The sequence below is a fragment of the Manihot esculenta genome, chromosome 10 (assembly GCF_001659605.2).
Source record: "Manihot esculenta cultivar AM560-2 chromosome 10, M.esculenta_v8, whole genome shotgun sequence".
NCBI lineage: Eukaryota > Viridiplantae > Streptophyta > Magnoliopsida > Malpighiales > Euphorbiaceae > Manihot > Manihot esculenta.
The window spans coordinates 12993090-13065178 of record NC_035170.2 but is presented as its reverse complement, the minus strand read 5'-3'; the positions used below and the strand labels follow the sequence as shown (position 1 = coordinate 13065178).

At 38.8% G+C, this 72089-nt stretch overlaps 2 protein-coding genes and 1 long non-coding RNA gene across 4 annotated transcripts; 2 read left to right on the top strand and 1 right to left on the bottom strand.

Moving 5' to 3' along the window:
* Positions 1 to 25084: 25084 nt before the first annotated feature.
* On the bottom strand, positions 25085 to 31864 carry LOC110623914. Of its 2 annotated transcripts, XR_006352274.1 has the most exons (4): positions 31722 to 31864; positions 31378 to 31607; positions 31059 to 31170; positions 25085 to 26018 (listed from the first exon to the last, which is right to left on the bottom strand). It is a non-coding gene; the product is annotated as an uncharacterized LOC110623914 (long non-coding RNA). The 2 variants fall into 2 exon arrangements; XR_002489346.2 differs by lacking the exon at positions 25085 to 26018 and having other exon boundaries at positions 29237 to 31170.
* Positions 31865 to 31971: 107 nt separating this feature from the next.
* LOC110624110 lies at positions 31972 to 36049 on the top strand. Its single transcript, XM_021769208.2, has 5 exons — positions 31972 to 32267; positions 33247 to 33405; positions 33509 to 33681; positions 33758 to 35699; positions 35795 to 36049. The coding sequence occupies exons 1-5, from the start codon at positions 32136 to 32138 to the stop codon at positions 35849 to 35851; spliced, it is 2463 nt and encodes an 820-aa protein (XP_021624900.1). The 5' UTR covers positions 31972 to 32135; the 3' UTR covers positions 35852 to 36049.
* Positions 36050 to 36870: 821 nt separating this feature from the next.
* Positions 36871 to 39437, top strand: LOC110624088 (leucine-rich repeat protein 2). Its single transcript, XM_021769164.2, has 7 exons — positions 36871 to 37081; positions 37264 to 37396; positions 37480 to 37551; positions 37762 to 37905; positions 38002 to 38073; positions 38164 to 38235; positions 39131 to 39437. Exons 1-7 carry the CDS (start codon positions 37003 to 37005, stop codon positions 39195 to 39197), a joined length of 639 nt encoding a protein of 212 aa, XP_021624856.1. The 5' UTR covers positions 36871 to 37002; the 3' UTR covers positions 39198 to 39437.
* The last annotated feature ends 32652 nt before the right edge of the window (positions 39438 to 72089 follow it).

Sequence of the window (72089 nt, the reverse complement as noted above, 5' to 3'; positions counted from 1 at the left end):
ATTGATAGTTCGTTCAAATATATAGCACACTGCACATTTTCACAAAATCCTCCACATCAGTCTTCAGGGTGGGTCAATAATATTATTATCTAAATATCTCGCACACATCTACACAACTTATTCTAGCCCTACACACTGAAGCTAAGGGGTTGACTTTCCTCTTTTGAAGAGACTTATGAAGATATTGATAGTTTTCAGCCTTAGCTGCATTCTTGTCTTTTGAGAGCTCTCCTTGATAATGAATGGGTCCATCCAATATGGTTTGCATCCCAGTTCCCTAATGATTCTCCAAATACACTATAAATGAGCTTATAGCCAGGAGTAGCACTAGCTACTTTCTCTATATTTGGATACCTTAATTCTGCTTCATCAAAACCTTGGTAATATAGAAGGTTGATTTCTAGGTTCTTCTTACATGTCATACCTGGCTGCTCCCGACCCAACTTCACCTTACATGTCATGTCTGGCATCTCCTTTTCATTGAATGAGCACTCTACTATAAAGTCTGCCAACGCCTGCGCTTTGGTTGTTATATGTGGCCTGTACTATAAGCAGTGGGGGCATGGCTTTACCAACCATGTCAACATCCGGCTAGACATTTCATGCCGCTGCACGAACCGCCTCAGAGGCTAGTCTGTTATCCTAATTCCCTAATGAATTCACTAAATACGCTTTGAATGAGCGGATAGCCAGGAGTAATGCTAGCTACTTTCTTTCTATTTTGGATGCCTTAATTTTGCTCCCTTTAACACCTTGCTAATAGAAGGTCGGTTTATAGGTTCTTCTTCTTCTCACACCAATACCACACTACAAAAAGGATTTCTTCTAGGTCTCTCAAATGCTCTTCAAAGGATTTAACTTTTTATAATCATGTCTTCTACATACACCTCCACATTCCTGGCATTCTTCGACTCAAAAGGCATTGCTTGATAATAATACATTCCATCTTTCAGTAATAAAAGAGGAAGACTCTTTATCATCCTTGTCCATCGGAATCTAATGATAACCAAGGATATAGCCTCCAAAGAGGACAAATACTGAAAGCCGATTGTGGCATTGACTAATCTATTAATATTTGGAAGGGGATAATAATCTTTTGGACAAACCTAGTTGAGGTCGATAAAATCTACCCACATACAATATTTACCATTGACTTCTTTACAACAAGTACATGGTTACCACTTAGGATAAGCTACCTTTCTAAAAAACCTAGCTTCTACCAGCTTGTCTACCTCTAACCTCATTACCACTTGTTTCTCGATCCCAAAAATTATTTTCTTTTGCTTGACTAGCCTGGCATCAGCGAATGTATTTAGCTTATGGGTACATCGAGACTGATCCCACATATGTCTGTTGGCTTCTATGCAAAATTACCTGAGTGATTACAAATCAATGCCATGACCATTTTCTTGTATTCAAGATCTAGGTCAGTGTTCATACTTAACATCTTGTTCGCCTACTTCTCCTCGTCCCTTACTTCCATAATTTTATGATGCACATCCTCTTCTTCCTCTATAGACCCCATATACACCGCCCTGGACTCATCTTTCCTACCCCTTATGGTGGTCACTTCCCCTTTCGTTGGGAATTTTATGCACAAGTATTGAATATCGATGGCCACCTTAAAATCGTATAGGACTTGTTGTTCTAAAATGGTGTTGTACAACCTTTACTACTAGGAATTGGGAATAATGAGTACGAGTAGTAGGTCTCCAAGGGTGAGCAACAACTTTATCTTTCCTTCCACTAGAACTATAACTCCTTCAATTCCCTTCACTGACGCCTAATCCCCAACCAAACACTCTTCTGGAATCTTTATGGCTTAGAAAAACTCTGTAAAGAAGGTGGTTGACTTTGCTCCTATCATTCAGTAGTACCTTATGTACTTGGAAATAGTGAATAATGGCTTCTATTACCAAGGTATCATCATGATGAGTTGCAAAACTCACCATTTTTTCCTTATTTAAAATTTCAGGATTTTGCTATAATTTGATATAAATAATTAATTTTTGCTTGGAATTTGATTTTGGACATGTTTTTGAGCGGAAATTAAGAAAAAGAATGAAAAGATGCTAAATTGAAAGATTTTCGGACTAGGAGGTTACAACCTTAGGCAAGCCTATAGCCCAAGGCGATAGACAGCTCCAGAATTCAAAAATTGCCACCTCAGCCCGATTTTGCCACCTAAGCAATGATAAGATCAGTTTCAAGTTGGATCATACACAATCAAATTAGGATAGGGATAAGATAGGAGTAATAGATTTTATTTTAAATTATTAAATTTTATCTTTTTTTCCTATATAAAGGCTCCTAGAATTAAACCTAGGCATCATATATTTTCTTCTTTCCCTCCTCTCCTCTCTTGCCGCCGCCCCCCCCCCCCCACTTCCTCTCCATCTTCTTCTTTTCTTTTTCTTCTTCTTTTCTTTAGTTTTTGCAATTTTATTATGGCTCTTAGAGGCTAAATAATTATTTTTGATTGAAGGGGAATTTAAATTAAGGTTTTATTCAAGTTGTGAGGTTTATGTACTTCAATTCTTTTTATCTTATTTCTATTTTTTGTTAATTTCTAAATTCGAGGAACACCACCTCCATTGTTGTTTTCTTGAGAATTCAAGGGCCATTGAATCTCTTGGGAAGAAAACATATTGCTAATTAATCCAATTAAATTCATAATTGTTTAATTGGGTTAATAACAAGTAGCAATTAATATACTAGTTTATGTTAAGGAATTAGTAGATTTAATTTAAATAAAACGCGTGTTTTTATTGATCAAGTTTTGATTCTTCTCTCTTAATGCAGTTAACTAATTAAATCTACACGCATGTTGGGGTAATTTAAATTGAGGTTTTATTCAAGTTGTGAGGTTATGTGCTTCAATTCTTTTCATCTTATTTCTATTTTCTGTTAATTTCTAAATTCGAATAACAAGTAGCAATTAATATATTAGTTTATGTTAAGGAATTAGTAGATTTGATTTAAATAAAACGCGTGTTTTTATTGATCAAGTTTGGATTCTTCTCTCTGTTAATTAATTAAATCTACACGCATGTTGGGGTAATTTAAATTGAGGTTTTATTCAAGTTGTGAGGTTATGTGCTTCAATTCTTTTCATCTTATTTCTATTTTCTGTTAATTTCTAAATTCGAGGAACACCACCTCCATTGTTGTTTTCTTGAGAATTCAAGGGCCATTGAATCTCTTGGGAAGAAAACATATTGCTAATTAATCCAATTAAATCCGTAATTGTTTAATTGGGTTAATAACAAGTAGCAATTAATATATTAGTTTATGTTAAGGAATTAGTAGATTTGATTTAAACAAAACGTGCACTTTTATTGATCAAGTTTGGATTCTTCTCTCTTAATGCAGACTGACTAATTAAATCTACATGCATGTTGGGGTTATTAGTTAACTATGAAATAATTTAAGCGTGAAGCAGATTAATTTAATCATAAGGAAGAATTGGTGGGATTTGCGTGTTTGACCACTATAACCAAACAATAGATAATAAAATGAATTATTTTTATAATCGATGATAACTGCAAAATACCTTAATTTGATTACCTTTAGCTGAATTTTTAATTAATTATTTGTTTCTCAAATTTTATTGCATTGTTTATTTTTCTTTTAAGTATTTTTGGCTTGCTCAAAGCAAAAAACCAATTTCATAAAAAAACTCTCTTCTTCTCACTTTTTCTATTAAACTACTCTTCTATTTCAATTGATCATCTAAATTAAACAGAGTTAAGGTCTTTATGGGATCGATACTCACTTACCCTATCTACGAGTTCTTATTAATCAAGAAAAGGGAAGTAAAATCAAATTGACGGATTCGACACCCGTCAAATCATGTGGCACTTTTCCTTCTTCATCACTGGGCAAAAAGTTGATTATTACTAGAATGTGTTTTGCTTCCTGCATGGCCTCAACTTCCTTTTGTTTACCCCCTCTTCTGATTTTCCTTGAGCACTATCATGAACCACTAGACCCATCATTTATTGGTCAGGCAATCCTCTCCCTTGTTGGTTCCTTTCTTTCCTCTAACCTACTGCTAAACCCCCTACCTTCATTAAAAAAGTTTTCAAATGTCCCTTCTTTATCAACCTCTCATTCTCATTCATTAATTGGAAGTAATTTTTTGTGTCATAACCGTGGGTAAGGTGGTATTGGTAGTATTTGTCAGGGTCTCTGCATTTTGGGTCAGACTTGACGGGTTGAGGCCATTGCAAAAAGTTTTTATGTGTGATTTCTCTTAAAGTCGAAAGTCTAGTCGGTGGTTTGGTTCTCAATAGGTGGTGTATTTATTCAGGGCTTTAAGCCTCTTTGCCAAGTCTCTTGTCTTGGATACTCTCTTCTTCAGTCATCTAGATGATTGTGGGAGCTGTCTCTTTCCTGGATATCCTTAGCTTTGTAAGTAAGGCATCATCTTGTCGGATGTACCTTTTTAGTCTTTTGCATCAATTTTGCTAATCTGCTCAGCGGGATCCTACTCAAAAGGTCCAAAAAACTCACCTGATGTTGTCCCCTTCTGCATGGCTTCCACGATCTAAGGTTAGAAATCTGCAAGGCCTCAACGTTGAATTATGCTACATACTACTTGAAGGTTTCATCTCTCTTTTGCTTTATTGTCTGGGTAACTAGTTTTCCTCTGACTTTGCTCCCATCATCCACTAGTACATTTTATACTTGGAAGTTGTGAATAATGTTGTGTCATCATATGGCATTTCCACCGCTTCTCTATCACTAGGCAAAAAAGCTAATTGGTCCTGGAATGTGTTCTACTACATGTGTGGCCTTCACTTCCTTTTGTTTTTCATCCTTCCTTCTCTTTTGTTTTGCCTTAAGTGATTGTGATTTGCCCTATGCGATTGCACTATCATGTTTGATGATCATTTATTAGTCTGGCACTCCTCTCCCTTGTCACTTCTTTTCTTTCCTTTGACCTACTACTAGACCCCTATCTTTCTTAATAAAGTTTTTCAAATGTCCCCTCTTTATCTCCCTCTCATTCTCATTAATCAATTAGAAGAAGTTGTTTGTGTCATGACCATGCAGTGAGGCAGTACCGGTAATATTTGTCCAGATCTCTGTGTTTTGGGTCAGACTTGATGAGTTGAGGCCATGGCAAGAAGTTTTTATCATGTATTGTCATTAGGAACTTGGCTCGAAAGGCAGTTAGTGGGGTGGTTTCTTTAAAGGTTTTTTCTAGGTCGGTCGTCTAGTTCTCTTGATGGGTGGTGTATTTATTGAGAGCTTTTAGGCCTTTTAACAGGTCTTCTGTCTTGGATAATCTCTTCGGTCATCTGGACAACTACAGGAGTTGTCTCTTTCTCGGATCTCCTTAGCAAAACTTTTTGGCCCTCTGCATCAATTCTGCTAATGCACTCAGTAGGTTCCTACTCAAAAGATCCAAAAAAACATGGCTGATGTTGTCCCCTCCTGCATGGCTGATCAAGCATAATTTAGCCACATTTTTATGATCTTTATTATTGTTTATTTACACATTATTTAGCTTAATTTATGGTTTTTACCTTGTTTTTACAGAAAAGGAAGAAATTGGAAAAATGGAGAAAAAGTGCAGAAAATGACAGAAAAGTGATTGGGTCAGTGATTTGCCCAAATCACTGCCCAAATCAAGCTGAAGCAGAAACCTGAAGGCAACAGACAGAAGTGATATGGGCAAGTGATTTGCCCAAATCACTCATAGAAATTGGTTAAATCACTCGCAGAGACAGAGAGACAGAAACTGGACTGAATCCCAGAGAGCGATTGGGGCAGATTGGGCAAGTGATTTGCCCAAATCACTCGCAGAAACTGCCCAAATCACCTTGACAGCAGAAATTGACAGCAGAGGCGGGAAAACAGTAGGGAACCAAATTTTGAATTTTCAGAAGTCTAAATCCAACTCAATCACTACCAACACAATTCCAAGAGCCACGAAAGAGTTTCTCACCTAAGGAATTCCAGTTGCAATTAAATTCAACATCAAAAGAGGAATCACAAGCCAAATTAAAAAGGGATTTCAAAACCCTAGAAGGATGGAATTCTTCAGCTATAAAAGGGCAGCCTCCAAACCAGCAAAGGGCATCTTCTGATCAGCTACTCAGCATCTTCTCCCCTCGCCAGAAATTCTGCAGCTTCTTTCTTTCCTTTCTTTTCATCTTTTGTGTATTTTGTCCACCATGAGTGGCTAATTTCCTTCTTTTCTAGTTGAAGTTGGTGAATTTCAGATTTTATGATGAATTGGGAAATTTAAATCTCCATTGTTAAACTCTTATTTACTTTCAATATTTATGCAATTTGAGCTTTCCATAATTATTACTTTGCTTTTAGAATCAATAAGGGCCCATTGCTTTTAAATTGCTTAAGTAATATTGTTTGAATGATTTAGGTCCGTAATTGCTTAGGTTGTTCAAATACACATTTAATCAAATTGCATAATCTAAACTTGACCACACGGTTGGCAAGGATAGAATTGGGTTTCTCTAAGTCTTAATACAGTCAGCAGTTGTTCGATGCTACAATGCCCCAAGGACGTTCCTTGGCAACTTGTTGATTAGTGTTTGATTAGCGAACGTTTTCTAATCAAACTAGAACTAAGGAGGAATTTGGTTGTGAGAAGCGTCTTCCATAACCAAAACCAATTTATTGAAATAAAATAGGAGTCCTAAATAATCAATTATCAATTCTAAGCAATCTGATACAAATCCATACTTCAACTAGAAGCTTTTCTCTTATTGATTTACTCATCTTTAAATTATTGCTTTCTTTTGTTATTTAGTGTTAATCCATCAACTCAAAACCCCCCTCTTTTAATTACTTGTTATTTACTTGACCTAGTCATTATTAGGAAAATCATTGGTGTCAATTCCCTGTGGTTCGACCCTATTGCCACTATCTACAAGTTTATTGTTGATTGTTTAATAGGTTTATTTTTGACGGCTTCGACAACCGCTTATCAAAAATTGGCGCCGTCGCCGGGGATTTGATATAACTAACGTATTTTCCTTTTATGACCAGGGCTGATCGTAAAGAAGCTCTTCTTTACGATCCAGAAATTGAATGCACTGCCAAGACCTTACAAGCATGGTTACGGTAAGTATGTCTTTTCTCTCTTCTCAAATTTCTGAACTAACCTCTATGGTGAGAAATTATGGTATAGGTCAAGCCCAACAACTTCAACAAGCACATGCATTTGAAGGATTCTATGGACAGCCAAGACATAATCCCTACCTTGACACATACAATACAGGTTGTGGAGACAATCTGAGCTATGGTTATACAAGGACAGACCACTACCATAACTACCAAAGAGATCTGCAATATAATCCAGGTTGGAGGAACCATCCAAATTTCAGCTATGCAAGGGGAAATCAATATCCAAGCTACCAGCAAAGGAATCAAGCTCAAGCTGCACCTCAAAACTCCAAAGCACCTCTTGAAGAGATTGTGCAGAATTTAGCAAATACTGTGCAAAGTCTTGAGAAACAAGTGAGTCAAATGGCCTCTTCAATGAGCAAATATGAGTCTCAAGGGAAGCTACCTTCCCAAACTGAGATAAATCCAAGATAAAATGTTAGTGCCATCACATTGAGGAGTGGAAAAGAGCTGCAAGATAATAGGGCTGAAAAATTGCAAAAACAGGCCATTGAAAAAAATCTGCCAGAAAGTGATCAAGGTAATCGATTTGCCCAAATCACTGACCCAATCGCTAGGCAGACTGACCTGCCCAGCAGTGATCTGCCCAAATCACCAGAGAAGGCAGAGATCGATCTGCCCAAATCAACAGATCAGGCAGAGTCCAGCCAAAAGCAGAAAATACAGCAACCAACAGAAAAATTCAAGGTACCTTACACTTTTCCCAAAAGATTTGCAAGATCTCAAAAAGAAAAAGAGGAGAAAGAGATACTTGAGACACTCCGCAAGGTGGAAATCAATATACCTCTACTTGATGCTATCAAACAAATACCAAGGTATGCTAAATTTCTCAAAGAGCTATGCACCAATAGGAGGAAACTTGCTGAACATGAAAAGGTAAGTGTGGGGGAGTGTGTCTCAGCTGTCATTCAAAGGAAACTTCCCACCAAATGCAAGGATAGAGGAATGTTAACGGTTTCATGCAAAATAGGCAATGTGGGAATAAAGAAGGCCATGTGTGACCTTGGGGCTTCAATCAATGTCATGCCCCTTTCCATTTTTAACTTGTTGAATGCAGGTACACTCAAGGGCACCAGCATTGTGATCCAATTGGCTGACCGATCCGTCGTCCATCCAAAGGGAGTGCTAGAAGATGTGTTGGTACAAGTTGACCAACTAGTCTTCCCAGCAGATTTTTATGTGATTGACATGGAGGAAGATAAGGGCAAAATCACCTCTGACATCCTACTTGGGAGACCATTCTTGAGCACAGCCAGAACAAAAATTGATGTGCATGATGGCACACTAACCATGGAGTTTGAAGGGGAAATTATCAAATTTAATGTTTATGATGCCATGAAATTTCCCAATGATGTTTCTCATGTTTATGGCCTTGATGTTATTGATAATTTAAGTCAAGAAATTTTTTATTATGATCAAGAAAACTTACTTTATGAAGGTCTTTGCAGGAGGGAAGAAGTGGACAGCAACACTGATACAGACCAGATGGAGTACTGTTCACAGCTGGTGGCGGGTGATTTGCCCAAATCACCAAACGATCTGCCCAAATCACTGGGGCAGACAGGCACAACAAAGAGTGATTTGCCCAGATCACCAGATAATCTGCCCAAATCACAGCCCAAATCAGACAGCAAACAGCAGAAATCAGAACAGGCAGCAGATACACCAGATCTGAAACCCTTGCCCAGCCATCTCAAAATATGCCTTTTTAGGGGCTGAAAATACACTTCCAATAATTATTTCTAACCAGCTCAGCCAAGAAGAAGAGGAAAAGCTCCTTGATGTGTTGAGGAAGCACAAGAAAGCAATTGGGTGGACCTTGGAGGACATAAAAGGCACCTCAAGACCATTCGGTGGAGGCTCAAGACAGGATGCAACACATGGAAAGCATGTTGCAGCTGCTGGTTCAACACTTTCTGCCCACAGACCATGACAGCCAGTGATTTGGCCGGGTGATTTGCCCAAATCACCTGCTCAAATCACCCACATCCCAGGCAGTCCCTTTCCTTCTCCTTATTAATTTTTTCATATTTATGTTTAAACATTGAAGACAATGTTTGGGATAGGTGTGGGGGTATTTACTGTTAGGTTTAGGTTATATTTTTTTCGTTTACATTATCTTTTTGCTTTCTTTTTGTTTCTTTTTGCATCTTTTTGCCCCATAAACACACACCAAAATTTTTTTCACACATTTTTCACTTTTTACACACACACACAGAGAATTTTGACTTAGCTTTTGCTCTACTCAGCATAGATAACAAGGTAAAAAAAAAGCTTCCTATCTCATGACCCCATTGATTTTTCACCCCTTTAAGCCTCAATTGAATCAATTATAGTGTGCTACCTTCACTTTGGAAGTTCTTTTCTTGAATTGAATCTCTAAATTTGCATTGGACAAGGGAAATAAAAATATAAATACATGCAAATAAAAAGTTAGTGTAACTCCCTATGAGGTGATTTGCCCAAACTGTCATGAAAAGAAAAGAAAAAGAAAAACCAGCACAAAGCACAAATCATAAAACCTGTTCCTATGGCCAAATAAGCTATGAACAGAGCTAGTAGCCACTTGAACAAGTGACTAACTGAGTAACCGGGGGTGGGTATCACCAATATGCACCTTCGCGTAAAAAGGTTAGTGACTTTTTCAGGCAAGAATAAAAAAAGTGCTGCTGAATAAAATAAAATAAAATGCTCAAAGAAAGGCAAGTCACTCTTAGAGGTTGCATTGAGCTTATACAAAGAGAATAAGCATGAATGAATCAAAAACCTTTTCTTTGACCATGATAGGTAAGGGGAAACAAGGAAAAGAGAAGAACAACTTTGGTGCATGTATTCTATACTGTGATACTTCAATTTAGGAGTCTAGGGGGGCTGATTAAGTGGTACTTAGGCTCAAAAGAAAAAGGAGCTTGATTGACTAAGTTATTTGTTGCTTGAGGACAAGCAAAAAGCTAGGTATGGGGGTATTTGATCAAGCATAATTTAGCCACATTTTTATTATCTTTATTATTGTTTATTTACACATTATTTAGCTTAATTTATGGTTTTTACCTTGTTTTTACAGAAAAGGAAGAAATTGGAAAAATGGAGAAAAAGTGCAGAAAATGACAGAAAAGTGATTGGGTCAGTGATTTGCCCAAATGCTGAAGCAGAAACCTGGAGGCAACAGGCAGAAGTGATATGGGCAAGTGATTTGCCCAAATCACTCGTAGAAACTGGTCAAATCACTCGCAGAGACAGAGAGACAGAAACTGGACTGAATCCCAGAGAGCGATTGGGGCAGATTGGGCAAGTGATTTGCCCAAATCACTCACAGAAACTGCCCAAATCACCTTGACAGCAGAAATTGACAGCAGAGGCGGGAAAACAGCAGGGAACCAAATTTCGAATTTTCAGAAGTCTAAATCCAACTCAATCACTACCAACACAATTCCAAGAGCCACGAAAGAGTTTCTCACCTAAGGAATTCCAGTTGCAATTAAATTCAACATCAAAAGAGGAATCACAAGCCAAATTAAAAAGGGATTTCAAAACCCTAGAAGGATGGAATTCTTCAGCTATAAAAGGGCAGCCTCCAAACCAGCAAAGGGCATCTTCTGATCAGCTACTCAGCATCTTCTCCCCTCGCCAGAAATTCTGCAGCTTCTTTCTTTCCTTTCTTTTCATCTTTTGTGTATTTTGTCCACCATGAGTGGCTAATTTCCTTCTTTTCTAGTTGAAGTTGGTGAATTTCAGATTTTGTGATGAATTGGGAGATTTAAATCTCCATTGTTAAACTCTTATTTACTTTCAATATTTATGCAATTTAAGCTTTCCATAATTATTACTTTGCTTTTAGAATCAATAAGGGCCCATTGCTTTTAAATTGCTTAAGTAATATTGTTTGAATGATTTAGGTCCGTAATTGCTTAGGTTGTTCAAATACACATTTAATCAAATTGCATAATCTAAACTTGACCACGCGGTTGGCAAGGATAGAATTGGGTTTCTCTAAGTCTTAATGCAGTCAGCAGTTGTTCGATGCTACAATGCCCCAAGGACGTTCCTTGGCAACTTGTTGATTAGTGTTTGATTAGCGAACGTTTCCTAATCAAACTAGAACTAAGGAGGAATTTGGTTGTGAGAAGCATCTTCCATAACAAAAACCAATTTATTGAAATAAAATAGGAGTCCTAAATAATCAATGTTTAATTCTAAGCAATCTGAAACAAATCCATACTTCAACTAGAAGCTTTTCTCTTATTGATTTACTCATCTTTAAATTATTGCTTTCCTTTGTTATTTAGTGTTAATCCATCAACTCAAAACCCCCCCTCTTTTAATTACTTGTTATTTACTTGACCTAGTCATTATTAGGAAAATCATTGGTGTCAATTCCCTGTGGTTCGACCCTATTGCCACTATCTACAAGTTTATTGTTGATTGTTTAATAGGTTTATTTTTGACGGCTTCGACAACCGCTTATCAATGGCTCCTACAGCTTTAGATCAAGGGCTAAGTTGAATCGTACTACTTACTCCATGAAAGTTTTGTCTCTCTTTTGCTTCATTGACTACTGGTTTTCCTCTGTCATCATATACATTCTATACTTGAAAATTGTGAATAATGGCTAATGGTTTCTATTACCAATGCGTCATCATGTGGCACTTCCACCCTTTCCATCACTAGGAGAAAAGCTTATTATTCTTGGAATGTGTTCTACTGCCTGCATGACCTTGACTTTCCTTTATTTTCCATCCCTCCTTCTCTTTTGATTTTGCCCTGAGCGATAGCATCATGTTTGATGGTCTCGCTAGATGCATTTATTGGTCAAGCACTCCTCTTCCTTATAGGTTCTTTTCTTTCCTCTGGCCTACTGCTAGACCCCTTATCTTTCTTAATAAAGTTTTTCAAATGTCCCCTCTTTATCAACCTCTCATTCTCATTATTCATCAATTGGAAGCAATTGTTCATGTCATGACTATAGGTGAGTTGGTGGTACTGGCAGTATTTGTTTGGGTCAGACTTAACAAGTTGGGTCCATAGCAAGAAGTTTTTATCATGTCCTGCCATCAGGATCTCAGCTCGAAAGGAATTTAGTGGGGTGGTTTCTCTGAAGGTTGAAGGTCTAGGTAGGTGATCTTGGTTCTCTCAATGGGTGGTGTATTTATTTATTCAAGGCTCTTAAGCCTTTTGACAGGTCTCCTATCTTGGATACTTTCTTCTTCAGTCATCTAGACGACCATGAAAGCTGTCTCTTTCACGGATCTCCTTAGCAAAACTTTTTAGCCCTCTACATCAGTTGTGCTAATATGCTCAGCGAGTTCCTATTCAAAAGATTTAAAAAAACTCGGTTGATGTTACCCCTACATGGCTTCCATGGCCTTAGATCAAGAATTTGCAGGGCCTCAGCGTTGAATCGTGCTATATACTCCTTAAGGGTTTCATCTCTCCTTTGCTTTATTGTCTCCAGGTAACTGGTTTTCCTCTATTGACTTTACTCTTATTATCCACCAGTACATTCTCCATCACTAGGCAAAAAGCTTATTGTTCCCGAAATGTGTTATTCTACCTACATGACCTTAACTTCCTTTTGTTTTCCATCCTTTGTCCTCTTCTGATTTGCCTTGAGCGAGATTCATGTTTGATGGTCCCACTAGACCCATCAGTTATTGATCGGGCACTCTTCCCCCTTACCGGTTTTTTTCTTTCCTCTGACTTACTACTAGACCCCCTATCTTTCTTAATAAAGTTTTTCAAATGTTCCCTCTTTATCAACCAAATGTTCCCTCTTTATCAACCTCTCATATTCTCATTCATCAGTTGGATGCAATTGTTCGTGTAATACCCGGCTCGTTCAGGCATCGGAATTCTCACCGTCCGGTGGAAATTCGGGATGTCGGAGTTGCCAGTAAGGGTTTAAGTAAAGGTTGTAAGTAAAAAGGATTTTGCGTTTTGAAGAAAAGGCTAAAGAGGCAAAAGCACAGGTTCGGCCGCCGAAGGTGACATTCGGCCGCCGAAAGTGCTAGAGGTTCGGCTTCCGAAAGAAAAGTTTGGCCGCCGAACGTTGCATGGTTTCGCCTGCATGTTTGGCCGCCGAACGTGGTTGACCAGCTCCTCTATAAAAGCCACTTAGGGCGGTGGAAGAGGCAAGTTTTCTTCCTCTTCCCACCCAAGGTGAGCTCATGTCCTCCTTGGCATGATTTTTTAGTCTTTCCAAGTTTTTTCAAAGTTTTAGTAAGCTTTTGCCTTGGTTTTGAAGGTTTTGAGCAAAAGGAGTAAGTTTTGGAGTTTGAAGCTTTTGGAAGTGTTTTCTCCACGTTTTGACGTTGAGGTCACACCAACTCAAGAGGTAAGGGTTGATCTCTATGTTTTATGGTATTTTAAGCATGTTTTATGGAAAGTTTGAAGGGTTTTATGGGTTGGAAGTGTTAGATATGCATGGGTGTGCATGGGAGGGTTTCATGGACCCTTTGTGCACTATATGTTTATGTGTTGATGTTGTTAGAGTTGAAGGGTGTTTTAGGACCCTTTAGGTATGTTTAGAGGTTATATGCAAGTGAAGTGAGTTAGGATGGGTTTGAGGAGATGTGTTTGTGCATGAACTGGGTTCTGGAAGAACTCAGGTTCGGCCGCCGAAGTGAGTTTCGGCCGCCGAAGGCCTTGAGGAGGTGGCTTCGGCTGCCGAAGGCTGCTTCCGGAAGTTGGACTTTCGGATCTGTCATGCACATTCGGCCGCCGAAGGTGCCGCCGAACCTACCCGAGTTTCGTCTCTGGAGGAGACTTTCGGCCGCCGAAAGTGCCGCCGAAGGTGCTCTGTTTTGCCTTCCTTTGCATGATTTTTCCATGCATGTGTATGAGGCTTTAGAGGGGTTTTGGGAAGATGTATTAGAGTTATGCTAGAGATGTTTGGCACCTCATGCGAGTCCTTTGGATGTAGGATTTGATCAGAGAAGAGGTGTTTAGCCCAATACAGAGTTGGCCCAAGTTAGTAGAGCAAAGGCTTCAGGTGAGTGGGACTACCTATGCATGTTTTAAATAGTGTTTAAAGAGAATAATAGTATGAGCATGAGACACGCATCATGAATGCCATGATATGTTAGGTTGCTTGCATTAGAACTCACGAAGATGTGTTGCATAATTTGATGAGTATGTGGATGAATGTTGAGTGATCCTGTAGCCCTCAATATGGTATGCTACGACATGATATGAGTTAAGTAAAGAGTCAAACATGATACGCATGCGGGCAGGGAGGCCTAATCGCCCCTGTTCTTTTCTGAATGCAGTCAGGAGGCCTAATCGCCCTGACAAAACGTTTATAGGAAAAGGAAAGATAAAATGATTTCAGGAACCAGTCAGGAGGCCTAATCGCCCTGACAAAACGTTTTCAGGAGAAAAGTCAAGTGATGCATGAGTCAGTTATGTGGAGGGCTATAGGTGACAACTTCTTCCTTGATGTGAAATGTTTGTGTTATGTTGCATAGCATGAGAGCATGTGTTTTAATGAACTGTTTTATGGATTCCCCTCACTGGGCTTTAGAAGCTCATCCCTCTCCCTTATCCCAGTATTGCAGGGCCAGAGTATGATCAGAGTAAGCTAAGAGAAGAAGGCTAAAGAGCAGAATCATGAGAAGTTATGTCATAGTATGGATTGAGGTGTAAACATGTATATGTTTAGAGAAGTTTTATGTTATGTCAAGTTGTATATGGTTAGCAAGATGATGTAAAGTTCAAGTGATGATATGCTATGTTATGTATGCATGTATAGTAGAGTTGTGGACATAATGATGTATGGACATGAGCTATATGAATGTATAGAAAAAGAATGTTGTAAAGAGATAAAGTAAAGTTAAGAAAAGTTAAAGAGATATGGTTAGAATGTGTTTTGCCTAATGTATAGAGGTATGGTTTGCCTATGGTTGGCTAATCCTGGAATGGTACATGATCAATGAGTTTAAAGAGAAATGTTTTCATGACGCATGAAATGTTTTACAGATGTGTTTTATGGCCAAGCCTAATAAGTATGAGCATGCAGGAGTTAGGCTTGGAAAAAAAGGAAAGAAAAGTTTCAGTTACAGTCCCTCGGGGTAAGCCTGGGGTGTTTAAAAGTATAAAGTTTTATGAAAAGATTGATCATGTATAGGATTAGACCAGAAGTAGAGAAGGAATGTCAGGCTTACTACGGGTCCCGGCGGCCTTAAGCCGATCTGGATCCTAGTGCCGAACAGTTTGGAGCCGTTACAGAAGGGTACCGGTTTCCGGGCTGTTACAGTTGGTATCAGAGCAGAGGGCCTCATAAGTACGGTGTGTTGAGCAAGGTCTCTCACATCGGAAAGAGGTTGTTTTAGTAAGGCAAGCACAATAAGAAAGATGAAGAGAAAGATCATGTCCACTAGGCTAGGATAAGGAGTCCTGTCCTGCTTGTTGATGTGTAATGCCATGTTTGATGCATGTGCATTTTAGATGTATTATGAATGTTAACTGATCCCTGATTCCTCAATATGCTATGTTATGATATGAGATGAGTTGAGAGACCAGAAATGGCTTTTGGCACAGTTGGTCATGGCATGTATGCTAGGTTGAGGATTATTGGTGACAGATGCATTCATAATACATATGTTTATAGAAGAGATTACGTGATGCTATGTTTGATTGCATGTGGGCCTACGTGTTTCAGAAAGAGCTGAGATGCAAGGTGATGGTCAATCGGTGGAGTCAGATCCATCTGAATGGGACGGTATGGATACCTTTTCCCCAGATTTGCCAGAGGCAAGAGCAAGCAGAGAGGAGATAGCAAGAGATGAGGTTAACAGGGAAGAAATGGTACAGAGGAGGGATGTAGGTCTGCAAGTAAGTATAGATGAAGAAAGGAAGGAAAAGTTAGTAGATGATGCTTGGACCGAGGAGTCCAAAACCTCAAGCACAGGAGAAGTTGATCCCTCCACTCTGAGCACAGCAGCCACAAGAGGTAAAAAGAAGAATAAGAGTAAAAGTAGAAAGAAGGAAGGTAGAAGAGAACTAAGAAGGAAGAAGAATAGAAAGATCAGAGTAGCGCAGCAGAAGGTTATGAAAGTCAAGAACAAGGTGGAAGTTTTACGTTTTGCATGTTAGCTTTGCATGTTGCTTTGATTATATGTTACGTGTTGTTTTAACATTCGAGGACGAATGTTTTTTTTTTTAGGGGGGTAGAATGTAATACCCGGCTCGTTCAGGCATCGGAATTCTCACCGTCCGGTGGAAATTCGGGATGTCGGAGTTGCCAGTAAGGGTTTAAGTAAAGGTTGTAAGTAAAAAGGATTTTGCGTTTTGAAGAAAAGGCTAAAGAGGCAAAAGCACAGGTTCGGCCGCCGAAGGTGACATTCGGCCGCCGAAAGTGCTAGAGGTTCGGCTTCCGAAAGAAAAGTTTGGCCGCCGAACGTTGCATGGTTTCGCCTGCATGTTTGGCCGCCGAACGTGGTTGACCAGCTCCTCTATAAAAGCCACTTAGGGCGGTGGAAGAGGCAAGTTTTCTTCCTCTTCCCACCCAAGGTGAGCTCATGTCCTCCTTGGCATGATTTTTTAGTCTTTCCAAGTTTTTTCAAAGTTTTAGTAAGCTTTTGCCTTGGTTTTGAAGGTTTTGAGCAAAAGGAGTAAGTTTTGGAGTTTGAAGCTTTTGGAAGTGTTTTCTCCACGTTTTGACGTTGAGGTCACACCAACTCAAGAGGTAAGGGTTGATCTCTATGTTTTATGGTATTTTAAGCATGTTTTATGGAAAGTTTGAAGGGTTTTATGGGTTGGAAGTGTTAGATATGCATGGGTGTGCATGGGAGGGTTTCATGGACCCTTTGTGCACTATATGTTTATGTGTTGATGTTGTTAGAGTTGAAGGGTGTTTTAGGACCCTTTAGGTATGTTTAGAGGTTATATGCAAGTGAAGTGAGTTAGGATGGGTTTGAGGAGATGTGTTTGTGCATGAACTGGGTTCTGGAAGAACTCAGGTTCGGCCGCCGAAGTGAGTTTCGGCCGCCGAAGGCCTTGAGGAGGTGGCTTCGGCTGCCGAAGGCTGCTTCCGGAAGTTGGACTTTCGGATCTGTCATGCACATTCGGCCGCCGAAGGTGCCGCCGAACCTACCCGAGTTTCGTCTCTGGAGGAGACTTTCGGCCGCCGAAAGTGCCGCCGAAGGTGCTCTGTTTTGCCTTCCTTTGCATGATTTTTCCATGCATGTGTATGAGGCTTTAGAGGGGTTTTGGGAAGATGTATTAGAGTTATGCTAGAGATGTTTGGCACCTCATGCGAGTCCTTTGGATGTAGGATTTGATCAGAGAAGAGGTGTTTAGCCCAATACAGAGTTGGCCCAAGTTAGTAGAGCAAAGGCTTCAGGTGAGTGGGACTACCTATGCATGTTTTAAATAGTGTTTAAAGAGAATAATAGTATGAGCATGAGACACGCATCATGAATGCCATGATATGTTAGGTTGCTTGCATTAGAACTCACGAAGATGTGTTGCATAATTTGATGAGTATGTGGATGAATGTTGAGTGATCCTGTAGCCCTCAATATGGTATGCTACGACATGATATGAGTTAAGTAAAGAGTCAAACATGATACGCATGCGGGCAGGGAGGCCTAATCGCCCCTGTTCTTTTCTGAATGCAGTCAGGAGGCCTAATCGCCCTGACAAAACGTTTATAGGAAAAGGAAAGATAAAATGATTTCAGGAACCAGTCAGGAGGCCTAATCGCCCTGACAAAACGTTTTCAGGAGAAAAGTCAAGTGATGCATGAGTCAGTTATGTGGAGGGCTATAGGTGACAACTTCTTCCTTGATGTGAAATGTTTGTGTTATGTTGCATAGCATGAGAGCATGTGTTTTAATGAACTGTTTTATGGATTCCCCTCACTGGGCTTTAGAAGCTCATCCCTCTCCCTTATCCCAGTATTGCAGGGCCAGAGTATGATCAGAGTAAGCTAAGAGAAGAAGGCTAAAGAGCAGAATCATGAGAAGTTATGTCATAGTATGGATTGAGGTGTAAACATGTATATGTTTAGAGAAGTTTTATGTTATGTCAAGTTGTATATGGTTAGCAAGATGATGTAAAGTTCAAGTGATGATATGCTATGTTATGTATGCATGTATAGTAGAGTTGTGGACATAATGATGTATGGACATGAGCTATATGAATGTATAGAAAAAGAATGTTGTAAAGAGATAAAGTAAAGTTAAGAAAAGTTAAAGAGATATGGTTAGAATGTGTTTTGCCTAATGTATAGAGGTATGGTTTGCCTATGGTTGGCTAATCCTGGAATGGTACATGATCAATGAGTTTAAAGAGAAATGTTTTCATGACGCATGAAATGTTTTACAGATGTGTTTTATGGCCAAGCCTAATAAGTATGAGCATGCAGGAGTTAGGCTTGGAAAAAAAGGAAAGAAAAGTTTCAGTTACAGTCCCTCGGGGTAAGCCTGGGGTGTTTAAAAGTATAAAGTTTTATGAAAAGATTGATCATGTATAGGATTAGACCAGAAGTAGAGAAGGAATGTCAGGCTTACTACGGGTCCCGGCGGCCTTAAGCCGATCTGGATCCTAGTGCCGAACAGTTTGGAGCCGTTACAGAAGGGTACCGGTTTCCGGGCTGTTACAGTTCGTGTCATGACTAAGGGTGAGGTGGTATTGACAATATTTGTTCGGGTCTTTGCGTTTTGGGTCAGACTTGACGGGTTAGGGCCATGATGAGAAGTTTTTATCATGTATTGCCATCAAGACCTAGGCTCGAAAGGCATTTAGTGGGGTAGTTTCTTTGAAGGTCAAAGGTCTCAGTCAGTGGTATGGTTCTCTCGATGGGTGGTGTATTTATTCAAGGGCTTTTAGGCCTATATCTCCTATCTTGGATACTCTATTTTTCCATGAGAGCTATCTCTTTTTTGGATTTCTTTAGCAAAACCTTTAGTCCTCTGCATCAGTTTTGCTAATGTGCTTAGTGAGGGTCAGTGGGTTCCTACTCAAAAGATCTAAAAAACTCTTCTGTGTTGTCCCCTTCTGCATGACTTCCACGGCCTTAGGTTAGGAATCTGCAGGGCTTTAGTGTGGAACCGTGCTTTATACTCCATGAGGGTCTTATCTATCTTTTGCTTCATTATCTCTTTTTTTGCTTCATTATCTCCAAGAAACTGGTTTTCCTTTATGCAGGTACAATGCTATAAATCTTCCTATGAAGGTGTTAGGGTCTATGAAAGTTGTGGTGCTTTCAGCTTCTAGGTTATTGAACCACATTTAGGCTACTCCATGGTTGGGAACACTTTACATAATAGGGCATTGGAATGCAACTCCATAAAGGTTTTTATAGAGGCTTTGTAGTTGATGATGTGGTGCCTTGAATTGCCCATGCTATCATATACTAGCCATCATAGGCATTAGAAAATTATTTGAAATGGTTCTTCTTGGATATGGATGGAGAACAAGGGATAAATTCTCAACCCAACCTGAGCTCATACTTGGCTTTTGAGCTTAGCCTCTCTAACTTTTACTCCACTACTTTTATTGCTTCTTTTATTTTAGTCTTCTTAGTGCTCAAGGGACTTGGAGCTGGTCCCTTCATCTTCACTACCAACTACATGTCAACTCTTACATACATTAGCATCTTCCTCTATCAAGCTTCGTACTATGTGGCTTTGGGACAAGGTGTCACGAGGCCTCTCTGTTGCATGATTTATTTCATCAACATTATGTTATTTGCTAAAGCTAGAGTGACATAGTTTGTAGGTCCTACTTTGAGAGCGGGGTTTGTGGATGGTGTTTAAAGTTATGAGTTTATTTGCTGGTGGTATAGAGGACATCATGGATGTTGTGAAGTTAGATGGAGCCTTGGGTAATAAGTGTTTTCCACATTTTGGTTGTTATTTTCAACCCGTGTATTATTTTCTGAGTTTGATTTGAAAACTCTGATTATATTAAAATTTCCTTCGTTCTCTCAAACAGCATCAATTAATAACTCTAAGATTTGAAGGTTAATGAGATGGCTACACATGGACTGATTCAAGTTTTTGGGGTAATAAAGGCATGGCTTAGTAAATGTGGGTAGTAATGGAGTTGGGTATAAATCTTCAATGGTTTAAAAGCTGAAGTTGCAAAAGAAATAATGTGGTTGAAGAAGACATAATGAAATCCCGTCTCTCGATGAAGGGGTACATATCTTTTGCAATGTGAAGACAGCCAAATCACACACATTTAAAGTTTCATACGGTAGTCCGAGAAGATAGGAGTCCAAACATAAGATCCGGGTGCTATAATAGTTAGACTATCCAAGGTTCCTTTGAGTCCTGAATGTGAAAGTTCTAAATGCCCTATCCATCTCGCATCTACTTAGAGAGTCTAACTTAGGTCACATAAATAGTGTCCACATGTTAGGATCTGAGAAGGGTATATTTATATGTTATCAAAATTAGTACATTTTTCTTTTGTATCAAGACCACATTGGGAACATCTATTTATATCATCAAAATTATATTCTTCAATCAGACAATGATAATAATCTTCATTCAAAAAAATATTCTTTAGAAAAATACAAAAGCCAATTCATTGATGACTAACTAAACATTCAAGAATAGAGAAAGATGAGCCATGTACCTTTTGGTTTGTAGCCAGTTTCATGGTGCAAGGCCCATGCTGTATTCAATCTCAAAAACTAATTTAGATATCACTTGTAATAAAGAATTTTATCTATTTCAATCTTTAAATATGTTATCTTTAAATAGGTTTCAGTGATTCATAAGCCAAATAAATTAAGTTTGAATGAAGCAGCAAGTTATGCTTCCTAACAACAGTCCTTCCAACTAGAATTAAGAAAGCATATTATAATGGATACATGCAGATTCTGGAAAATAAATAGAGATATAATACTTGCCAAGTCTAGATAGCTTCTGATATGAAATGTAGATTATGAGAATAATTAACATTCTATTACCGGAATAATAGAGCCAAGAAAAATAATATACTGTATCTAGATTCTGTAATTTGGCAATGGCATTTCACACCTAACCACTCTCTATGGTTTTATTTTCACAATAAGAACACCATTTACCATTTTAGTTTAGCATCCAAAAGTACCATCATTTTAGACATTTAATGGTAGACAATACTCAAAACATTCAACAAATACAAAAACATAATGAAAATGTAATAATAGCATAGCATAGAGCCATGTGACCTTGGGATTCGTTGTACTAGCATTATGATGTTAAGTTCACACTCCAGAAACTATTGCTGAATTTTATGACAACGAGATGAGAGAGATAATATGAGAAGTTCCAAGTCCCAACTGATGACTCTGTACAAAAATAGAAATGAAAATGATGGAGGAAGGTGTGAGCTCTTTCACCTTAGGCCATCTTTCTACGCCACCATTTTTGTGCAAGGAGCAATATCATCTCTAACCCTCTAGACAATTTTTAACATCAAAAAAATATTTTTTTTATTATTTTCTTTCCTAAATGTTATATTATTTGTTTTACTTTAACCTTATTATCTATTTCACTCAAAATTGCTATATCATTTTATATATCCACTCATACATTTATATATTTTACATTTTCATCAATATTTAAATATTCGATTATATTAGAAATAAATAAAAATACATTAATTATAAAAATAAATTAATTAAATACTAATTATAAAAATACATTAATTAAATATATTATAAAAATACATTAATTAAATATATTATAAACATACATTAATTAAACATTAATTAGCAAAATAAAAATAAAATAGATACATACATATTAAATTATCAATAAAAAAAGTACAAACTAATTTAGATGATCATTTGAGTTCGTATATTAATCCCACAAATGCCCTATTAATATATTACGAAGTATAAAATGGACATCTTTATCCTTAATTTTTTTGTGTTGAGCCAAAAATTATTCAAATCAGGTAGTTCATCAATAACCACTTCAGCAGTTGGAGCTAAAAATTCTTCCTTATTTGTAGTTCACGAATAATTTGCACAATAATAACCTATTACATTCTAATGAGCGGGAGAAGCAATACTTTTAGCAATGTCAAAAAATAAATGTGATGACTCCAAAACATTAAAATCGTTATTGGAACCAAGCATTCTAATTCCTCAACTATAGCTCGACAAAATCTCTTTAGACTTTCAATTGCAGTGGACTTCCCAATTTTCACATATTTGTCAGTAACATCCGCCGGCAAACCATATGCTAACATTCGAAATACAGTTGTGATTTTTGGAAGAGTAGATAATCCAATTTTACTTACTGCATCTCTTTGTTGTTCGAAGTACGTATCATGCGCTTTTATTGCATCAACAATACGAAGAAACAAATTTTGAGACTTTCTATATCATTAACGAAACATGACATCATTAAAATGTGAATTATCTGAAAAATAATCCAGAAATAAATTATGATCAGCCGCTTCACGTTCTCGATTGATTACTAGATGATCTGGAATAGAGCCACCTCTAGAAACTCGGTATTGGTCTTGTATTTGCTGCAAAACTATCTTATTTCTAAGAAGTTATTGATTAATTGCTTGTTCTTCCACTTCAAACTCATTAGCATCTGAAATATAATCATCAATATCTGAAGAAGATGATGATGAATTTTCAGCATCATTATTTGATGTACTTCCAACATAAAAATCCATTTTAACAATCTGTAGAATTTTTTTGACTCGAATTTAGGAGGAACTAGAAAATATGAGTTATGCTTATATATTAGAAGAATACATTATTTAATAGAAAAATATGGGGATTATGCATACCATTCGAAAGTAGAGATTGAGATGAAATCCATCTTGTTGAATCCCGCATTAGTTGTGGAAAGGGGTAATGTGTCCCTTATATGGGCTATAGACACTCCTCTCCTTGACCTAACTTTTGGGGTGAGTTAGACCTGACTCAAATTTAACATAGTATCAATGCCTTCCCATTTGATGTTGGGCCTTCTATAAGTCACGCACCACCAGTAAAATTCTGGGCATGAGGAAGTATGTTGAATCCCGCATCGGTTGTGGAAAGGGGTAATGTACCCCTTATATGGACCATAGGCACTCCTCCCCTTGAGCTAGCTTTTGGAGGCTTGACCCAAATTTAACACATCTAATGGTCGATTTTAAGATAAAACATATCAGGATATTATTAGTTTAATTATTGTATAAGATTTCATATGACTTCATTGGAAAATGTGGGGATAAGAATGCATACGATCCAAGGTGGAGATTGAGATGAAATCCATCCAACGGTCGATTTTTAAACTATGACTTCAAGATCTGCAGAATATTCTACCAATGAAGATGTGTTATTATGTGGAGTTTATCTAGATGTTTCATAATTTTTTGAGTCGAGTGCCAGAAGCATATGGAGTTTCAAAGAATGAGTTTTGGGAGTCTTGCAATACACGATCTTTGCAATGTTGAATGCAAGTTATTGAGAATGCTATAATTGAATAGTTGTTATCGACAAGTTGAAAACTTACATCATAGTGGTGGATATTTATTTGGTAATTACTTTGTATATAATCTTAGAATTTTTCTTAACATTTTTTATATTATGCAGTTTAATCAAGCGAAAACTTTACTCATACAAGATCCAAGCTAAAAAAGGATTCAAATATGACCATGGAGCATGATGAAAGATACTGAGAAGTTCAAAGGTAGTAGCTCTAAAAAAAAATAGTTGCAAACCAAAACTCTTGTTATATGTCCTCAAAGTCGGACAATCTTACTTCTGACTCACCTATGGTACCATCTCCAAACTTATTATCATTTTCAATTCATTTAAATCTTATATTGCAGGAATCATACATCATTGGAGTCTCTTGGAATTTTTCTTAATATTTTATAAATTATGCAGCTCAATCAAGCGAAAACTTTACTCATACTATCCAAGCTACAAAAAGGGATTTAAAATATGACCATGTTTAAAGCATGATGAAAAAAATGCTGAGAAGTTCAAAGGTAGTAGCTCTGAAAAAAAAAATAGTTGCAAATCAAAGCTCTTGCTATGTGTCCTTAGAGTCAGACAATCTTACTTCTGACTCACCCTATGGTACCATCTCCAAACTTATTATCATTTTCAATTCATTTAGATGAGGATATTGTAGGAATTGTACATCATTGGAGTCTCTTGGTGTCAAAAAAGCAAAATGGAAGAAAAAATTTGATGAATTTTTTTCATTCGCTCCGAAATACTTACATACTAATAATGTTCTTGTGAAATTATTGGCGAACGCAACTGCAGAAAGGGAGAAGGGAAGGGTGATGAGAAGCAAAACTTTGGATTTAAAGGAATTTAAAGAATAAAATAAAATTTTATTACTCGATTTAAATTCTATTTTCGATCCAATTGCCAACAAAAAGTTCGAATATCAGAGAAAAGAGCTCAACATCAACAACCACCACTGTCATCCGCCTCCAATGTATATGGTCAATATCTCACAGATATTGCTGGGTCTAGGTCTGATCTATCATAATGTTAAATATTTGTTGTGTTTATGTAGCCTTTGTATTTTATGTTTGTTTATATTTTCTATGTTTTACTATTTTATTTATGGTGTGTGTTATTTTTTTTTTCTAACTCATGGTGTGTATCGTTGCTTATTGTATTTTCAATTAATATATATTGTTCAATTATAATATATGTGCTTCGTTGCTTAGTGTATTTTCAATTAATATATATTCTTCAATTATAATATATGTGCAACTCCATTTATTTTATATAATATATTATAAATAAAATAATTTATCATAAATATTATTTATAATTGACAATATATAAATTCAAATTAAATTTTTATAATTATAAAAATATAAAATAAATTAAAAATATAATATATTAAGAGAGTGAAAAAAATATGGACCTAATTGAAAAGTTTTAAACATACAAATAGTAAGGAAGGACTTTTGTAAAAAAGACTACAAGTTTTTGAACTATATAATATATTATATAGAATAAGTGTGGTTGCACATATATTATAATTAAATAATATATATTAATTAAAAATATAATAAGCATAGAAAACCCACAATAAATACAATAAATATTTAGTATTATGGTAGGTTGGACCCGAATCCAGCAATATCATTGAGATATTGACCATACACATTGGAGGCGGATGATGGTGGTAGTTGTTGATGTTGAGCTCTTTTCATTGTTATTTGAAATTTTTCTTGGCAAAATAGAATGAGCAATTGGATCAGAAGTAGAATTTAAATTGAGCAATAAAATTTTCTTTTCTTTTTTAAATTCCTTTAAGTCCAAAGCTCTGTTTCTCATCACCTTTCCCTTCTCCCTTACGTTTGCTAACAATTTCACAAGCTTTTCATTATCAGTATGTAAGTATTTCAGAACGAATGAAAAAGATTTATCAAATTTTTTTCTTCCATTTTGCTTTTTTTACACCAAGAGACTCCAATGATGTACGATTCCTACAATATCCTTATTTAAATGATTGAAAATGATAATAAGTTTGGAGATTGTACCATAGGGTGAGTCAAAAATAAGAGTTTTGTCCAACTCTGAGCACACATAGCAACTATTTGAATCCCTTTTTGTAGCTTGGATCTTGTATAAGTAAAGTTTTCAGTTAATTGAGCTGCATAATTTGAAAATGTTAAGAAAAATTCCAAGAGACTCCAATGATGTACGATTCCTGCAATAATCTCATTTAAATGAATTGAAAATGATAATAAGTTTGGAGATGAGTCAGAAGTAAGATTGTTTGACTCTAAGGACACATAACAAGAGCTTTGATTTGCAACTATTTTTTTTTTTAGAGCTACTACCTTTGAATTTCTCAGCATCTTTCATCATATTTGAATCCCTTTTTGTAGCTTGGATCTTGTATGAGTAAAGTTTTTGCTTGATTGAGCTGCATAATTTAGAAAATATTAAGAAAAATTCTAAGATTTATATACAAAGTAATTACCAAATAAATACCCACCAGGATGTTAGTTTTCAACTTGTCGATAACAACCATTCAATTTTCTTATAGCCTTCTCAATAACTTGTATTCAACATTACAAAGATCGTGTGTTCCGAGACTCCCAAAACTCATTTTTTGTAACTCCATATGCTTCTGCCACCCGACTCCAAATACTAGATTGTTGTTTACATAGGGATCTTGTAAAACATCTAGATAAACTTTGCTTAATAGCACATTTTCATTGGTAGAATGTTCTGCAGATCTTGAAGTCATAGTTTAAATCAGCCGTTGGATGGATTTCATCTCAATCCCCACCTTGGGATGGTATGCATCCCTATCCCTACATTTTCCTATGAAGTCAGATGGAATCTTATCAATAATTAAAACTAATAGTATCTTGTGAGTAGGCAGAAGAGCTTTGCAGACATTTTCCTACGAAGTCAGACGGAATCTTAGATGAAGTCAGATGGAATCTTATCAATAATTAAACTAACAGTATCTTGTGAGTAGGCATAAGAGCTTTGCAGATATTTTCCTATGAAGTCAAATGGAATCTTAGCAGGGCTAGAATTGGTAGAGATTACCAGCAGGGTGCCCATCATCAGAGAAAAAATCAGAACAGTTGTAAGTAGGCAAAAGAGCTATGCAGACATCCACAAAAAGCAAGTTGTCTTTCAAGAGGGAAATATTAAATTGCTTAAGGTGTCTCCTATGAAGAGGGTTATTCGTTTTGAAAAGAAAGGTAAACTAGCTCCAAGGTACATCGGACCCTTCGAAATCTTACAAAAGATTAAGAATGTATCTTACAAGTTAGATTTATCTGCTTCCATAGAGAGAATCCATCCATTTTTCTATATTTCTATGTTACAAAAATTTATATGAGATCTGTACAACAGTATCTTGTGAGTAGGCAGAAGAGCTTTACAGATATTTTTCTATGAAGTCAGATGGAATCTTAGCAGGGCTAGAATTGGTAGAGATTACCAGCAGAGTGCCCATCATTAGAGAAAAAATCAGAACAGCTGTGAGTAGGCAGAAGAGCTATGCAGAAATCCAGAGAAAGCAAGTTGTCTTTCAAGAGGGAGATATGATATTGCTTAAGGTGTCTCCTATGAAGGGGGTGATTCGTGTTGAAAAGAAAGGTAAACTAGCTCCAAGGTACATCGGACCCTTCGAAATCTTATAAAAGATTGAGAATTTATCTTACAAGTTAGATTTATTTGCTTCCATGGATAGAATCTATCCAGTTTTCCATGGATAGAATCTATCCAGTTTTCCATGTTTCTATGTTACAAAAATTTATGTCAGATCCGGACAAGGTTCTTAGTGAACTTGATATGGAGATCCTAGAAGATCTCACCTATATTGAGTAGCCAGTGCGGATCCTAGACATGATCTTATAAAACTGAGGAATAAGAAAATCACAATGGTGAAAGTTTTATGGAATCACTATGATATGGAAGAGTGCACTTGGGAGACCCGAGAGTCGATGCTTAAGCAGTACTCTTTTAAGTAAGCAGTATCCTCATCTCTTTTAAAGTAAGTTGTTAGATGATTTTATGTGTCTTCTTGATGTGTATGTTTTGATTGCTTGCTTGCTTTGTGGAAAATTTGAGGACGAATATTCTTAAGGGGAGAAGAATGTAATACCCGGCTAAACTCCAGGGTCAGAATTCGCACTTTTCGACGGAATCTCTTTTAGAATCTGGAATCTTGAATCTGGAATCTCGAAGCTGGAATCTTTAGAAGGGTAAAGGGTGAGACAAGTCATTAAGGTTTGACTGCCAAACCTCCTATGTTCGGCCGCCGAACATTAGCTAGCAGACCCAGCTATAAAAGGGTGAGACCCAATTTTTTGGGAGAAACTCTTCTCTCTTCTTTCGGGCAGAGGTAGGCCTACGATTGCTTGATGTTCTTGCTGAGATTTCTTCAAATCTCTTAGAGAATTCATGAATTCTTACTTTTATTTTGAAAACTTGAGTTGTGTTTCAAGGTTCTAGCTCTTAGGACCCTTGGAGCTCATCTCTCCATCTCCTAAATTCTCCCTTTGCTTGCTCATCTTCGTGTTCTTCAAGAGGTAAGTCCATTCCTTGCTTTTATTTTGTTTTCTAAAAGTTTTCAGCAAGCTTTTATAGGTGTGTTAAGGGGTTGTTGATGCATGCAAGTTTGTTATTTTAAGTTGAAAGGTTTGAGCTTAGATTTGATCATGGATGTTTTCTCTCGGGTTCCTGATTGATGCATGTTGAGTTTAGGTCAATTTTAGGTGTTCCTTATGTGTGTTAAGTGAGTATGGTTGTTTAAGCTTCTGCATGTATGTTTGGAAACCATTGCGGGGCTGCATGTTTAGGGTATCGGGTTTTGCCTTGCTGGAGAACCCATATTCGACCGCCGAAAGTCCCCTGCCTAGCCTTTTCCAGCTCGTTTCCTACGTGTGTTCTTATTATATGCTTATAGGAGTTTATTTGGGGGTTGTTTTAAGCATTGTAAAAATTATGTTTGGTCCCTCATTTAAGTCCATCTGTGTAGGATCGGACTTGTGAGACCGAAGAGGCTTGCAGTGAGATAACTGCTTCAAGGTTAGGCGTGCGTCAGCCAGATTTTAGTAGAACTGAACTGATATATTATTTTAAAAAGAAATTAAACTTTTTAAGAATGCCCATGCATCACAAATGCCATATATATGTAATTAGGTTGTTTTGCATTAGAATTCACAAATATGATGCATTGCATAATTTATTATTGTTGTGGATGGATGTTGGATGGTCATTAGCCTCTCGAATATGTTATGATATGTTACAATGGATACGGAAGTCCAAGTCTACACCCCTAGCACTATGGATATGTTATGTTATGTTTGAGAGAAAGTCTTGAGGGCACTATTAGAATCTGTAGAGGATTACTGGTGACAAATCTATCTTGATGTGAATTGTTTGTATTGTGACACATTCATATGATCATGTATTTTATTGAACTATTTTTTTATATTCTGCTCACTAGACTTTTGTAGCTTATCCCTTTCCCTAATCCCAGATTTATAGGATCAGAGTTAGCTTGGAAAGTTGGCTGAGTTACTGGTATAGCCTATTATAATAATATAGTTATTATGGACATGTATTAAATTGTGGATTAGAATTGTGCTTTGCCCGTGTTCTTCCTTGTAATCCCTATTTCTAAAATTCTAAAATAAAAATAAAGGGAATGATTAATTCCACAAAATAAAAGAAATAAGTCGGGTTTCACAAGGTACAACCAGAAATTCCTATTTATTTGCTACTGCATCGACCATAGACCAATTCCTCTTTTATTGCAGAGTATTGAATACCCCCATAATTCTGAGTTTCATTTTATGTTTGAACTGAACTTGAGACATGTTATGTTGACCATACTGGAACATTTGATGAGGGCTCTTTATGTTTTCAAATATGATACATGCACATGATGTGGCGAGACTTCTTCTATATTGGTGAGCAACGTGACTTTCCAGGAATATTAGGTAGTTATTGCATGCATTGGAAATGGAAAAATTGTCCTACTGCATAGGCTGACCAATATACTGGTTGTAGTGGATCACCAACAATCATTTTAGAAGCTGTCACTGATTATGACCTTTGGATATGGACGCATATTTTAGAATGTTTAGCTCTAATAATGATATTAATGTTTTTGGAGTCATTGCATTTATTTTCCAATCTTGCTTTGTATTACTCCTCTGCTTATTATGTAAACTATTCGTGAACTACAAATAAAGAAAAAGAGGTATTTTGCAATGAAAAAAAAATCATGTCAAAAAGATGTTGAACGTGCTTTTAGAGTGTTGCGGTCACGTTTTGCAATAGTTGCAGGGCCATCATGTTTTTAGAAAAAAGAAGTATTGTATGATATATTAACTACATGTATTAGCATATCATAATCGAGGATGAATGTGATCTGAATACATTTTGAAGACAATAGGGAATTTTCAGCTCCAACTATTGCACTAGTTGTCGATAAAACTACTCTATTTGAACAATTTTTGGCTTGACACAAAAAAAATTAAGAATAAAGATGTATTAGCATATGATAATCGAGCATGAACGTGATCTGAATGCATTTTAAAGACGATAGAGAATTTTCAGCTCCAACTATTGAAATGGTTGTCGATGAAACTACCCTATTTGAACAATTTTTGGTTTGACACAAAAAAAATTAAGAATAAAGATATTCATTTTGCACTTTCTAATGCATTAATAGAGCATTTATGAGAGTAATAAGGTTATATATAAATATATGAGGTAGATATATAAAATGATATGAAATTTTTGAGTGAATGAATAAATAAGATTAGGGTAAAACAAATAATATAATATTAAGGTGGGGGAAGAATATGAATAAAATATTCTTATTAGTATTAAAATAGTGCCTAGTGTTAGAGATTGCTTCACGAGAGTCGGATAGGTAGGTGGGGTTTTAGGATAGAATTTCTTCATTTCAATTACACTTTTCCATTGCACTGAGGTGCTAAGTTTCACAAACAAGTATCAGTTTCCAGCATAAAAACATCAATTTTAATGTTCTGAGGTAGCAATGCAGAATTGGAAAGACAATCTCAGCCAGAACAAAAACTGAGACTCATTAGAATTTTTGATAAATCAATTTCTGTCGGTAAGTCAATATCTCCTCAGTAGCAAAGTTAACCATTTGGAATTCAAAATTCATTTCTAACTATCTTTCAAGTTGTCAGTTTCCAATCTCACAACAAGAACGGCATGGAACAGCCAAAATAATTGAAATTTAACGTCAGTTTCAGATATTAGACCTTGGAATTTCTAATTTTCTCTGGAATTTCTACCATGTTTAGTGGACAACTACGACAAAATATTTCCATTATTCAATCAATAAGTAGTAATCATGCAGCAGAATGAAAAGAAATGGAGAAATTAATCCCAAAGCCTCGTAGTTGTAAATTTCTATGATGAAAGCAGTGAATTAAGAATTGAAATCACTCACCTGCATCTGTCGGAGCAGAACTTGAATATGTTCCTCTCGAATCTGCAACCCTACATTTGTGAACTCATCTTGAAGCCATCGACATCAATGAGCGAAAGGCGGTGGACATTCTCTTTAAGTAATCAATGGCGGTAAGAAAACAGAACATCAGCAATTCATTTCCAAGAAAAAAAAAACAAACAGTTTTCAATTTAATATTATGGAAGAACTCATTTGAAAAAAAAAAAAAAAAAAAAAAAACAATCTGTGTTTTTCCATTCGGCAAGAGAGAAAATGCATTTCCCTCAAGATCCAGATTCTTTCATTTCCAGATTCTTACATTTCTTCTCTTGAATAATGCAGTATAAATCTGCAAATTGGCCAATCAACATCGAATCCTCTCAACAAATTTACGTCGTAAATTAAGAAGCTCACTCATCGTAAGAGTTTTCTCCTATCAACTGGTTTCCACGCAAAAAGGTGGACTCCAATTTCAAGACGCAAATCAAAATGCTGCAGGTCGCCGTACGCATATAGCACAACAACAAATTTTTGAACTGATCATTAAATCTGCAAGAAGCCAACAAAAGATTAGCAATTCACCTCCAAATATTAAATGGTTTCTAATCTAAAATTATGGAAGAATTCACTGCATTTCCAATCTAAAATTCTGGAAGAACTCACTGCACTTTCCGTTTTGCAGATTCAGTGATCTGCAAAAACATGGCTGTGTTTTTTCCTTTTGGTAAGAGAGAAAATGCATTTCCCAGGAGAGAGAAAGAGAATGATTACATTCTTTTAAAGTGTTTAAGGTTTGGAAAATAAATGTGAACTGTTTTCAAACGAGTGTTTTATAACGGCTAGTTAGTGTGCATTTTAGATAGGAGATAGCCGTTGGGACATTTTTCAAAAACTCCTATTTTAACGGACTTTACGCTTTATAAAAAAGTAAAAAACACCAAATACTCCTTTCGTAATTTTCTCCATCTTCTTCGAACCCACATTTTTGTTATTCATACATCTCCTTCACTTGATATCTTTAACCATTTGTGTCCGTAATTCTTTCCTCGAGAGCTATCCCGAAAGGTTAATCTGGCAATGGATCTTGGGTGCCTCGACTTGGGTTGCGTCTCTGTGTTAGATAAGCACAGCACTGAAATCGCTGTTGATTCTCAAACGGTAGAACGCGATATCCGCGAAACTGCAGCTTCAGCTAGTAAGACTGGAAAGGTACATCTTCTTCTTCCTTACAGCTTCTAGAATTATAGTTACTTGTTAACGATTTTTCCTGTTTTGATTGATTTTGTTTTGGTTCGACTAAATTGCAAACCCCTAATTTCAAGAAATAGTGTTTTTTACTTCTTTTATTTCTTCAGAATCAATTCAAGTTATTCTAGCCCCTCTTCTAGTTTAGTTCTTCTTTTCTGGATAATTACTCTAATTTTTTCTTTCTTTGTTTCGAGACTTCAAAGAGCCAAAGCCTAGTGGGGATTTTTGCTCTTTGCTTTTCTTGAGTTTCTAAACAGAATCCAGAAGGCATTGTATTACCCATATTATTGATTGATTGATTTATGAATTACAGATGAAAGATCTGAATTTGGTTGGAGCTAATCCAGAAATTGGGAATTAATTAAATATTTTGTTAATTTGTTTTCCATTTAAATCTGAGGATACAATAAAGCTCTGTGCCCAATATGGGAAAACAAGCATTGTGTTCTTAGCAACCCGGAAAAGAAAATTTTGCTGCAACCAGTTCACGGTTGAAATGAACTCTATACAATATACGATGATTATGTTTTTATAGTCCAGAATTATAGATACAGATCATGAAATTGGGATGTAGAAAACAACCCCATATGAGTTCCACTCGTGAAATTTATTGTCTGGTTGGCTCATTCAGTCCTCCAACATGCTATATACAGCAGCCATTTATTTTGTGGATTTTGGAACGAAAAGTAAGAGCCTGTAATCTATCGGTGTGAATTTCACCTCCAGCCACTTTCTGTTTTTAGTTTTTTCTGCATGTAAATTTCTTCTAATATTTTTGGGTAATGCTTTATAATTTCACACTCCGGGCATTTGAACTTCATATTTTTGTTTAGTATTATTTTTTATTAAGTGCACAAATGCATCATCCTTCAAAAGCTTCATCTGCATTTTGTTCCATTTCCATTTCCAGATTTTACATTTCTGCTTTTGTATAGTGCAGAATAGATCGCCGAAAGGGGTTGGCCAATCAACATTGAATGCTCTTAACAAATTTACATCACAAATTAAGAAGCCCACTCATCGTAAGAGTTCTCCTATCAACTGGTTTCCACGCAAAAAGGTGGACTCCTACTTGAAGAGGAAAATCAAAATGCTGCAGGTTGCCTTGCATACCTAAACACATTCCAGTTTTCTTACTTCTCTTCTTGACAGATGCAATTGAATTATGTGATCTTTTAAGAAAATTTGTGTAATTGTTACAGGAAATAGATGGCATGAATTCAACACTTGATGAGACACTTGGAGATTCTAATCCACATTATTCAAGAGTCTTGAGAGAAAAAATTGCAGCAAGGGAGGCAGCACATAGAGCAATGGAGGCTCGAAAGGCTGCATTGGTGGAAGCATCTTGGTGTAGAATACTTCGAGCGGCCAGGTAAAATGTCAATGTTGTAAAGTATATATGTCTTTCTTTTCTCCTTTTCTTGTAAATCACTCTATTTTCTCTGCAGGATCCAGAGCAAAGAAGCAGAAGAACTTGTGCTAAAGGCAGAGAAAAATGCAACTGAAGCTTTTGAAGCAGCTACAGCCATGGGGGTGATCATGTATGATATGCCAAATTGCCCCCGGAAGCCTAGTCAAATTGAAACATCTACAATTAATGGAGGAAGATCTACCACTCATACTGTGACAGCATCATTTGAAACAGCATTTGATGTAGATAAAGAAGTAGCTGCAGCAGTAAAAATTGCATTTACTAGGCTTGCTACCTGTCCCTCCTTTAACAAAGATGAAGTCAAAGAGTTGCTGTGCAAAATAAGTCAAAATCCAGATATGGAGGATAATCATCAGGAATTATCTTCAGAACATGAATCAGAGTCGGGGTCGGAACCTGAAACAGTATCACAAAATGTTGGCTTTAGTGCTCCAGAAGATGACTTTAGTGCTATAGAGACAAGACAAAGGAAATGCAAGAAAAGGAGGCAGTCATTGGAAAAGCTTAATATGACAAAACTTGTGGATATTATGCTTGAGAGGCTCAGATGCTTGAAAGAAGATGAACTTTCTTCTTTGGCCACTATAGTGGCAACTTGTGGATTAAATGCTGCCTTAGCAGAAGTGGAGAGCAGTAAGCTGCATGATCCAGGCACTGCAACTGATTGTACCTCAAATTTTAACATTCCTCATAGAATGTCTTCTGCAGGTCCAGGAACAATGAGATTCTCAAATCTGGAGCATACGAGAAGGAAGCAAGCTGAGACAGAACTCCCAAGTCTAGACAAGTTTTTGGTTAAGCACATGTCAAAATTAGAAAGGGAGGTGCAAGAAGCTAAGAATAGCAAGAGGAATGGATCTGTACAAGGTGATTTAGAGAATAAAGATAAAAATGACAATGGAAAGGTCAATTCAGAAATAGAACATGATCCTCTGCCCGATTTAGGGAGTATTCTTGTTAAGCATTCCTCTAAGCTTGAGAAAGAGATTGAAGAAACAAAGAAGAATAAGGGGCAAAATTTTGAAGTTGCTCAAAAGAAACCAGTAAATGAGGTCATTCCTGACCTGGGAAGTATACTGATGAAGCATTCATCAAAGCTTGAAAAGGAAATTCAACAGATAAGAGAGAATTCTGAAAATTTAGATGGCAAGGAACATGAAAGAGCACCAGATAAGGTGGTTAGTCGAAGAAAAGAAGATGTTCCTGAAGTCCCCAGCCTGGATAAGTTTCTGATAAAGCATGTGTCAAGACTTGAAAAAGAGGTTCAGGAAGCAAAGAACAAAAGGAAAAATGACCTGTTTGAAGAAGATAGGATGATTAACTCGAATAAGAAAGTGAATTCATCCACTTCAAGTTCAGAAGCTGAGAAAAACACCTGGTCTTCTGATGGAGAAAGGGCAGATAAAGAAAATGTTGACTTGAACAAGGATCCTGATGTGTCTGTAACCTGCTCAGAACAGGATACTAAGGCAGGAAATAATGAGTCAGAAGACAGCTTGGGCTCTATCTTGGTGAAGCCAGTGCATAGACTGGAGAGGGAGAAAATGCAAGCCTTGACATTGAAAACAAGCAATGTGAATAGGAGGCACCAAAATAAACATGGAGGAAACTCTGTTAAAGATTATGAAAGCTTGGACAAGGTTCTAGTGAAGCATGTATCTAAACTAGAGAAAGAGAAAATGGAGTTCAGTTTGAAGGGAGAAGAGCTAAAGATGAAGACAAATGGCAGAAATGTGCAGATGCAGATGAGTGAAGAAGGTGGGCTGGACCAAATATTGGTTAAACATAAATCAAGACTTGAGAGAGAGAAGATAGCTTTCTCTCAGCAACCTGGAGACCAGATCAGATTCTCTGTATCTCGTAGAGAAACAAGGGAGAGAGAGTTGCAAGAAGCATGGGGAGGCTTAAGTTTAGGCAACTCCATCAGGCCACATCTATCCAAGCTTGAAAGGGACAAGGCAAGTTAATTATTTCTTTCTTTGGGGATTACTTATAATTATTAGATTATGCAAAAGAAGATTAATTATATTTGTTGGTTCTTCCCATGTTTTAGGCCGCTTGGATTAAAGCTGAAGAAGAGGAAAGAAGGCAGGCAACAAAGGAAGTGTAATTTCTTTCTGTCATGTCTCCCTTTTGAATCTTAACTGGACAATGTGTATATTTTTTGAATATGTTTCTGAACCTGTACTGGATGAGCTAGCTAGCTAGCTAGCTCTTCTTCTTATATGTGTCGTCGTTCTTTGAATCGTGGCATCCCTTTTGTTGGTGCCTGTTAATTTCATCCCAAAATGTTCCAAGTGATTCCTAATGTAATTTTATTTACTTTTTAAGGTAAATAAATCTAAATAAATGGAAAGATGCCAATTAAAGAAATGATAAAATGAAAATTATAATTAACATGATATTAATTGTATTATTTAAAACTGTGTAAAAAATGAAAGGTCCCTTTTCCTGGATGAAAGTGAGTAAAGCACCTTTTTAACGCATTTCATTTAAAAAGCCTAATACTAGCGGCAAATTAATTTCAAATTATCCTTCCCAATATATTTGAGCGAAATTTATTATTTAATTCAGAACTCACCTCCAAATTTTTCATTATTTCTTGGCATAATTAATCTTATCAGAAAAAGGCTAAAATGAGATATTTATTTAAATTAAAACTAGAAATCGAGTTTATTTAAATATTTATTAAAAATTTAGAGATAAAATTGAGATTTCGTTCAAAGAAACACTAAAGTCAATCACAATATTTGAACAAGCTTTTTCAATACATAAAAAGAGTGGAAGTGAAAATTCAAGATCAATAATAATTCTAATTAATAAACAATGTTAATCTTCGTCATATCAGGGCCTACCAATATTCTTACGTGGTGTCAGAAGATTGGAAGTTGGGGCGGATCCCATCTTCAGTTTTTTCAAAGGGGGAAAAAATGTTCTAACTTTAGACTTGTAATAACTTCAACTGCTACATTGCAAATCACATTTAGTTTACAATTAAAAGTCAAAAGAGGCTTCGAAAATCTTTGACGTCCAAAGCCTCCATTGGGACCCACAGAAGAACACGGCAACGACTCGCTTGTACGAGTCACGGCCTCTGCGTGACTCACACCTCTCTCTCTCTCTCTAAAGCCATTTCTGCTACTTGCCCACTTCTACAGTTCTAAATTTGAGTTGACCCTCTCTCTCTCTCTTAACATTTTTTTACTTCATCTGGGTTTTGCTACTTCTAATTTTCATATTCCCATTAACTTGTTCTAAAAAATGTCTCCTTTTTCCATTCTCTCTTTCTCCCTTTCCTTCCTCTTCTTCTTCTCTCCTTCTCTCTGCTCCAATTCTGATGGTACTCGACCTCTTGCTGATTCTTGTTTTCTAAAACAATTTTTATTAGTTTATTTAAAGTGGGTGTTTTGCAATTTTGGGTTTTGCTTTTCTTGGTTAGAAAACATGTGGTTGGATTTTACCCTTCTGATTTTCTGAAGTCTTTTTCTCTTATTTTGTGTTTCTGTTGGTTTTGGGTTTCAGGAAATGCTTTGCATGCTTTGAGAAGCAGGCTCTCTGATCCAAACAATGTGTTGCAGAGCTGGAACCCATCCCTGGTCAATCCCTGTACCTGGTTCCATGTCACCTGTGATTCCAACAATCATGTAGTTCGATTGTCAGTTTTCTCTTTCTTTTTCCATTTTTTTTTAATTTTAATGTTGATTTTCTTGTTGATTAAAATTTGTGTAAAATTTTCAGGGACTTGGGGAATTCTAATATTTCTGGGTCTTTGGGACCAGAGCTTGCCCAGCTCCACCATCTACAGTACTTGTATGGTCTTTCATCTCTTATTTTTAATCATTGCTCCTATTTATCTAAGCTATTTGTGTTTCAATCTGTTGAAAAAGGAAGTGTAAAATCATCTGAATTATGCCATTTTTGTTCATAACACTCTTTAGAGCGTAGACTTCTTTTGTTTACTAAGTAGTTGTTTATATGACTCAACCAAGTACTGGGTAGTGATTCTTGAATTGGTTGCAGGGAGCTTTATAAGAATAACATAGGTGGAAAAATTCCTAAAGAGTTAGGTAAGTTGAAAAATCTTGTGAGCATGGATTTGTATGACAATAAGTTTGAAGGAGAAATACCCAAGTCCTTGGCCAAATTGAAGTCACTCAGATTCCTGTAAGCTTCTGTCCTTTGATTAATCAAACAATTATTTCATGAGTGCATAATTTTATTGAATTCCATGAACTAACTATGGTTGAATTGATTATATAGACGGCTAAACAACAACAAACTAACTGGACCTATTCCAAGGGAGCTTACCAAACTCAAAAACCTTAAAATTTTGTAAGTAATGATAAGGATTTTTCCTTTTCCATTACTTGTTTCTTTTGATTTTTCAACTTAGTTACGATTTCTTTCTTTATTTTGTTGCAGTGATGTGTCTAATAATGATCTCTGTGGAACAATTCCAGTTGATGGTCCCTTTGCCACTTTTCCCATGGAAAGGTATCATCTATTGTTTTTTGCAAATTCTTAGCAAAAGTGAAAATTACTTGCTGGTTGTGTTTGCAGTTGTTATTACTAAACATCAATTTGAAGAATTTTGCTTAGACTGGAACTGGAATACTTAATTAGTAATTGTTCCTGGAAAATAGTGCATTGAGAAATTTATCTTAAATTAAGAGTTGTGACTAGAAGTCAGAAGATTGGTGGATAAAAGGCCAAATTTCCCTGTGAACTATACAAAGGGAACCAAAAATACCAAATTTCATAATTTGATCCAAATTTGCTCCTGAATTATTATTAAAATGCCAAATAAGACCATTGCTTGACCTACGTTCTTTTCAGTTTTTTAGTCTTATTATGGCAAATTTGGACCGAAAGATGAAATTTGACATTTTTTACCTCTGCTGTATAGTTCAAAGGCAAATTTGGTCATTTTGCTTATGATTGGCCTTGTAGGATTGTATAATTAGTCTCATCGGCTGCAATTACAAGCCTGCAACTGTGGTAGAAATTTTTTCTGTATTTTTATAATTTTTGCTTCTCTAATTGTTCATTCTGGCATTTTGAACCAGCTATTCTCACTTGATTTTCTGTTGTTGCTCACATTTAGATTTAAGTGCAACAATTGCTATTGACCTACAAGCCCTAAGCAATGCAATGCAACTGCGTCACAATTTTATGTTATGAATGAAGTTTTGTGAACATGAAAGTGCATTTTCTGCGAAATTTGATAGTATATCCATGATAAGCAATCAATTAATGCATTGAGAAAATATTTATGAAAGCAGAAGAATATGGTTCAATGCCTCTTCTTCATTGTTTAGGCTTGAAAACATATGGTTTATTATATTTGGGAATTTTCACTCAAATATTTTGCTTCCTGGCATTGTTTCAGTTTTGAGCACAACAGGCTTAATGGACCAGAGCTGAAGGGACTAGTGCCTTACGACTTCGGGTGCTGAAGCAAAAGCTAAAGCGGCCCGATTTTGTTATAAATCTTGTAAGGACCCTAATGCTTGCTTGGGGGTTATCTATATGATTAAAATAGAAGGGTTGATAACCCTTGTTACAATCTGTTGTTGATGATGGCTCAGCATATATATGTTTGTCTTCAAGTATTAAAACAAAGCAAATAAGATGGCTGCCTGCACAAGATATGTAACTTTACATTTTTATTCTAGCTGAATGCTTGTTCTGCTGTATCCGTTTCGTAGAAATTTTTTCTATGATTTTGAGGTGGGATTTAGCTCATCACACAGACCAAGGAATGATTGTTTTTATCTTGTTTTTATAAATTTTTAATTGTAAATTTTTCTCAATACCTTTAACACTAAATGGTGAGAATTGATGTAATATTTATGATGTAAATTATTGGTGACATCTAATATTAATAACGGTAAAATAATAAAAAAATAATAATTTAAAAAGTTTCATATTGAATGGAGCAAAATTATTTTTTTAAAAAGGTTTGGATTGAGTTGAACCTATTTTTGGTGCTCATGTTTGAACTTAACTAAATTTGTCAGATTTTACATTACTTGTACAGTAGTCTTAAAATCTTAAACAAGGCAGAGAAAATTAGAATTTTTTTTTCCCTCTTCCAAGAAAATGGGCAGAGAATCGTATTTCTTTATTTAAATATTTGAAATTACCTATTTGTACAGTACCTTTTTATCATGCAAAGTTAATTACATTAAAAATTTAGTGGACTAAAGAATAAAAAAGCCTAAATTAGAGTTAAATCAATATTAAACTTACAAACCTAGTTCACAAACTCAGAGAAGATTTAATTGGAACCGCTTGAACCACCGGTAATTACCTACTTTCACCATCATTTCCACCATGGACTCAAAAGTACCTACTTTCACCATCATTTCCACCATGGACTCAAAAGTACCTACTTTCACCATCATTTCCACCATGGACTCAAAAGTACAATACATGTTCAAAAGCGAAGCGGAAAAACATGGTGACAGTCAAGCTTTTTCCAAAACATAATAGCAAAACATAGTTCATATATTTCAACTAATAAATGTTGTATTATCTTTTTTAGTATACTCTTTATTTATATTTATTTATTATTATATTATTTTTAAAATTAATAAATTTTAAAATATATTAGAAACTCAATAATTAATTTAACATATTATAAAATAAAATAACTTAAAATCGATTAAAAAAAATCAACAGATATAAAGAAACATGTTCAACTTTAAAGTTATGGTCTAAATTAGGCGGTCCATCTGGCCATGCAAACTCGGGTGAGACCGACCCGTTATTCTTTCACTACCCAGTGTCACCACCATTTCCACCATGGACTCAAGAGTCCAATACGCAGAAAAACAAACACTAGATAGAATCAAAACACTTTGACAGTTACTACAAGAAAACTCTTACCCCGCAATATCACTATCAGTACACTCAAACCAACTTGAAGCTCAAAATAGACTTGATTTGCCAATAATACAAAGGCGTCGCTATAGAGATGAGACAAGCGGAAATCGTTGGGTGTATTGGCGTAGTTCGAAGTTGTCGTCGCCGACAGTCAAGCTTTTTCCAAAACAAAGTAGCAAAACCAAATCGAAAAATGAGAGGACGAAACCCCTCTCTGCTAAGCAGCTTCAAAAGACACTCGCATGCACCAAGATCTAATACCAACAGCAAAACCAAAGCAACCAAACTATACACGACTGACCAGGGAAGCGATACTAAAACCAACGCCACCTCCCTAATGACTAGATCAAAACCCTAACAGCACTCAATTCACATTTTTCAAAACGAGAAAAGTTTTTTTTTTTTTACTCTTGAAATAGAGTTTATCGGTCATATACTATATTTAAAGAAAATAAATTTAGAGAAATACAATTAATTTTTTTTAATGACTTTAAATCAAATAATTTGTTTTTTAATCTTTTAAATTTAATAAAAGAATTCAGTTTGTTTATTTTACGTATAATTTATTCCAAATTGATAAATTAATTATTCTTTCTACCTTCAAATACAGTTTTCTTTTCGTTTAAATGAAAAAAATATAGTTCATATATTTTAACTAATAAATGTTGTATTGTCTTTCTTAGTATACTCTTTATTTATATTCCTTTATTATTATATTATTTATAAAATTAATAAATTTTACTTCTTAATATATATTAAATAGAAGTATATTAGAAACTCAATAATTAGTTTAACATATTAAAAAGTAAAGTAACTTAAAATTGATTAAAAAAAATTAATATATATAAAGTAACGGGTGGTGATTCTATCATGTCATTGTTTTTTGTCAAATGTAATTTTTTCTTTCTAGCCGTGTTGTGACATATAATTGTTATGGCATCAGGGCATCTAATCTTCAACATACTTTTCACTTAATTTGTCTACTCCTTTGGGCGACCCACTCCTGTTCTAGGCGAACCAGTCGTCCTTTTGTTTATATTCAGGATAAGCTCCTTTAAGAGCCAACAGCTCTTGGAAGCTCGTGTCGTAATCCAATTCTGCTTTGAGAGATTCTTTTTCTTCGTAATTTGGATTAGTTCACGTTTTTGTCTGTTGAAAGCCGGGTTGATATTGATGGCCGGAGAACTTTTCGTATTGTACAGAGGCTCTAGTGGATTGAGTGAGGGGTTGATTTTTCATTCATAAAAGTCACAGCGGCAGCAGGAGAGGCTGCCATCCCTTAACTTAGGGCGAGGAAGGAGGGAAGGAGGGGGAAGGAATGATTTTCATCACCAATAGGTAGGTAGTTTTTTTAGAAATGACACGCATTAACTTCCGCAAAATCCGAAACTGTCGAAACAACTTAAATTATTTCAGTTGAGCTCAAATACCCAAAAAACTAAAGATGTTGGGTTTTTTTTTCTAGGAAAGGCCTTTGACCCTATGAAAATAGATAGGAGAAATTCCTTCTTGAAAAAGCAGTAACCCTCGGTAGAAGAAGCAGGATTGGTCTTAGAATAGAAAAATCGGCTCTCTGTCGAAAAATGAGAGGACGAAACCCCTCTCTGCTAAACAGCTTCAAAAAGACACCCGCATGCAGTAAGATCTAATACCAACGATAAAATCAAAGCAACTAAACAGAAAGAAAACTATACACAGCTGACCAGAGAAGAGACACTAAGACCAGCGCTGCCTCCCTAATGACTAGATCAAAACCCTCACAGCACTCAGTTCACACTTTTCAAGACAAAAAAAAAATCTCCCTTTACTTTTCAAATAGAATTTATCGGTCATATACTATGTTTAAAGAAAATAAATTTAGAGAAATACAATCAATTTTTTTTTAATGACTTTAAATCAAATAAGTTGTTTTTAAATTTTTTAAATTTAATAAAAGAATTCAGTTTGTTTATTTTATGTATAATTTATTCCAAATTGATAAATTAATTATTCTTTCTAAATACAGTTTTTTTTTCATTTAAATTAAAAAAATATAATTCATATATTTTAACTAATAAATATTTTAGGGTCTTTTTTGTATATATATTTTTTTTTAGAAATGCAGATGGATAATTGAGAGAGTAAAATCAGAAACCTCTCACATTTATTCCGATACACAGACAAAACATGTGAGTACTTGTATACTCTTTATTTATATTTCATCATTATTAAATTATTTTTAAAATTAATAAATTTTTACTTCTTTTCTCAATCTTTATTTCAAAATAAAAAATTACGTCTTACTATATATTAAATAAAAATATATTAAAAACTAAAAAATTAATTTAAATTATTTTTTTTTAAAATGGGAGATGGGGGATTCGAACCTGAAATCTATTAGATTTAACCTGATGCACTTATCATCAGGCTAAGTCTGAGAGTGCAAATTAATTTAAATTATTAAAAAGTAAAGTAACTTAAAAATTAATAAATTTTTACTTCTTAATATATATTAAATAAAAGCATATTAGAAGCTCAATAATTAATTTAAATTATTAAAAAGTAAAGTAACTTAAAATCGATTAAAAGTAAAAGTATATTAGAAGTTTAATAATTAATTTAAATTATTAAAAAGTAAAGTAACTTAAAATCGATTAAAAAAATACCGACCTGTTATCCTTCCACTGCCAGGAGGGAGAGGGGATCGCTGGCTCTGTGAAGCCAGCCTCACGCGGTACCCTAAGCTCTAGGAACCCATGAGGTCCAGGCCTTCGCTCGGATCACGTGGCTCAACTCCCAGCTTGGAATGGGCAAGCCAGAAATTAGCCAGCGGAATCCGACCTTCTGGACTAGAACAACGCCCCATAACAATCAGGGTGTACATCGATTCTATAAATTAATGAAAAGATTTTCTTCTGCCCGATGTGAGATTGAGACTTCATGTAGGAGCAATCGCCAGTGCCACTAAGCAGCTTGGAACATGTACCATTTCAATACCCATTTTAGGAAAAGCCATTGCGTCATAACGCTATGGGAAGGCATCGAATTCACACCTTTTCATGATGATGAATATGCATTTATTGTAATTTTTCTAAAAAAAAAGAGAAAAATAGAATAAAAATTTGTCATCTCAATAAATAAATACATGCATGACAGCAGTCGAATGGTCAAATAAGGCAATTTTAATTTTTTTTAATTAAATATATCTATAATTTTTTATTAAATAATAAATAAGTTTTAATATATTAAAATATTAATTTTAGTAATAAAATATTATTTTATAATTTTAAAATGTTAAATATTATTTTTATGGAGAATTAAAGACATTTTAAAAAATAATGTATTTTATTGTTAAAAACTGTAGAAATAATTATATATTTATGTCTTAATATTTTTATATACATATATTACAATTATTATATTATTTATTCTAATTATTTACGGTTTACAAACTATATTAATACTTTGATATACTTACCTCTTCTTAATAATTTTATTTAATTGTATATTCATTAGATCATTTTATCATACTGAATTATAAGGTTTTTTTTTTAATTATAATTATTAGTGTATCACTATATTTTAATATATCAATAATTTATTACATATATACTTCAGGTATAACTAAAAGGTACCTAAAAGGTAACTAAAATATATATTAAAACGTTCATTCATACCATTATTTTTACTTTCACGAAAAAAAAAATGTATATATTTTAAAAACTGAGAATTGTACAAGAACCAAAATAATAAAGAATCAGATCAAAACTTTACTAGAATGTTAGTTCAATTTCGATTCCTAAATAAATATGAAGTGAAATTAGAACTTAGACATCCTACTATTTATTGTGAATATTATGTGGTAGTGTGTTTATATATATATTTAAGAAACTAAAATTATTTAACATGTTTTTTATATTTTTATATTTATTGTATCATTTTCAAATATAATATAAAATTATATTATAAAGATCATAATATATATTTTATAATTTAATTTTATAGTAAAATATTAAAATTATAATATATAATATTATATATAAAAAATTTTAATATATAATTATTAAAAAATTTATAAATTTTTCAAAATTAAAATAATTAAATTACACACTAAATATTCACCCTATATCATATATTTCATGCATAATCACATTTTCTACAAATCATGTATATAATTCACGGTTTAAGAGTTATTTAGAATTGCAATGTATTCCACGAGAATCCAATTATGAGAATATAAAATTCAATTATCTGGATATTCTCATATTCTATGACCGATGTCCTTTAATTCCATGACTGATATCCTTTGATTCTGCATGAATACAGGAGATCATCCGATACATATAGGAGATAGCCCGACATTCATAAGAAAATAGCCCAACAGAAAAATAAATCTCGAGTGAAAAAAACATTTAAAAAAAAAAACCTATTTTGATAATCGGTAATTTTTGAGAAAGACGGTAGAGAGATTTTTCTTCAGAGGGCATAGAGAGATTATCTTCCATTTCTCATTCACGACCAATACCCACCACCCACACAGGACCAGTTACATGGCCTTCTGCCATGTAACTGCAAAATATTTGAAATTTAATTTTTTTTCTTTTTCTTTAATTTATATAAAATAAATTAAAACCGAGCTATTATAAATAAGATACAAAACTTTATTTCGGATTTTATTTTTTCAGTTTTATCTTGGGTATATAATTTCTTTCATCTCCCATTCACACATGATAGGGCATGATGATATATACACTACAATTTTCATATTTAATAACAGACTATGTGACCTATGCATACTTCTAGAGCTCATATTTTATATGTCTGTTAGGGTAATATAACCGCTCGAATGACGAAATTCTGAGTAATTGCAGTATGTCATACCCTAGATCATTTATCACATTGAATTATCCATATGATCTCAATTATTTTCTATTATGTTCATAATTATGTTTTATCCACAGTAAAATATAATTAACCTGTAATACCCGGCTAGACGCCGGTATCGGAATTCTGACTTTCCGGTAGAATCTCCGTTGGAATCTGAAATTCGAGGATGTCGGAGTTCCTAGAAGGGTAAAAGAAAGGTTTTCAAAAGGTTTTTACATGTTTTTTGTGTTTTGATTAAGAAAACTTGAAGTGTTGAAAAGAAAAGACCAAGGAGGGAAGAATCCAGGTTCGGCCGCCGAACCTCAAGTTCGGCCGCCGAACATGGGGTTGTTTAGGGGGGCACGTTCGGCTTCCGAACGTGGTGAAGCTGTGAAGACAGCTTTGGCCGCCGAAGAAGGTTGACCGGCCACCTATAAAAGGGCCCCTTATCCGGATTTGAGGTGAGTTTTCTCTCCCTTTTCGGGTATAGGTGAGTTCTTGATCTTCCTTGGTTGATTTCTTGGTTTTCTTGCAAGTTGAGCAAGTTTTAAATAGTTTTCATGTTGGTTTTGAAGTTTTTGAGCAAAGGAGCAAGGTTGTGAGGCTTGGAGACTTCGAAACGGTTTTTCTTGTATCTCCGAGTTTTGACCATCAATCCTCTCGATCTTCAAGAGGTAAGCATGGATCTTCACCTTTCTTGTTGTTTTTAGTATGTTTTGAAGGGTTTTAAGTGAGTTTTGCATGGGTTTTGCACGGTTTGCATGGTTTTGGCTTATGTTGATCATAAGCCATATGTGTGTATATGTGTTGTTTTTGGGGGGTTTGAGCTAGTTCTAAGCCCCTATATGTATGAAGTAGAGTCTATGCGTGTGTTTGAGAGCTTGTTTGTGAGTTGTGCATACTTTGAAGAGGTTTTGGAGGCTGGAGACTTGAGGTTGAATCGGGTTCTGCCTCTTTGGAGAACTCAGGTTCGGCCGCTGAAGCAAGGTTCGGCCGCCGAACCCCTGAGGAGGTTGTTTTGGCCGTCTAAACCCGCCCCCGAAAGTTTGGACTTTCGGCTCTAGAGTGGAGTTTCGGCCGCCTAACATGTCGCCGAAGGTTGTGACTTTCGTCTCTGAAAGGACTTTTGGTTGCCGAACCCGCCTTCGAAAGTGCTTGACTTTCGGCTCTGGAGGGACCTTCGGCCGCCGAACCTGCCGCCGAAAGTCCCCTGTCCAGCCTTCCTTTGCCTGTTTTTCCATGCATGCTTGAGATGTTTTAGGGGGGTTTTTGGGGAGTTGTTTCGAGTTATGTTAGAGTTGTTTGGTACCTCATTTGAGTCCACCTTTGTAGGATCGGATCCGAGGAACCAAGGAGGCCCTCAGAGTTAGTTTATAGTCAACCAGAGGTGAGTAGAACATAACTCTTTTATTTTAAAGCAATGAAAGGTTTTAGCATGAAACATGCATCATCAATGCCATGTATATGTTAGGTTGTATTGCATTAGTATTCACGAATATGACCCATTGCATTGCATTATTACTTGTTGGTGTGGATGGACAACAGGACGATCCTTTAGCCCTCTAGTAATGAAGTCCTGAGGAACTCTTTGAGAGCCGGGCATAGAGTTTATTGCATGTAACAGAAGTCCTGAGGAGCTCCACCGAGGGCCGGGCACAGAGTAGAGAGATTTTTGGGTCAGTCCATCCGTGATGTGATTTGCTTGTGATGTGATGCATTCCATGATGGCATATATTTATAAATTATTTTTATTGTTCCGCTCACTGGGCTTTAGTAGCTCATCTCTCTCCCTAATTCCCAGGTTTACAGGGCCAGTCAGAGATAGCACGGGGTAGCAGCTAGAGTAAAGTCTATGTAATAGCAGTAGTGGACATGTATTGTAAATTATGTAAAGTCTTGTAATGTGTATTGATGATAGAATTGTGCTTGGCCCTAGAGTTGGTTGATTCCTTTTGTACATTATCTGTATATTATTATGTTTCATAATGATATATGTGGAGAACCAAGCTTAATATATGTAATGTTGATCCAACTAGAGCATTGATGTGGGCTCTAGTAAAGGGTTTTCAGATAGTGTGCATGCGCAGGATTAAGCTTGGTAAATGAAAGGAAAAGTTTAAAGTTTTTATGTTATTGTTAATCATGTATGGGATTATACCATTTGTACAGGATGTATGTCAGGCTTGCTACGGGTCCCGGTGGCCTTAAGCCGATCTGGATCCTAGCGCCGGTAGCGGTCCGGTCTCCAGGTCGTTACAGAGTGGTATCAGAGCCCTAGGTTCATATGGTCGGACCTAAAGAGTGTTGGGCTCATAGATGTCATAGAAGGGCAAGCACAATAGGGAAAAATCATGTCCACTAGGATAGGATGTAGAGTCCTATCTTGTATGATGATGTGAAATGCCATGATTTTATGCATGTGCATTAATGATATGCTGTATGTGTTTAGGGTTCATGTGTTTCCACATGGACCATAAGATGATAATGTTTGTGTATGTGTTGTGTTTTCAGAAGTTAAAAGGCGAGGTACTCGTCGATCTGTGGAATCGACTGGAGTTCCGTCTGAGAGGAAAGGTATGGACACCTTTCCCCCTGCTCTGCCAAGAGCGCAGTCGTGTAGAGTCGGCAGATGGGAAACATCAAGGGACCCTAGGAGGTCTTTTGATGAGATCGGATAAGGAATAGATCCTAGAAGGATGTCAGCTGATGTGAGGGAAGTAGAGATGGATGTTCAAAGAAGAGATGAAAGTTTGGAAGTAGGTGTGCCAGTAGAGAGTCTCGAGGAGTTGCAAAGAGGCGCTCAGGCTTCAGGTTCCACAACCCCGAGTACAGGGAGACTTGATCTCTCATCTCTAAGTGCAGCCCCCACAAGAAGTAAAAAGTGGGGCAAAACCAAAAAGGGAGGCAGAGGCCTCAGAAGATCGAAGAAGAATAAGTTCTGGAATTGCTGGAGGTCTGGTATGGGATTAGATGGTGGTTCGACCTCTGGCGTAGACAGGTCTGGATGCTTGTGGTGCGGTAAGCCGCATAAGGCAGTCTGTCTGTATGGGACTACGGCATGTTATAGATGCGGGCAGGAAGGGCACATGGCACGTGAGTGTCCTACTGTGCCCTGGTTGGCACAGTCCCAGCGGATAACTTCAGGTAGTGTGGCTCAACCAGTAGCTCCAGCCATGTCGCAGGGCAGTGGTCGAGGCAGAGGGAGAGGAGCAGCCTCTTCTTCATTAGGTTCCCGCGGAGAAGATCCGTCAGCTTTAGCTCGGATCTTTACCTTGACTCAGCAGAAGGCTAACACATCGAATACGGTGGTGTCAGGTACGCTCACTTTGAATGTTCTGATGTGTGTGTATGCTCTTTCGAACCCTGATGTTTTTCTCTTTCTTTTGTTGCTCTGTGAGCCGTAGAGAGGTTGGGTTGATAGCTTCTAGGCTTAGAGTGTCATCTTTGGGTTAGTGGGCCCAAGTGTGATCCATCAGTGGCGGAGTCAGTCTGCTGGTTTAGTTTAGAGTATGTTGAGGGTAGATGCTTTCCAGCCGACCTTTTGGTTCTAGAATTGACTGTTTTGACGTCATCCTAGGGATGGATTGGCTTTCTACTCGTGGTACTACCTGAGTCTGCAGAGACAAGGTAGGAGAGTTTAGAGATATGGATGGATCAGAGTTGTCTTCTGAGGAGACAGAGTAGAGGTGCCTAGAGGTTTGAGGTCAACCCTACAGGCTCGTAGGTTGCTCAGGAGGGGTTGTCAGAGGGTTCTAGCTCTTGTTAGAGAGCATAGTAGTCAGGTCAGGGAGCCCGCCTCAGTGCCCATAGTCAGAGAGTTCTTAGATGTTTTCCCAGACAAGCTGCCAGGTACCACCTGCTAGGGAGATAGAGGTTGAAATTAAAGTGATGATGGGAACCAGAACCATCTATATCCATCCCTACAGGATGGTACCTGCAGAGTTGGAGAAGTTGTTAGAGCAGTTGTGAGACTTGGTAGACAAGGGTTTTATCCGACCTAGTAGTACCTCACCCTGGATTGTTCCAGTGTTGTTGTGGGAAAAGCAGGATGGATCCTTGAGACTTTATTGCGACTGGAGACAGTTGAACAAGGTCGCTACCAAGAACAGGTATCCCCTACCTAGGATTGGTGATCTATTGGACCAGCTAACAGGAGCCGGTTGTTTTCCAAGATAGATCTGAGATCCGGGTACTACATGTTGAGGGTCAGAGAAGAAGGCAGTGTAGTAGAGAAGAAGGAATAAGAGAAGGGATTAGAGTGCGCAGCGGAAGCTTATGGAGTTCAGGTGAAGGTTGGGGTATTGCTTAAGGTGTCTCCTATGAAAGGGGTGGTTCGTTTTGGGAAGAAAGGTAAACTAGCTTCAAGATACATCGGACCCTTTGAACTCCTGCAAAGGATTGAGAATGTATCCTACAAGTTAGATTTACCTACTTTAATGGAGAAAAGTCCATTTGGATTTCCATGTGTCCATGTTATGGAAGTTTGTGTCAGATCCGAGTGAGGTTCTTAGAGAACCAGGGGTGGAGATCTCACGTATGTTGAGTAGCCAGTGCGGATCATAGACACACAAGTCAGAAAGCTGAGGAACAAGGAATTCCGAAGGTGAAAGTCCTTTGGAATCACCACAATGTGAAAAGTGTACCTGGGAGACCCAGGAGTTCATACTCCAGCAGTACCTATGTCTCTGTTAAGGTTAGCTTTTATGTATTTATGTTCTTGCTTTGCTATGTTTGTTTGTGGAACATTCGGGGACGAATGTTCTTAAGGGGGGGAGATTGTAATACCCGGCTAGACGCCGGCATCAGAATTCTGACTTTCCGATAGAATCTCCATTGGAATCTGGAATTCGAGGATGTCAGAGTTCCTAGAAGGGTAAAAGAAAAGTTTTCAAAAGGTTTTTACATGTTTTTCGTGTTTTGATTAAGAAAACTTGAAGTGTTGAAAAGAAAAGACCAAGGAGGGAAGAATCCAGGTTCGGCCGCCGAACCTCAAGTTCGGCCGCCGAACATGGGGTTGTTTAGGGGGCACGTTCGGCTTCCGAATGTGGTGAAGCTGTGAAGGCAGCTTTGGCTGCCGAAGAGGGTTGACCGGCCACCTATAAAAGGGCCCCTTATTTGGATTTGAGGTGAGTTTTCTCTCTCTTTTCGGGTATAGGTGAGTTCTTGATCTTCCTTGGTTGATTTCTTGGTTTTCTTGCAAGTTGAGCAAGTTTTAAATAGTTTTCATGTTGGTTTTGAAGTTTTTTAGCAAAGGAGCAAGGTTGTGAGACTTGGAGACTTTAGATCGGTTTTTCTTGTATCTCCGAGTTTTGACCATCAATCCTCTCGATCTTCAAGAGGTAAGCATGGATCCTCACCTTTCTTGTTGTTTTTAGTATGTTTTGAAGGGTTTTAAGTGAGTTTTGCATGGTTTGCATGGTTTTGGCTTATGTTGATCATAAGCCATATGTGTGTATATGTATTGTTTTTGGGGGGTTTGAGCTAGTTCTAAGCCCCTATATCTATGAAGAAGAGTCTATGCATGTGTTTGAGAGCTTGTTTGTGAGTTGTGCATGTTTTGGAGAGGTTTTAGAGGCTGGAGACTTGAGGTTGAATCGGGTTCTGCTTCTTTGGAGAACTCAGGTTCGGCCACTGAACCCCTTGAGGAGGTTGTTTTGGCCGCCTAAACCCGCCCCCGAAAGTTTGGACTTTCGGCTCTGGAGTGGAGTTTCGGCTGCCGAACATGCTGCCGAAGGTTGTGACTTTCGTCTCTGGAAGGACTTTCGGCTGCCGAACCCGCCTTCGAAAGTGCTTGACTTTCGGCTCTGGAGGGACCTTCGGCCGCCGAACCTGCCACCGAAAGTCCCCTGTCCAGCCTTCCTTTGCCTATTTTTCCATGCATGCTTGAGATGTTTTAGGGGGGGTTTTTGGGGAGTTGTTTCGAGTTATGTTAGAGTTGTTTGGTACCTCATTTGAGTCCACCTTTGTAGGATCGGACTCGAGGAACCAAGGAGGCCCTCAGAGTTAGTTCTGAGTCAGCCAGAGGTGAGTAGAACACAACTCTTTTATTTTAAAGCAATGAAAGGTTTTTGCGTGAAACATGCATCATGAATGCCATGTATATGTTAGGTTGTATTGCATTAGTAATCATGAATATGACGCATTGCATTGCATTATTACTTGTTGGTGTGGATGGACAACAGGACAATCCTTTAGCCCTCTAGTAATGAAGTCCTGAGGAGCTCTTTGAGAGCCGTGCATAGAGTTTATTGCATGTAATAGAAGTCTTGAAGAGCTCCACCGAGGGCCAGGCACAGAGTAGAGGGATTTTTGGGTCAGTCCATCCGTGATGTGATTTGCTTGTGATGTGATGCATTCCATGATGGCATATGTTTATAAATTGTTTTTATTGTTATGCTCACTGGGCTTTAGTAGCTCATCCCTCTCCCTAATTCCCAGGTTTGCAGGGCCAGTCAGAGATAGCACGGGGTAGCAGCTAGAGTAAAGTCTATGTAATAGCAGTAGTGGACATGTGTTGTAAATTATGTAAAGTCTTGTAATGTGTATTGATGATAGAATTGTGCTTGGCTCTAGAGTTGGTTGATTCCTTTTGTACATGATCTGTATATTATTATGTTTCATAATGATATATGTGGAGAACCAAGCTTAATATATGTAATGTTGACCCAACTAGAGCATTGATGTGGGCTCTAGTAAAGGGTTTTCAGATAGTGTGCATGCGCAGGATTAAACTTGATAAATGAAAGGAAAAGTTTAAAGTTTTTATGTTATTGTTGATTATGTATGGGATTATATCATTTGTACAGAATGTATGTCAGGCTTGTTACGGGTCCCGGCGGCCTTAAGCCGATCTGGATCCTAGCACCGGTAGCGGTCCGGTCTCCGGGTCGTTACATAACCAGTCAATAAACACAAAACTAATGTGATACTTCCAAATAATCTTCCTCATATCTCGATACTATCAACCTTAATTCAATTTGCTTTTCTAGAAATATCTCGTTAGATTGCATCACTCATAATCATATAATAATATCCTAAGATAGCAAATATTAAATTAAGTTTCAAGTAACAGATCGGAGTCCTAAGGATATTAGTAAGATTACTTATAATCTTTAGAATCTCACATATTAACAAGTAGAGATAAGGGCTTGTATTCCTATCGTTGATCACAAGCACATGTAGTATTTCACATGCTACGATATCTCTTTCTATTTATAATGGAGTATATGTCTCTATTTAATATACCGTACAAATGATAATTTGAGCATATTTAATGCTTAAATTTGAGTTATCTAAGCTACTCGTTTAAAACAAAACTTCATCAAACTGTTAAGACAGATAATGTCACTTATTCATATAAGGTCAATGTATTTTAATACAAAGATCTCCCACTATTATTCTCAATCTTTTTGAGATGACATCTTGTATTATAAATTTTACAGCTCTTAATTTTTTATCCGTACATAAAAGAAAAACTTATAATTGTCTTGTATTTTATTATCTCACTAGATAATAAAACCAATACTATGTAAGAAGACATTTGCTATTTGTTTGACATACTTCTCATAATTATATCTTTGATATAAAATAGTTTGTATGAATTGTAAAGAAGCCCAGAGATCACTGCAACCCAAAATTACGCAGTGGAAAAATAAAAGATCTATGTTTCCCTTTCAGGATCTGAGTACTTCGTTTAATTCAAAAGCAAGGATAAAGAAACTAATCTTTTAGATTTCAAAAATTCTAGCAGGACTGTAACTTTATATTTTTTTTAACGAAAAGAAACTGTTTCGGATTGATGGTGCTGCTTCTGAAACGAACACTCTCAATGGTATCTACATGAACGTTTTTGTAACGACCCGAAATCAGACTGCTACCGGCGCTAGGATCCAGATCGACATAAGGTCGCCGGGACCCGTAGCAAGCCTAACATACAACCTGCCATACCTGATAAATCCCATACATGATCATACATTTACATAAAAATTTTAAACTTTACATCTACTAAGCTTGACCTATGCATACACTGGTACTGAATACATAAAAACCCCACACTAGAGCCCTCATCAAATGCTCTAATTGGGTCAACATTACATACATCAAGATTGGTTTACATTTCTCAACATTAAAACATTTTATAATGATCATCAACAAAAGGGATTAATCAAACATTCTAGGGTCAAGCACAATATTAATCCTCAATACAAAACTGTACAATATCTTACAATACATTACATTATCTTTCATGTCCACAACTAACTATTACATACATAAAACTTTTACTCTTGCTGACTTCCTGAGCTATCCTGAACCTGCAAACCTGGGGGGTTAAGGGAAAAGGGTGAGCTACTAGAGCCCAGTAAGCAGAATAGTAAAACAATTTATTAAAATCTATACTTTCATGAAATGCATCACATCACAAACAAATCACATCAAGGATAGACTTGTCACCAATAGCCCTCTACACATTCCAATGGTGCCAGGGGCGTAGAATGGGCCTCACTGGTCTTTCTCTTAACATATCATAACATAACATTCCAATGTGCCAGGGGCATAGAATGGGCCTCACTGGACTTCCATACCGTATCATCGTCATCATATCATATCGAGGGCTAATGGGTCATCCAACATCCATCCACATCAACATCATAGAATGCAATGCAACATATTCGTAATTTCTAATGCAAACAACCTAGTATATATCATGGCATTCGTGATGCATGAACATACTCAAAATTTATTTGCTTTGAAACATAAAGATCCATTCTACTCACCTCAGGCTGACTCTGCAAAGACTCTGAAGCAGCTATCTCACTGCTGGGGTCCTCGGTTCCTCAGGTCCGAACCTACACAGGTGGACTCAAATGAGGGACCAAACATACACTAACATGACTCTAAACATCTCCCCAAAAACCCCCTAAAACATCATAAAACAATCATAGAAAACATGCAAAGGAAGGCTGAACAGGGCACTTTCGGCGGCAGGTTCGGCGGCCGAAAGTCCCTCTAAAGCCGAAAGTCACCCACATTCGGCGGCAGGTTCGGCGGCCGAAACTTCCCTCTAGAGCCGGTCCAAACTTTCGGGGGCAAGGTTCGGCAGCCAGAACTGCCTCCCCAGGCAGGTTCAGCAGCCGAACATGGCTTCGGCAGTCGAACCTGAGTTCTTCCAGAATGGGAGAACTCAAGCCTCTCATGCACATTTTGCCTCCCAAACCCTCCAAACTCATGCACAACACTACCAAGCATGCATAAACACTTATTTAAGCATATAGGGGCTTAAAACTAGCCTATACCCCAACAAACATTCACATAGCATACAATAAACATACAATTCATCATTTAACTCACATAAACCCTAACATTTACAACTACTCAAATCTTGCATAAAACCCCCTTAAAACCTCTCAAAACTTACTCAAAACATAAAAGGAGGTGAGGATCTACTCTTACCTCTTGAAGATCGAGAGGAGAGGCGATCCAAACTTGGAGTTGTGGAGGAAATGGCTCCGGGGTCTCCAAGTTTCCAAACTTCGATCTTTGCTCAAAAATCTTCAAAACCAAGTTAAAACTCATAAAAAACATGAATGATTTGAAGGAAGACATCAAAACTAACCATGGAAGGGCATGGACTCACCTTTGCCAAAAAATGGAGAAGAAAACTCGCCCATTTTTGGACATGGAGCCTTTTATAGGTGGCTGGCAAGACCACCTTCGGGAGCCAAAGGTGCTCCCTAAACTCCTCCATGTTCGGCGGCCGAACCTGACTTTTCTTTCTTAGTGCTTTTCTTTCAAAAACTTAATTTCTTTCTTACTTAAAATCTTAAAACACATGAAAACATTTTAGAAAAACATATTTTACCCTTCTAGAGGTTTTCGACATCCGAGATTTCATCGAAAAATAGAAATTCCAATGCCGAGGTCTAGCCGGGTATTACATTCTCCCCCCCTTAAGAACATTCGTCCCCGAATGTTCACCAAACAAGCATAACATGGCATAACACGGCATAACACACATAAACACATAGATACTAACCTTAAAAGAGATGAGGGTATTGCTGGAGCATAGACTCCCGCATCTCCCAGGTACATTCTTCTACATTATGGTGATTCCAAAGGACTTTTACCATCGAGATTTCCTTGTTCCTCAACTTTTTGATCTGCGTGTCTAGGATCCGCACTGGCTGCTCAACATAGGTGAGATCTCCTAGGATCTCCACATCAGGCTCACTAAGAACCTTGCCCGAATCTGACACGAACTTTCATAACATGAAAACATGGAAAACCGGATGGATTCTTTCCATTGATGCAGGTAAGTCCAACTTGTACGATACACTCCCGATCTTTTGCAAGATTTCAAAGGGTCCGATATAACGTGGAGCTAGCTTACCTTTCTTCCCAAAACAAATCACCCCTTTCATAGGAGACACCTTGAGTAACACCAAATCTCCCTCCTGAAACTCTACAAGCTTCCTACGGACATCTGCATAGCTTTTCTGCCGACTCACAATAGTCTTGATCCTTTCTCTGATGATGAGTACTACCCTGCTGGTGATTTCTACTAGCTCAGGCCTGCTAAGGCCCTTTCTCCAACTTCTTCCCAGCAGACAAGTGACTTGCACTTCCTTCCATACAAAGCTTCATATGGAGCCATCCCTATACTAGCATGATAGATGTTATTGTAGGCAAACTCCACCAAAGGTAGATGCTGCCTCCAAGAACCGCCAAAATCTAGCACACACATCCTGAGCATATCTTTAATCGTTTGGATGGTCCTCTCTGACTGTCTGTCAGTCTGTGGGTGGAAGGCAGTGCTAAAATCCAGCCTAGTACCCATAGCATTCTGCAGACTCTGCTAAAACCTGGAGGTGAACTGGGATCCCCTATCATACACTATTGATATAGGGGCCCCATGCAGACTGACAACTTCTTCAACATACACCTGCGCCAATTTGTCCACAGAATAGCCACTCCTGATAGGGATGAAGTGAGCAGATTTGGTCAGTCTGTCCACAATCACCCATATGGAGTCCAACCTGTTGGAAGCTGCCGGTTGTAATACCCGGCTAGACTCCGGTATCAGAATTCCTACCATCCGGTGGAATTCGGATGTCGGAGACCTCTAGAAAGGTAAAATCATGTTTTCATAAAATGTTTCCATGTATTTAATGATTTTAAGTAAAAAGGAAAATGAGTTTTAAATGAAAAAGGCCAAGGAGACATTTCCAGGTTCGGCCGCCGAACATTGGATGGTTTTGGAGGGCAAGTTAGGCTTCCAAAAGTTTCAAAGGTTCGGCCGCCGAACCTCATATTCGGCCGCCGAACATGCATGAGATGTGGGGGCACGTTCGGCTGCCGAAAGGTGGTCTGACAGCCCCTATATAAGAGCTCCATGGTCGAAACGGGCGAGGTTTTCTCCCCATTTTCGGCCACGGTGAGTTCATGCTCTCCTAAGGTTGTTTCCAATATTTTTCCTTCCGATCTTTCATGTTTTAACAAGTTTTATGTCGATTTGAAGGTATTTGAGCAAAAGAGCAAGTTTTTGAGCTTGGAGACCCAAGGAGTTTAATCTCTCCCAACTCCAAGTTAGATCGCCTCTACTCTCGATCTTCAAGAGGTAAGAGTCGATCTCTAGCTTATAATGTGTTTTAAGCAAGCTTTATGCAAGTTCATGGGGTAAAAATGCATGTATAGGTTGATATGGAGTTTATGGGTTTAATGTGTGTTTATGAGCAATGTGGGTTATATATGCTTATTTGATGTGTTGTAGTTGGGGTTTAGTATAGTCTGAGACCCATATTGACTTGTATGCTTGTTTGTGTATGATTGGGAGTGTTGTAGAATAGGTTTATGCATGTTTGAAAGGTTTGGGAGGCGTTGGTGCATGTTGGAGCTGAGTTTCTGCCACTTTGGAGAAACTCAGGTTCGGCCGCCGAAGGAACTTTCGGCCGCCGAACCCGCTTGTGGAGGCAGCCTTCGGCTGCCGAAGCCTGCCCCCGAAAGAGGACTTTCGTCTCTGGAGGGCAGTTTCGGCCGCCGAAAGTGCCGCCGAACATGCATGAGTTTCATCTCTGTCTGGGAGTTTCCGCCGCCGAAGGTGCCGCCGAACCTGCCTGACTTTCGGCTCTGGAGGGACTTTCGGCCGCCGAACCTGCCGCCGAAAGTGCCTGTCCAGCCCTCTTTTGCATGATTTCTATGTTTGTTTTAAGGTGTTTTAAGGGGGTTTTTGGGGAGTAGTTTAGAGTATGTTCATGTATGTTTGGTCCCTCATTTGAGTCCACCTGCGTAGGTTCGGACCCGAGGAACCGAGGACCCTAGCAGTGAGTCAGCTACTCCAGTGTCTGGTCAAAGCTAGCCAGAGGTGAGTGGAATAACTCTTTATATTTTAAAGTAAATACTGAATATTTCAGCATGATTCACGCATCATGGATACCATGTGTTATGTTAGGGTGCTTGCATTAGTATTCACGAAGATGTTGCATTGCATTCTTATGTTGTTGATGTGGATGAATGTTGAATGATCCATAGTCCTCGACCTATGATATGATGATATGATATGTACGGTATGGAATGTAAGACCAGTGGGATCCATTCTACGTTCGCTGGCACTATGTAAGAGAAAGACCAGGACCCATTCTACGTTCTGGCACATTGGAATGTTATGTTATGCTATGAAAGGGAAAGACCAAGATCCATTCTACATTCTGGCACTGTTGGATATGTGGAGGACTATTGGTGACAAGTTCATCCTTGATGTGATATGTTTGTGATGTGACGCATTCCATGAAAGCATGAAATTTGAATATGATGTTTTTATTATTCTGCTCACTAGGCTCTTGTAGCTCACCCCTCTCCCTTAACCCCCAGGCTTGCAGGTACAGGGTAGACCAGGAGGTCAGCAGGAGTAAAGTAAAGTCTCAGGCATGTAATAGCTAGTAGTGGACATGATGGATGTTGTAATGATATGTCGAGTTATGTAACGATATGATGATATTGAGGTTTAGAAGTGTGCTTGATCATAGTATGTTAGTAATCCCTTTCTATTACATGATCTCAGATGTTATGGTTGTTTATGTCAACCAAGCTTAATGCATGATTATGTCACCCCATTGGAGCATTGATGAGGACTCCAAGGCGGGTTTAATGTTAATGTCTATGTATAGTGCATGCACAGGTTGAGATTGGTTTATGAATGAAAAAGGAAAAAGTTCAAATTTTTATGTATGTGTTGATCATGTATGGGATTAAACAGGTATACAGGATGAATGTTTGGCTTGCTACGGGTCCCGGCGGCCTTAAGCAAATCTGGATCCTAGCGCCGGTAGCGGTCCGGTTTCCGGGTCGTTACACCAGTAACCCCACCACAAAATCCATAGCTATATTCTCCCATTTTCACTCTGGAATCGGCAGTGGGTTAAGCATTCCAGCCGGCTTCTGATGTTCCAGCTTTACCCTCTGACATACTTCGCAGGCGGACACGAACTGTGCCACTTCTCTCTTCATAGCTAACCACCAATAAACTCTCTTCAGGTCTTGATACATTTTGGTGGCTCCAAGGTGAACACTGTATCTAGCATTATGAGCTTCCCTCATAATGTCTCCCTTCAAACTCACGTCATCTGGTACACATAACCTGTTTCCATAGAAGAGGATCCCTTTGCTGTCAAATATGAACTCTTCATTCTTGCCTGACTGAACAGTCCTAGCAATTTTCACTAACTCTAGGTCCTCATGCTGTTTCTGAGCCATCTGCTCCAGAAACATGGGTGTCACTCTCATCTGGGCTATCAAAGCACCTGTACCAGACAACTCCAACTGCAGCCCTTCATTAATGAGCTTATAGAATTCCCTCACCACCGGTCTCCTCTCTGCTGTAATATGGGATAGACTGCCAAGTGATTTCCGGCTTAGGACATCTGCCACAACATTTGCCTTACCCAGATGATACTGAATTTTGCAATCATAGTCACTGAGCAGTTCTACCCATCTTCTCTGCCTTAGGTTCAACTCTCTCTGACTCAAGATGTACTGCAAGCTCTTATGATCTGTGAAGATCTCACATTTCACCCCATAAAGGTAATGCCTCCACATCTTGAGTGCAAAGATCACAGCTGCCATCTCTAGGTCATGTGTAGGATAATTCAACTCATGCTTCTTCAGCTGCCTAGAAGCATAAGCAATTACCCTCTCATTTTGCATTAACACACAACCCAGTCCCACACGGGACGCATCACAAAACACTGTGAAGCCTTCATTACTGGTAGGCAGAGCCAACACTGATGCTGACGTCAACCTTTTCTTCAACTCTTCAAAGCTTTGCTCGCACTGATCAGACCACACAAACCTCTTATTCTTCTTGGTCAATCTGGTCATAGGAGCGGCAATTTTTGAAAAATCCTGAACGAACCTCCTGTAGTAACCTGCCAAACCCAAAAAGCTCTTGATCTCTGTAACTGTAGTGGGTCTAGGCCAGTTTGCTACCGCTTCCACCTTCTTGAGGTCCACTTCAATTTCTTTTTCTGATACAACATGCCCCAAGAATGAAATGCTCCTCAACCAAAATTCACACTTGGAGAACTTGGCATATAAGCCATGCTCCCTCAGGGTCTGCAAAACTATCCTTAGATGATGGGCATGCTCCTCTACGTTTCTGGAATACACTAAGATATCGTTTGTGAAGACAATAACGAAGTGATCCAGATATTGGCTAAACACTCTGTTCATGAGATTCATGAATGCTGCAGGGGCATTGGTTAGCCCGAATGGCATTACTAGGAACTCATAATGCCCATATCTGGTCCTAAATGCCGTCTTCGGCACATCTTCTTCTCTGATTCTCAGCTGGTGGTATCCGGATCTCAAATCTATCTTGGTGTTTCCTGCTCCTGCTAGCTGGTCAAATAGATCGTCGATCCTAGGTAACGGACACTTATTCTTGGTAGTGACTTTGTTCAACTGCCTGTAGTCGATACAAAGTCTCAAGGATCCATCATTCTTCTTTACAAACAGCAATGGAGCACCCTAAGGTGAAGTACTCAGTCGGATGAAACCCTTGTCTACCAACTCTTGCAACTGCTCCTTTAGCTCCTTCAACTCTGCTGGTGCCATCCTGTAGGGAGGGATAGAGATTGGTCTGGTTCCAGGCATCAATTCTATTTCAAACTCTATCTCCCTAGCAGGTGGTAGTCCTGGAAGCTCATCTGGGAAGACATCTGGGAAGACATCTAGAAACTCTCTAACCACGGGCACTGAGGCGAGCTCCCTAACCTGACTATTAAGCTCTCTCACATAAGCTAGAAACCCCTGACAACCTCTCCTGAGCAACCTGCGAGCCTGTAGGGCTGATATCAGACCTCTAGGCGTACCCCTCCTGTCTCCTCTGAAGATGACCTCTGATCCATCTTGATCTCTGAACCTGACTACCTTGTCTCTGCAGTCCAAGGTAGCACCATGAGCAGATAGCCAATCCATCCCTAAAATGACATCAAAATCCGTCAAGTCTAGAACCACAAGGTCGGCTGGAAGGCATCTACTCTCCATAAACACTGGACTATACCGGCAGACTGACTCTACCACTGATGGATCACACTTGGGTCCACTGACCCAGAGGGGACACTTTAACCTAGAGACTGTCAAACCCAACCTCTCAACGGCTCTCGGAGCAATAAAAGAATGATAAGCACTAGGGTCCATTAAAGCATACACATCTGAACAACCAATGATGAGATTACCTGACACCACGGTGTTGGATGTGTTCGCCTCCTACTGTGTCATAGTGAAGATCCGAGCTGAAACTGATGAACTTTCACCCAGGGTGTAACGATCCAAAAATCGGACCGCTACCGGCACTAGGATCCAGATCGGCTTAAGGTCGCCGGGACCCGTAGCAAGCCTAACATACATCCTGTATACCTGATAAATCCCATACATGATCAACATATACATGAAACTGTAAACTTTTTCCTTCCTTTACCAAGCTTAACCTGTGCATGCACATAACCATAGACATAAACCACACACTAGAGCCCTCATCAAATGCTCCAATGGGGCATCATAACATATATTAAGCTTGGTTAAACATGAACATCATAAAAACATTTTATAGATCATGTATCAAAGGGGATACCATACATATAGGGTCAAGCACAATTCTAATCCTCAATATCATTATTACATGACTATTCAATACTTTACAATTCATCATGTCCACATCTAACTATTACATAAACATAACTTTACTCTTCTTGACCCCCTGGCCTATCCAGTACTTGCATACCTGGGGGATTAGGGAAGTGGGGTGAGGTACTAGATCCCAGTGAGCAGAATAATAAAACATTTAAAACATATGCTATAATGGAATGCATCACATCACAGACAAATAACATCAAGGATGGTTTTATCACCAATAGTCCTCTACATATCCAATAGTGCCAGGGGCGTAGAATGGGCCTCGACCTGGTCTTTCTCTTAACATGACATACATAACATAACATTCCTATAATGCCAGGGGCGTAGAATGGGCCTCGACCTGGACATCCATACCATACCATATCATATCATATCACATCATATCATACGAGGACTAAAGGATCATCCAACACCCATCCACATCATCATCATATTATGCAATGCAACATATTCGTGAATTCTAATGCAAACAACCTAATCTATCTCATGGCATTCGTGATGCATGAACATGCTCTAAAACTGATTTATTTACTTTGAAACATAAAGAGTTATTCTACTCACCTCAGGCTAGCTCTGAAAAGACTCGGAAGCAGCTAACTCACTGCTGGGATCCTCAGTTCCTCGGGTCCGAACCTACACAGGTGGACTCAAATGAGGGACCAAACATACAAGAACATGACTCTAAACAACTCCCCAAAAACCCCTTAAAACACCTTAAAACAATCATAGAAAACATGCAAAGGAAGGCTGGATAGGGCACTTTCGGCGGCAGGTTCGGCGGCCGAAAGTCCCTTTAGAGACGAAAGTCATGCACCTTCGGCGGCACTTTCGGCGGCCGAAGGTTCCTTCCGGAGACGAAACTCATGCATGTTCGGCGGCACCTTCGGCGGCCGAAACTCCCTTCCAGAGCCGAAAGTCCACTTTCGGGGGCAGGGTTCGGCAGCCAAAGACTTGCCTCCACAGGCAGGTTCGGCGGCCAAAAGTCCCTTCTGCTGCCGAACCTGAGTTCTTCCAAAGGGCAGAACTCAGCCTGCAAGATGCACATTTGCCTCCCAAACCATTCAACTCAAAACCAAAACTTCCACATAATTCATACACACACACAAGCTCCTAGGGGCTTCAAACTATCCTAAACCCCCAACTACAACACATCAAACATACATAAACAACCCACATTGCTCAAAAACTCAACATTAACCCATAAACTCAAAAATAACCTAAACATGCATTTCTACCCCACAAATCACATAAAACTTGTTTAAAACATAGAATGAGTTAGAGATCTACTCTTACCTCTTGAAGATCGAGAGGAGAGGCGATCCAACTCGGAGATGGGAGAGATCGAGCTCCTGAGGTCTCCAAGTTTCCAACTTCACTCTTTTTGCTCAAATATCTTCAAACCAAGTTAAAACTTGTTAAAACTTGAAAGATTTGAGGAAGGACATCAAAAATCAACCATGGGAGAGCATGGACTCACCGTTGGCCGAAAATGGGGAGAAAGCTCGCCTGTTTCAGCCATGGAGCCCTTTTATAGGGGCTGGCCAGACCACTTTTCGGAAGCCTAAAGTGCCTCCAAAACTCATGCAAGTTCGGCGGCCGAACATGAGGTTCGGCGGCCGAACCTGAACCACTTTCGGAAGCCTAACTTGCCCCCCTAAACTATCCAATGTTTGGCGGCCGAACCTGGAAATGCCTCTATGGTCTTTTTCATTTAAAATTCAGTTTATTTCTTACTTAAAATCAATAAAACACATTAAAACATTTCATAAAAACATGATTTTACCCTTCTAGAGGTTTCTGACATCCGAGATTCCACTGTACGGTAGGAATTCCGATACCGGAGTCTAGCCGGGTATTACATTCTCCCCCCCTTAAGAACATTCATCCCCGAATGTTCCACAAACTAGCACATGCATAGCCTCAAACATGAACATATATACAAAACTCATAACACTAACCTTAGAAGAGATGAGGATATTACTGGAGCATGGACTCCTGTGTCTCCCAGGTACACTCTTCGGTATTGTGGTGATTCCAAAGGACTTTCACCATCGGGATTTCCTTGTTCCTTAGCTTTCTGATCTGAGTGTCTAAGATCCGCACCGGCTGCTCAACATAGGTGAGATCTCCAAGGATCTCCACATCAGGCTCACTAAGAACCTTGCCCGAATCCGACATGAACTTTCGTAACATGGAAACATGGAAAACTGGATGGATTCTCTCCATTAAAGCAGGTAAATCCAGCTTATACGATACATTCCCGATCTTTTGCAAGATTTCAAAGGGTCCGATGTACCGTGGAGCTAGCTTACCTTTCTTCCCGAACCGAATCACCCCTTTCATTGGAGACACTTTGAGCAATACCAAATCCCCCTCCTGAAACTCTACTTGCCTTCTGCGGATGTCTGCATAACTCTTTTGCCTGCTCGCAGCAGTCTTGATCCTTTCTCTGATTATGGGCACCACTCTGCTGGTGATTTCTACTAGCTCAGGCCCTGCCAAGGCCCTTTCTCCAACTTCTTCCCAACAGATAGGCGACCTGCACTTCCTTCCATACAAAGCTTCATATGGAGCCATCCCTATGCTAGCATGATGGCTGTTATTGTAGGCAAACTCCACCAAAGGTAGATGCTGCCTCCAAGAACCGCCAAAATCCAGCACACACATTCTGAGCATATCTTCTATTGTCTGGATGGTCCTTTCTGATTGTCCGTCCGTCTGTGGATGAAAAGCAGTGCTAAAATCCAACCTGGTACCCATGGCATTCTGCAGACTCCGCCAAAATCTGGAGGTGAACTGGGGTCCTCTATCAGACATTATTGAAACAGGAACCCCATGCAACCTGACCACCTCATCAACATACACCTGCGCCAACTTGTCCACAGAATAGCCACTCCTGACAGGGATGAAGTGAATAGATTTGGTCAGTCTGTCCACAATCACCCATATGGAGTCCAATCTGTTGGACGCTGCCGGTAACCCCACCAAGAAGTCCATAGCTATATTCTCCCATTTCCACTCTGGAATAGGTAGTGGGTTAAGTATTCCAGTCGGCTTCTGATGTTCCAGCTTCACCCTCTGACACACTTCGCAGGCTGAAACAAACTGTGCCACTTCTCTTTTCATAGCTGGCCACCAATACACTCTCTTCAGATCTTGATACATCTTGGTGGCTCTAGGGTGAACACTGTATCTAGTATTATGAGCCTCTCTCATAATGTCTCCCTTCAGACCCACGTCATCTGGTACACACAATCTATTCCCATAGCGAAGGATCCCCTTGCTGTCAAATCTGAATTCTTCATTCTTGCCTGACTGAACAGTCCTGGCAATCTTCACTAACTTTGGGTCCTCGTGCTGTTTCTGAGCCACCTGCTCCAGAAACACAGGTGTCACTCTCATCTGGGCTATCAAAGCACCTGTACCAGACAACTCCAACTGTAGACCTTCATTAATGAGCTCGATGAACTGCCTCACCACTGGTCTTCTCTCTGCTAAAATATGGGACAAACTGCCAAGTGATTTCCGGCTTAAGGCGTCTGCCACAACATTCGCCTTACCCGGATGGTATTGAATCTTGCAATCATAGTCACTAAGCAGTTCTACCCATCTTCTCTGTCTCAGATTCAACTCTCTCTGACTCAAGATGTACTGCAAGCTTTTATGATCTGTGAAGATCTCACATTTCACCCCATAGAGGTAATGCCTCCACATCTTGAGTGCAAAGATCACTGCTGCCATCTCTAGGTCATGTGTAGGGTAATTCAACTCATGCTTCTTCAGCTGTCTAGAAGCATAAGCAATCACTCTTTCATTCTGCATCAGCACACAACCCAGTCCCACATGGGACGCATCACAATACACTGTGAAGTCTTCATTACTAGTTGGCAGAGCTAACACCGGTGCCGACGTCAACCTCTTCTTTAGCTCTTCAAAACTCTCTTCACACTGGTCGGTCCACACAAACCTCTGGTTCTTCTTAGTCAGTCTGGTCATAGGAGCTGCAATCTTAGAGAAGTCCTGAACGAACCTCCTGTAGTAACCTGCCAAACCCAAGAAGCTCTTGATCTCTGTCACTGAAGTGGGTCTAGGCCAATTAGCTACGGCTTCCACCTTCTTGGGGTCCACCTCTATCCCATTTTCTGACACAACATGCCCCAAGAATGAAATGCTCCTCAGCCAGAACTCACACTTGGAGAACTTGGCATACAAGCCATGTTCCCTCAAGGTCTGCAAGACTAACCTCAGATGATGGGCATGCTCCTCTGCATTCCTGGAATACACTAAGATATCATTTATGAAGACAATAACAAAGTGATCTAGGTACTGGCTAAACACTCTGTTCATGAGATCCATGAATGCTGCAGGGGCATTGGTTAACCCGAACGGCATTACAAGGAACTCATAGTGCCCATATCTGGTCCTGAATGTTGTCTTCGGCACATCCTCTTCTCTTATCCTCAGCTGATGGTACCCGGATCTCAGATCTATTTTGGAGAAACAACCTGCTCCTGCTAGCTGGTCGAATAGATCATCGATCCTTGGCAACGGGTACTTATTCTTGGTAGTGACCTTGTTCAACTGCCTGTAGTCGATACAAAGTCTAAGGGATCCATCTTTCTTTTTCACAAACAGTATTGGAGCACCCCAAGGCGAGGTACTCGGTCGGATGAAGCCCTTATCTACCAGCTCTTGCAACTGCTCCTTAAGCTCCTTCAATTCTGCTGGTGCCATCCTGTAGGGAGGGATAGAGATCGGTCTGGTTCCAAGTATTAACTCAATTTCAAACTCTATCTCCCTAACAGGTGGTAAACCTGGCAGCTCGTCTGGGAAGAAGTCTAAAAACTCTCTGACCACGGGTACCGAGGCGGGCTCTTTGACATGACTATCTAGCTCTCTCACATGAGCTAGAAAACCCTAACAACCCCTCCTAAGCAACCTACGAGCCTGTAGGGCTGATATCAAACCTCTAGATGTACCCCTCCTGTCTCCTCTGAAGACAACCTCTGACCCATCCTGACATCTGAACCTGACTACCTTGTCTCTGCAGTCCAAGGTAGCACCATGGGTAGATAGCCAATCCATCCCTAGAATGACGTCAAAATCTGTCAAATCTAGAACCACAAGGTCGGCGGAAAGGCATCTCCCCTCAACAAAAACGGGACTACACTGGCAGACCGACTTTGCCACTGACGGGTCACACTTGGGTCCACTGACCCATAGGGGACACTCTAACCCAGAGACCATCAAACCCAATCTCTCGACGGCCCTCGGAGCAATGAAAGAATGAGATGCACCAGGGTCCATTAAGGCATGAACATCTGAACAACCAATGATGAGATTACCTGACACCACGGTGTTTGATGCATTTGCCTCCTGCTGAGTCATCGTGAAGATCCGCGCTGGAGCTGATGGACCTTCACCCCTGAAACCCGCTGAAGAAGAGGCTGCCCCTCTCCCTCTGCCTCTGCCACTGGCCTGAGTCGCGGCTGGAGCCACTGGCTGAGCCACACTACCAGAAGCTGTCTGCTGAGACTGTGCTACAAAAGCTGCTCTAGGACACTCCCGTGCCATGTGTCTCTCCTGCCCACATCTGAAGCAGGCGGTCGTCCCAAACCGACAGACTCCCTTGTGCGGCTTCCCACACTTTATACATACTGCATTATCTGCACCTGAGCTCGAGCCACCTCCTAATCCCAGACCTGACTTGATCTTGCCCCAGAACTTGTTCTTTTTGGACTTAGCTTTACCCCACTTTTTACTGCCTGAAACTGCTGCACTCAGAGAAGAGGGATCTAACTTTCCCCCACTTGGGGTCTTGGAACCAGAAGGCTGTGCCACAGACTGTTTAACTCTCCCTTCAATAATTGCACTAGCCTCCATTCTCCGGGCCATATCCACTATGGCATGGAAACTCTCCCTCTCTGCTGATTGGATCAAGGAGGAATACCTGGAATGAAGCCTCATGATATACCTCCTAGCCTTCTTCTGATCTGTGTCTAAATTTTGCCCAGCAAACAGCAACAGCTCCAAAAATCTATCTGTGTACTCATCCACACTCATTTCCTCAGTCTGCCTCAACTGCTAAAATTCAATCATCTTCAATTCCCTTGAACTGTCAGGGAAAGCCCAACCTGCAAACTCATTAGCAAACTCCTCCCATGATAGACTATCCACCCTCAGGTTCACATAATTTTTAAACCACTCTCGGGCCTTCTTGCACTTCAGTGTGAACCCAGCCATCTGAATGGCTCTACTGTCATCAACTCCTATCTCATCTATAATCATCTTGACCCTTCCAAGGTACTCAAACGGGTCATCACCTGTTTCATACTGGGGAGCACCCAGCATCATGTAATCGGTCATCTTGACCTTGCTCCCTCCAGATGAGCTAGGCTTAGGGATTTGGGTTTCTGGGACAGTAGGTCCTGCTGGTGGTGGAGGAGGTGCAGCATCCCCTGGGGTAGGGTTTGCTGGACCTGGGTAGAAGGATGGGGGTGGGTACATAGGGTATTGTGGGTATGGTGGGTAGAAAGGTGGGTATGGCATGTGAGAAGGGTAAGGGTTAAAGCTAGGGTAATCCGATGTACCTTCCATCGAATACCCGGGATTCTGTGAAAAGGGTGGGTACTGGGGTGGCTGAACAAATCCCGAGGCCTGAGTGCCTCCTTGAGACTCTCCCATGCCCTCTTCAGACATACTCACTCCAAGACTGCCATCCCTCCTCTGATCCACATCCATATCATTCCCCACATCTTCCGACATTCCACCTTGAATTGTTCCCCTTCTGCTCACATCAAAAGACCTTCTAGGGTCCCTTGACGTTCTCTCCCTGCTTGACCTGCAGGACATTGCCCTTGGCAATGCAGGAGGACGGGCATCCGTGCCCTCATCCTGAGGTGGTACTCCAGTCAATCGTGCAGATCGACGAGTTCCTCTCATCTTGCTTACTGAAAAAGAGCACACATCACATAAAACATTAGCATCAAATGGTTCATGTGCAAACACATGAACCTACATCACATACATCACATACATAGCATATCATCAATGCACATACATATAATCATGGCATTTCACATCATGATTCAAGACAGGACTCTACATCCTATCCTAGTGGACATGATTTTCCTATTGTGCTTGACCTTCTAGAACATCTATGAGCCCGACACCCTAGGTCCGACCATATGAACCTAGGGCTTTGATACCAATCTGTAACGATCCAAAAATCGGACCGCTACCGGCACTAGGATCCAGATCGGCTTAAGGTCGCCGGGACCCGTAGCAAGCCTAACATACATCCTGTATACCTGATAAATCCCATACATGATCAACATATACATGAAATTGTAAACTTTTTCCTTCCTTCACCAAGCTTAACCTGTGCATGCACATAACCATAGACATAAACTACACACTAGAGCCCTCATCAAATGCTCCAATGGGGCATCATAACATATATTAAGCTTGGTTAAACATGAACATCATAAAAACATTTTATAGATCATGTATCAAAGGGGATACCATACATATAGGGTCAAGCACAATTCTAATCCTCAATATCATTATTACATGACTATTCAATACTTTACAATTCATCATGTCCACATCTAACTATTACATAAACATAACTTTACTCTTCTTGACCCCCTGGCCTATCCAGTACCTGCATACCTGGGGGATTAGGGAAGTGGGGTGAGGTACTAGATCCCAGTGAGCAGAATAATAAAACATTTAAAACATATGCTATAATGGAATGCATCACATCACAGACAAATAACATCAAGGATGGTTTTATCACCAATAGTCCTCTACATATCCAATAGTGCCAGGGGCGTAGAATGGGCCTCGACTTGGTCTTTCTCTTAACATAACATACATAACATAACATTCCTATAATGCCAGGGGCGTAGAATGGGCCTCGACTTGGTCTTTCTCTTAACATAGTGCCAGGGGCGTAGAATGGGCCTCGACCTGGACATCCATACCATACCATATCATATCATATCACATCATATCATACGAGGACTAAAGGATCATCCAACACCCATCCACATCATCATCATATTATGCAATGCAACATATTCGTGAATTCTAATGCAAACAACCTAATCTATCTCATGGCATTCGTGATGCATGAACATGCTCTAAAACTGATTTATTTACTTTGAAACATAAAGAGTTATTCTACTCACCTCAGGCTAGCTCTGAAAAGACTCGGAAGCAGCTAACTCACTGCTGGGATCCTCAGTTCCTCGGGTCCGAACCTACACAGGTGGACTCAAATGAGGGACCAAACATACAAGAACATGACTCTAAACAACTCCCCAAAAACCCCTTAAAACACCTTAAAACAATCATAGAAAACATGCAAAGGAAGGCTGGATAGGGCACTTTCGGCGGCAGGTTCGGCGGCCGAAAGTCCCTCTAGAGACGAAAGTCATGCACCTTCGGTGGCACTTTCGGCGGCCGAAGGTTCCTTCCGGAGACGAAACTCATGCATGTTCGGCGGCACCTTCGGCGGCCGAAACTCCCTTCCAGAGCCGAAAGTCCACTTTCGGGGGGAGGGTTCGGCAGCCAAAGACTTGCCTCCACAGGCAGGTTCGGCGGTCGAAAGTCCCTTCTGCTGCCGAACCTGAGTTCTTCCAAAGGGCAGAACTCAGCCTGCAAGATGCACATTTGCCTCCCAAACCATTCAACTCAAAACCAACACTTCCACAACATGTATACACACACACATAAGCTCCTAGGGGCTTCAAACTATCCTAAACCCCCAACTACAACACATCAAACATACATAAACAACCCACATTGCTCAAAAACTCAACATTAACCCATAAACTCAAAAATAACCTAAACATGCATTTCTACACCACAAATCACATAAAACTTATTTAAAACATAGAATGAGTTAGAGATCTACTCTTACCTCTTGAAGATCGAGAGGAGAGGCGATCCAACTCGGAGATGGGAGAGATCGAGCTCCTGAGGTCTTCAAGTTTCCAACTTCACTCTTTTTGCTCAAATATCTTCAAACCAAGTTAAAACTTGTTAAAACTTGAAAGATTTGAGGAAGGACATCAAAAATCAACCATGGGAGAGCATGGACTCACCGTTGGCCGAAAATGGGGAGAAAGCTCGTCCGTTTCGGCCATGGAGCCCTTTTATAGGGGCTGGCCAGACCACCTTTCGGCAGCCTAAAGTGCCTCCAAAACTCATGCAAGTTCGGCGCCCGAACATGAGGTTCGGCGGCCGAACCTGAACCACTTTCGAAAGCCTAACTTACCCTCCTAAACTATCCAATGTTCGGCGGCCGAACTTGAGGTTCGGCGGCCGAACCTGGAAATGCCTCCATGGTCTTTTTCATTTAAAATTCAGTTTCTTTCTTACTTAAAATCAATAAAACACATTAAAACATTTCATAAAAATATGATTTTACCCTTCTAGAGGTTTTCGACATCCGAGATTCCACCGGACGGTAGGAATTCCGATACCGGAGCCTAGCCGGGTATTACACCGGGAACCTGCTGAAGAAGAGGCTGCCCCTCTCCCTCGGCCTCTGCCACTGCCCTGAGTCGCGGCTGGAGCTACTGGCTGAGCCACACTACTAGAAGCCGTCGGCTGGGACTGTGCCATAAAAGGTGCCCTGGGACACTCCCGTGTCATGTGTCGCTCCTGCCCACATCTAAAGCAGGCTATAGTCCCAAACCGACACACTCCCTTGTGTAGCTTACCACACCTCAAACATTCTGCACCATCTGAACCCGAGCTCGAGCCACCACAGAGTCCCAGACCTGATTTCAAGCGATTTCAGAACTTATTCTTCTTTGGCTTTTTGGTGGTGCTACTCCACCTCTTACTGCCTGAAACTGCTGCACTCAAAGAAGAGGGACCCAACTTTCCCCCACCTAGGGTCTTGGAACCCGAAGACTGTGCCACAGACTGATTAATTGTCCCTTGAATGATGGCACTAGCCTCCATCTTCCGTGCTGCATCCACTATAGTGTGGAAGCTCTCCCTCTCTGCTGTAAGAATTAGGAAGGAATACCTAGGGTGGAGCCTCATGGTATACCTCCTGGCCTTCTTCTGATCTGAATCATAAGTTTGCTCCACAAACGACAACAGCTCCAAGAACTTATCTGTAAACTCATCCACACTCATCTCCTCAGTCTGCCTCAACTGTTCAAACTCAATTATCTTCAATTCCCTTGAGCTATCAGTGAAAGCCCATCCTGCAAATTCGTTAGCAAACTCCTCCCAGGTTAAACTGTCCAATCTTGGGTCCACGTAGTTTTTAAACCACTCACGGGCCTTTTTGCACTTAAGAGTGAACCCCGCCATCTGAATGGCTCTACAATCATCTGCCCCTAACTCATCTGTAATCATTTTTACTGTCTTCAGGTACTCAAATGGATCATCTCCCGTCTTGA

Bases quoted from the DNA above. Each gene is read 5' to 3' on its own strand.
- LOC110624088 (XM_021769164.2), top strand. From the start codon at position 37,003: ATGTCTCCTTTTTCCATTCTCTCTTTCTCCCTTTCCTTCCTCTTCTTC. The intron at 37,082-37,263 runs GTACTCGACCTC...TTTGGGTTTCAG, and splicing joins TCTCTGCTCCAATTCTGATG to GAAATGCTTTGCATGCTTTG. The intron at 38,074-38,163 runs GTAAGTAATGAT...ATTTTGTTGCAG, and splicing joins CTCAAAAACCTTAAAATTTT to TGATGTGTCTAATAATGATC.
- LOC110624110 (XM_021769208.2), top strand. From the start codon at position 32,136: ATGGATCTTGGGTGCCTCGACTTGGGTTGCGTCTCTGTGTTAGATAAG. The intron at 32,268-33,246 runs GTACATCTTCTT...TGTATAGTGCAG, and splicing joins CAGCTAGTAAGACTGGAAAG to AATAGATCGCCGAAAGGGGT. The intron at 33,406-33,508 runs GTTGCCTTGCAT...TAATTGTTACAG, and splicing joins GGAAAATCAAAATGCTGCAG to GAAATAGATGGCATGAATTC.